This window comes from Nuphar pumila, chromosome 1 (assembly GCF_984573655.1).
Source record: "Nuphar pumila chromosome 1, dmNupPumi1.hap1.1, whole genome shotgun sequence".
Lineage (NCBI taxonomy): Eukaryota > Viridiplantae > Streptophyta > Magnoliopsida > Nymphaeales > Nymphaeaceae > Nuphar > Nuphar pumila.
In genome coordinates, this window is record NC_143249.1 from 14,875,038 (window position 1) to 14,947,126 (window position 72,089).

Consider the following 72,089-nt stretch of genomic DNA (forward strand, 5'->3'; position numbering starts at 1 on the left):
CCAATTATTTGTTCAAATATTTTAAACCTTTTAGCTCATAAATTGGTTGTGCAGATTTCAAATACTAAGAGAGCTGGTGCCTCACAGTGACCAAAAACGGGATAAGGCTTCATTCCTTGTAGAGGTATGTTATAATCGATTGTTGATGCATGTGTGCAAGTGTGCACTGGTGCTTGTGTTTAAGGAACATTTATTCCCCCTGAGAAGGATGTAATACAGCCATCTTCTTCCTTGTCTGGACAGTTTTCACGTCATCATGTCTGAAAACCAGACAACACACAAGCACACACAGACAGAGGCATTTAACTGCTTGAAATTACATTCTGTTGGCTTTTAATTCTGTCTTATATATGTCTCACAGGTTATTGAATATATTCAGATATTACAAGAAAAAGTTCAGAAGTATGAGTCACAATATCAAGAATCAGAATGGGATGTGGAGAAGATGAAAATGATGTCATGGGTAAAGAACTGGTCTCTTTTCTCAATCCTTTTCTGCATCTATTTTGTGTCCTAGAACTCTAATTGATGTTGGCAAATAGTAAGCTTTCTTCTTTTTTATTCATCTGCACATAAACAAACTCAAAATTGCATCTATAAATCTATGTAAGTGATTCTGCTTCTTTGAAAAAGTTAGCTTTCCGCTTTTGAAGTCATGAGTATTTCATTCCTTTAAAAGTAGAATATTTAGGATCCATTTTCATGTCAAGGAAAAGCCCCTTTTCTGTAGTAAAGGGGGCTTTTTTCTGTGGTGCCAACACAGTCAACTGTGGCACATGCAAACGTGAGATGGATTCTGTGCTGAAACCTTTTTTCTTCGCAGCACCCCCATTTACTGTGGAAACAAAGTCTGACAAGGGGTGGTTGGGCTTTGTTTCAGGCTGCGGTAACATTATCCGCACCCTTTTCTGCACAGAGCTATGTCACATGGGTGCGGGTGTGGGTGCGGGGATGCGGCACTTCCAAAAAACCCAGGTGCGGGGGTGCAGCAAAAATATAAAAAATTATATATATAAAGTCCAAAAGTTGGACATAAATGACCCTGGGTGCGTTGACTGCACCCAGGGTCAGGTTGACCGCATCGGGTGCGGGTGCGGCACCTAGTTGGAGAATCCCTGTGACATATAGGACAAAAAAAATGTTCTTGGCAAATTTTTTTTTTAAGTCTGAAAAATTGAACCAAAATGACCCTGGGTGTGTTGACCGCACCCAGGGTCGGGTTGACCGCACCCGGTGCTGCACCCGCGTCGCGTCGACGCCGGTGCGGCACCCTGCTAGCTGAATCCCTGTGACATAGGCACAGAGAGAGTGTTACTTTGCAACACAAACGGCCACTTGGTTCATTTGTAAATGGTTGGTCCTTTTGATTATCTGTTCCTCTTACCTACATTCAAGGATATTTTCCACATTTCTGAAGTAGAAGGGCCTGACATTGTCATCTCAATCTATTTGTTCTTCCGATTTAATATTTCAGGCGGAGTTATGCATGCTCCTGTTTTGTCTGCACATCTAGAAGTAGATTCGATGGAATTGAAATCTTGTTTTGAACCATGGCATTTATATTCTACCAAAACAAAAAACTGGCATAGCTTCAGAATACTTCATCTGTTCTATCCCCTCCCCATTTTATGCAGAATGCAGATTATGTACTTCATGTAGTTAACAAATTCAACAAACCAAGTTGACTGTGTATCAGTGGCATGCAATGAGTTTCAAATTCAACAAACCAAGTGCACTTTGACTTTTCTTGGGGAAGGGGAAACAAGAAATACATGGTTTGTTGCTGAGTGCTTATTTGATATACGCACATCCTCCTAAAGATATCTTCTGAAAATCTCAACCTATAAGGATCTTTTTGGCTTTGAGATATGCATGTGTTATCAATGATCATCTTAATGTTCTTATGCTTCTTTGAACAGAAAAACAGCCAAGGGCCAGCAGGGAGTAACACAGATCATTTGCGATCCCAGAAGAGTGGCCCAGCTTTGGTGTTTGGATCAAAGTTTGATGAAGGTGGTACTTCTGTTACCCCATCAGTTGCTGTCAACTCACAGAATTTGACACTACCTGGGGCCTTGAATACGGCTACTCCATTCAAAGAGAAGGAGCATAGTTCATGCTTTCCCAACAAGACTGTTGGTACTGTTCCCCTTCCAATTCCATCCAAGTACTCCCCCTTTGCCAGGAATGTGCTTACACATCCACATCAAAGACTGCTTGCAGACACTGAAAATGTGTCGACTCTTTCTCAATCTCAACCTCATTATTGGCCAAGGTCATATTCCACTGATCGGCCATTCAGAAGTGATGCATCTCAGTTGGCTGGCAATGAACAAGAGGACTTGGTGGTTGAAGGTGGTGTCATCAATGTCTCAAGCATTTATTCCCAGGAGTAAGCTTCCGTGAACATTTTCTGCATATTTAAATGGTTTATTCTTTTAGGGTTCATATTTCCTTCTAGATTTTTTGTTTTCGAGAAATGGATTTAGAAAAGCTGGAAAATCAGTGGTTATACTTATACCTATACTTTAGCTAGTTTGGTGGCCTTTGTTTTATTCATATATTGGAAAGTGGAAACTTTTGTAGCCTCCAATATGAAGGGGCTAGAATTGGAGATCATCATTCACTTTTATGAAAACATAAACATTGTTGCTGAAGCAGGCAAATGTATCCAATTGGGAAACTTCAGCATGTTAGAAGTGCACACACACATCATGCATGGCATACATGATCAGGTTGCATGGGATGAGCGTAACTCTCACCATTGCCTGCAGTCCTTCAAGCCTTATTGCCACAGTTGGAACCATATTTATGGGTATACATGATCAGGTTGCATGGGATGAGCCTAACGTCCACCATCACCTGCAGTTTCCTATGTTCAAGCCTTGTGGCCACTATTGGAACCATATTTATCCTTCTGAACAATGTTCTTACTTTAAAGAAACGGTCAGGACATGGATTTGATTAGGCTTCAGCCTAAACTGACTGGATGACTTTGACTCAATTCATATGACATGAATTCCTGATCTAGACTTCCAAACCTGAATATTGTAGCAACTCATTCTTTTGCTGTTTGTTTTCTTAGTTTCTAAAGCATTACTGAAAGTAATCTACTGAGAAAAATTTTCTCTGCCACATGAAGTCTATGCCCTGAATTATTTATGTTTCTGTACGCCACAGTGGCAGGAGTATGACATATTGTTATGATTACCTTGTCTTGATAATTTCCTTAGATATTGTTGTGGGCAACAATGAGCCAAGCAGCTCACAGATGGTTCAGACTCTGCTCATGTGCTATCTCACTCGATCTCATTTATGAGCTTGATAAGCTGAGATGGCTCCAACCTGAAGCACATTTAAATGAGCTGAACTCAAGGTCATCCTCATGTTCATATAATTGACATGAGCTTACAGCATCTATATGGGCACAGATTGCATTAAGTGGACTTATTAAGAAACAAGATAATGTGGGTAGCAGCTCAACCTTTTTTTATAATCAAACCAATGCAAACAATCTGAATTCAAGTGTGCTTCAGCTCATGTACAAACCTAGATATAGCACCAATGCCGTTCATTTTTTTTTCTGAAAGCTTGAAATATTGGTAGGAATTTTTCCCATTGCCCAAATTTGAGACTCAAAAGACCCATTGGAACCACAGGTTGACAAGCTACACAACCTGCATCTTTCTGAAGCTGCTGAATGATATCTCAATGCAAACACTAATGAACACTTTACGTTCTTTGAATCTTGATGTCATATTCTGCTTGTCTTTTCTAAAATTGTCAGTTTCCTTTTGTATTCTGTGCTCCATGTTTTATGTGAACCTCACAATTTGATTGCATAAAATCATTATGTTACAGTAAGTGATCTACATCATCTTTTGTCCATAATTTTTGCAAATATATTGCTTAATTGATTGTCCTTTGGTGTTATAAATCATCCTCAAAATAAAAACCTTTAATTTTTTTTTAAGTGCTTGACATCAATCAAATGGTGTTGCTATCTTTTGTTGTACAGGCTATTGGGTTCTCTAACACAATCACTGCAGAGCTCTGGTCTTGATCTGTCGCAAGCCAACATCTCAGTGCAGATCAATCTAGGCAAGTGTAGTACTGGCAGGCCATCAACCACTACTTCAAGTGGCAAGGTTTGTTCTTTCAGCTATCCCCTAAATACTTCAAATAATGATGTATGATTGTTATTTTTACTGTCATTTACTGTTGATCAATTCACTGTCAGATTTCTTTTTATGCTTCAAAAAAAAAAGTGCTGCATATAGGTTTGCTTGTCTTAAGTCTGATGCATTGCTAAACACTGCATAATTGTTCCTGTAAAAGGTAGGACACGTAAGACTGTAATGCTGCGGACACATCTAGCCCTTATCTATGTGACATAGGTGCGGGTGCGGATGCAGGCGCGGATGCGGCGATGTGGCACTTTAAAAAAACTTGGGTGCGGTGGTGCGGGGAGGGTTTATATATATATATATAATTTTTAACAGTTTTAATTTAACACTGTGTATGTGTGTGCATTTATGTATTTATATATATAATATAGATAAAAATAGACTTGATTAGGATTAACTGAATCTACTTGTAGATAGAAATGGACCTCAGTGTAGTTGACTTCACCTAACACAAAGGAAGATGTGTCCAAGTGTCTCACCCGCCTGGGTGCGGTGCCCTGTTAGAAGAGTCCGTGTGACATAGGCCCCTATAACCCACCAGGATGCTCACTTGGAATGTGGCTTTGTTTGAAGTTCTGGTGCTCATTCAAATTGGATAAGGAACTGATATTTTTCTTGCAAGTACTCTATCATAGAACTCATGAATAATGGCACTTTTATTTCTTCGGACAAGTTGCTGTACTGTTCCAGCTGCTTAAACTACTGTTTAGCAGGGATATGGAACCCAACATTAGATGAAATTTTTTCCTGCATTGGAAAGAGCCTTGGTTGATCTCATGATTTCCAGTAGATTTAGACTGTTTGTGTGCATTATATTTATTATGTTTTCAGTGTTTTCACTGATATCGTAAAACATAATTGGATTCTCGTTTTGAACCTATGATTTGCATGCAAGGACAAACCTTCATCTGCATGGTTCCGAATTTGGCCTATTTTACCAGAACGCTTTAGCTTTCTGCTCTTGACATGCTTGATTTCTCTATTAGTTCCTAATTTCTTGTTCATTCTTTGGTTATGGCAGGGCCGTGAAGAGCCTTCTACTAGTAATCATGTTATTATGCATTCAAGGCCAGAAACCAGCAGCGGTGGTGACTCTGAACAAGCTCGGAAGAGGCTGAAGACCGAAAGAAACCTGTAATTGAAGTTGCTTGTTTGCTATTTAATGGTGGGTTCATTCATACCCTTGTTTTGGCTGGCTTCATGTATGGTTAGGATTGTCTGAGATCACAGAGACACGTGATCAGCATCTTGCCAGAAAGCATTGACTGGTGATGAGGTGAACAGGTATGTACATACTGGTGGCCCTCCGGCATATCTTTGTATGACCAGCAAATTGTGCATTATTCTTTTAGCTGTATTTATTTGTTAAAGAGCTTAACATGCATATGAGAAGCTGCTCTCTTCAAGGCTTCCATTCATGTTTGAAAAGCATTGACCAAATCAAATAATCTACTCCTTTTGTTGCTGTGTGTTTGTGTGTGGATGTGTTATGTGCATGTTTTTTATTACTACTGCTAATTGCTAATGGTGAAGCAGCTAGTTTTTGTCTAAGTGGCAGGAGTCTTGTTCCACTCAAAGTCTAAAAATGTCATTGCAGTTTTGGTAACACATTGGAATTGAGATCGTTTTGCCATATGCATTTGCATCATTCAAGGCCAGTGACGCACTTCTCGTTCCACCTCTTAATTTGTAAGTCTATCATCATAATTTACAAGTCTAATATTAAGGTGGCGTTGGAAGGTAGTGTTTTTTGTCCATTTACCAATCTCTCTCTCTCTCTCTCTCCCTCGTTACAAAAACAAAACACTAGTTTTTTTTTATTAGGGTGTGATTGAATATAATAGAGTGAATTTTTAGGATCAAGAATTACATAACTGAAACCCACATGTTTTTTGTGGATTTTACAAGAATTTTGCTTATATTGCCTAATAAAGCTCTGCTCGTCTGGTAGGGGAGATTGGAACAACGTGCGTGTCTTTTTCCATGAGGTTGAAGATGTGTGTATGTGAGGGTCTCATGGGCTTTTATGGTAATGAACACGAAGCAGTTTCTCTATGATCATTCGAAAAAAAATAATCTTTCTTCCACTGTTTATTCTTGAATTCTTCTACAAGGATGAAGAAAAGTTCTTGTTGCTGCAATTTAAAATATCCATAGAGGTAGTAGAGATAGTAATTTGATTTTTGTGAGACTTGTGGAACTCGTATCTTTTCGCTTTTCTCATATGATGACCCCACAATGAATACCTCCTTAGTTGACTTTAAATCCTAATGCGCCCAATTTTGCATCATCTCAATCATATTCTATTTCACGTGTCTTCTTATAAAACCAGTTAAGATGTATTCCATATCGTTTTTGCTGTGTCCTACACAATGTTGTTCGGCCCTGTATCGTTTGGCCAATGATTCAGCTGAATGGGCCGATACTCGAGTGAATCGTTCTGAATCAGCCAAAAAAATAATTAAATTGTTAAAGCTATTAAAATATTTTAAGTATTTTTAAAAATTTATTAAAAAATATCCTATTCTGGGGTGATGTGTATCGATTTTCTGCCGATAGGCACCCATACTGACAACATTGATCCTACATCAATCAGATTTCATAGTTGATGTACTGTTCTTGGGGCCTGAACTAGGTCTAGGTCAACCCATGGGAGGACTCTACCTGCCTAACATGTTAAGCACAACAGGCTTGCTAGGCTGTGCCCAAGTAGGGATGTCTTAACTTTTTCAATTTGGTTCAGATCTTCAACCAAATCCAAATTTTCTCAAGTGTTTGATAAAGAAAACATCTAATTAATTGTCAGATTCAAATTTTGTTTAGAACTTGAGGAATTTGTCTAAATCTCACTAACAACCAAATCTGATTGCACGTAAAATGTATATCCAGTTAGCCATATTCACTAACCCGTTGAAATTCAGTAGCTTTTTCTTAATCCAAATCCAAATCTGAAACCAATTAAACCAAACTGGACTCTAAAAATCAGTAATGCCTACATTCTAAACAAATCTACTAATTTACATCCCTAGTAGATAAAAAACCATCTTGATTGAGTAAAAATTCAGTCCTATACCAAATCACAAGGACACACCATTTTGGTTTTCCCTAGTGACGTGAGTGGGAGTTTGATAGCGAGCTCTGTCGTTGCGCACTTCGCCGCCGCTCAAGCGCAAAACAGCATCACCATCAAACCTTGAATGCGGTAGAACGTGCATCCGGTCACCATTTCACACACGCTAGGAATAGGGACACATGGTACACCAATTAAAAAAGAAAAAAAAAAAACTCAGAGGGAGGGAGGGTCCACCCCCGACCCTCTCTTTGTCTCTCTCCTCCCTTTTCTTCTCTCTCTCTCTCTCTCTCTCTCTCTCTCTCTCTCTCTCTCAGTAAGGCATGAATTGGAAATTTCTTTGATTAAGCATTTAAATCAAATTTCTTTAATTAGAGTTTTTTATATTTAATTTGATTAGGTTTTTCTGTTTGATTTTATTTTATTATGGCTTTTTTTTTCTATTTTCATTGACTAGGACTTTGAATCAAATATCTTTAATTAGAGCTTTTGATATTTAATTTGATTAAAGATTTTTTTATTAGGGTTTTCAATAATATATCTTTAATTGATACTTTTTATATTGAAATTGATTTGGGCTTTTTTCTTTGATTTTCTTTTATTAGGGCTTTGAATCAAATTTCTTTAAGTAGTTAATTTGATTAGGGTTTTTCTTGTAATTGATTAGTATTGTTTTTTTCCTTGATTAGGGTTTGAATTTAAATTAGCAATGTTTATACTTTATTTTATGATTTATTTATAGGTTTTTATTTTACAATTTATTTTTCTTGTAGTTTAGGGTTTTTATTTATTTATGATTGTAACGTCCCTTAAAAATCCAACCTTTTAGAACTTTTCTCAAAACCTAAAATTTTAAAAAAATAAAAAAAATTACTTTTTATAAAGTTTTACATGACTTTCAAAAGTAATGTCTCAACGAGTACATCTAGGGTTACGTTCCAAACACGGGATGGCCCGCCTGAGCGCAAGCATGAGCATATATTATTATAAGATTTGCAAATTTTCTATAGTATTTTGAGTTAAATATACGAGGTATTTTATATATACTAGTCATTTTTTACCTAAGGATACAAAACGAAGAAATTTATACAAGCCAACTATGCTTAGGATATGTACACGTATCTCCATAATGATTTTTGTTGAAAACTTTGGAGAGTCATACTGAGTTCGTTAAGCAAAATAAGAGGTAGTTAATGGTAAAATCTGCTTCGTTTCATTAAGATGAAGCCAATGAACCTAAGTTCTTTTTTTCCAAAAACATATCTGCGGTCCCCACATAAATATTTCACAAAATATCTTATGGGCCTTACATAAATATCTCATTGAAATATCTAGTGGGCTCTATAGGACATACATGTCATTTTGTTACTTCCTCCTTAAGTATGGATATGGATCAAATTCAACCCCTACCCAGATCCAAGATCCACATCTTGGCCCATAAATAGAGGAGACCCCCCCCCCCTTTAGAACAAAAATGCCACCCTCTCTCTCGGTTCTAGCCTAAGTCAAGCATACTTAAGGTGAGCTTGAACCTGCTTGACCTAGATTGAGTCCACTTGGGTCAAGCTCACTTGGCTTACCAAGTTAGTTTTTCTCTCTCTTCTTTTAGTTCTTAGTCTTAGCCTGGGTCAAGCTCACTTAACCTAGATTGAGCCCACTTAGAGTGAGCTTGAACCTACTTAACTTAGATCGAGCCCACTTGGGTCAATACCACTTGACCTTGACATGTTGACTTTCTCTATCTTCTTGGCTACTTCTTTCTTGCTTAGAACCAACTCATTTGACCTGGACCGAGCCCACTTGCGGTAGGCTTGAACCTAGTTGGACCTAAGCTAGGTCTGATCCAATTTTTGCCTATATCTCTCTATTTTTTGCTCTGTTCATGAGCCAAGTGCGTAAAAGTGCACATCGCAAGTTGGCGTCACCTCTACCATTATTTTTTTCGTGCTTCTATACAAATCGGCATTGTCGTGATCATACCAGATGAAAATACGTGTCGACCACGACCTAGGAGCAACTCTACGCATCGCCTCATCAACGAACAAGCAAGGTAGGATTGTACGCCGATAACATCGGTATTAATATGTTGAAATACATATTATAGGGGCTTAACCTTGGTTTGCGCCATGTAGGCCACCATGTGCTCTTGGGCTGGTTGCGACTACATTCTTGTGTTTAAGTTATAGGGTCTTAATCTTTGGTTTACGCCACCTAGGTCATTGTGTGCACTTGTGACAGTGTTCACTCATGTATCCTTGCGACTATGCTCTCATATACAATACATATACTATATATATTCTTTTATGCAATTTACATAGTCTGGTGTGCTTTCGTGCCTAAGTCATGCTTATGTAGTTTACTTAGCCTGGCATATTGTTTCATGCCTAGGCCATGTGTTTACGCATTTATTTGTTCATGTACGCATTTCTCATACACAAACATGCTTATTCTAAAATTATGTGCATATTTATTTAGGCATGTACGCATTTTTTGTACATTTCCATGCTTATTATACGATTATGCATTTATTTGGATGTGTACGCATTTTCATGCATCACCATACTTTTACATAATACTTATGTGTTATATGCGTAGAAATAATACATGTATACTATGTGTATTTATTTGGCACATGCGCGTTTAACGTACCTACTTTGCTTATAAATATAATTGCACAGTAGTAGCGTATATATATAGGATACACGTATGGCAACTGAATCCTATTGCTAAAGCATTTCAAATACCCTATCCTACACAAAATGATGTTTGACAAAGAAACCCCTAAGTGAAGGGTTTCAAATTTATGCAAAACACTGCAGTGCTTCAGGTTTTTCATGTAATCACTAAATCACCAACTCAAGGCCTAATTAAGATCACAGTTTTCAATAAACCATATAAGATGCAATATAAGCATAATGGTACGCATCTCTCCAACAAAAGGATTCTCGTTCATTAAGTTGTTACGATGCTGAAATTTTCTACCATAATCAGTGAAGTGCTTGCACAAACTAAGGATGCTCAAGCAAAGATGGCATAACGTTGTCGTCGTACGAATGTATGTTGTTTGGGACCCTGCCCTGGAAGGCTCGGTTTAATCTGCCTCAAATAGGCATAATGCACGTAAGTGCCACAATGTCAAAATGGTTGATCAACCTCGAGCAGGCAAAGTACTCGTAAGTGTTGTTGTGCCAGGGTAGGCTTTGCCTAAATTAGGTGAAGTACTCATAAGTGTCGTTGTGTCAGAGTGGTTATTGCGCCTCCTCAGGTTGGTGCTCATAAAGACTAAATAATGTATGAGCAGTCAATAAAAGATGAGTGTGTTGCATGCATGCTTATGTGACCCACTGTTTTAAGAAATGGTACTCGTAAGTGTCGTTGTGCCAAAGTTGGTCATCCACCCGAATAGGTGAAGCACTCACGAAGGCCAAACGTATTGAAAGCGATGTGTATATGCATATATACAAACATAACGATAGTCATTGCCCATACGAGATAAGGCTTGTGCTTTAGAACTGACTGAGTGGGGTTGGGTTCATATTGCCCTTCGTGCGTTACACACTAGTTGCTTATAAGGCATGCGATGTTTCTACAATCAAGATTATGCCATCGAACATCTTCAAGACTTATGCTCATCGTGGAGTCGATGGTGATATTACTCAAGTGACATATATTATTATAGACCAAAGTATTCAACGGTCTTTCGTCACTCGAAGATTAGGAGGTCGGGCTATTCATTTGTCATAGGCAATAGACCCTAACTACTGCAGTAGCAGGATGCATCCGAAATGGCCTAGCATGGGTTCTCCTGACATAAGCTATTGTTCCGCTACAAACATTATCATTCAGGTATCTGGGCATGAAAATACATTGCATAAAAGACACCCAGATGCTTCGTCTTTTGCCGAAGTTAATTTCTCCCTGCGTTTCAGGGGTGATCTAGTTTAATATCGAAACAATGCATTAGTCTAGGTTCACTAACGAATGAATGGATAAATGAATGTATGTTAGCACTGTTCATACATCACCTTATGTATAACACTTGTCTCGGTACACTGTTGGACCAAATGGGTGAAAGACCCAAGTTGTGTTCGCATGGTTAAAATGAGTTCAAGGAGCTCATACTTTGGTACAAGGGGTACCTACGAACGATACTACGCTAAGTTATGAAGACTTGAGCTACGATCCGAAATCGATATTTTCAATTGCGGCCCTTGAGTGGCCAATTGTGTTTTAACATATCATACTTGTTGGAATTGAAATGCTTTCCTACTAGTATTTACCCCATTTTTAGGGAATGCAGGTAGTTGACCTGCTATGTGAGGTGCAGAGCAGAGTGACATCGAGATCCAGGGTTTTACCAAACTATGATATTTTGTAGACTCTATTTTATAGTACTACTTCACCAAGCAATACAATTTTGTAATAAAGACTTGTAAATAAAATGTTTTGGTTTACTTAAAGTTCAAGTATATTGTTGGATACATAACTGTGACCCACCCAACGTTTTCTAAATTGATGACCAACCGTTATCTTTTCGTTGCATTAAAAAAAAATAAGTCTGATATTTTAACTAGTTTTGGTTCTAAAAATTTGTGGTGTTACAATTACCCTCCCAATATCATATATAATATGAAAGCATCTGTAGACACAACCTGATTAAGGTTATTACTCTATAGAAACTTATGTTTACAAGTCTGTAAAAGGATTAAAGTTTGGATTCTCTAGGTGTCCTAATAGGTAAAAGTGCTCCTTTGAGTGCGCAACAACCCGTCATTCACTTTAATCTTTTAAGATAATATCGGCAATATTGTAGGGTATTAACAACGTGTCTATAGAAAACCCAAAACTAAACTTTAAGAATACAAATCAAGTTTATAATGGTACAATCATAGTGCAATTTTCATCATTTATAAAATGAGGATTAAGAGAATTCATATGCATAGCATTCATTCATTTGCATGACATTCATTCATTCATAATTATGGCATTTATAAATTCATTCATTTTCATGGCAATCATTTGCATAAATGAATAAGCAATTAAGCAATTCTACATATAATTACATAAAATAAATAGGTCAAATCTCATTGATCATATCCAGCATGAAACACACGCACATCATTTTCAAACAAGTGAAGACATAAGAGTCTCTCACAATTATAACATATGCATTTATAAAATTACATATGACCAATAGGTCAAAGTCCCATTTGACTACTCTAGCATAATTTATGTGTGCATGCTTTTCAAGTAAATGAGATATACAAGTCTATGACAAATGAAAATATTCGCATTTTTTTTTCTCAAATAAGCATAAACATGTTCATTTCATGACTATGATATGCATTCTTACATTTAAATAAGGATTAGGTCCATTCTTATGACCATATTATGCAATTTGGCAAATTTTTTATCATATAAGAATAAGTCATTTTTCTCGTAACCTTTCCAATGTGTCACATACACACATGCAACTCACGTACATTTTCAATCAAGTTTGTGACTTGAATCATTTGGTCAATCACTTAACCTAATACATGTCTTTTTCATTAATATGTATGCTCATATGCAATGACATAGGTAAACATTAGAAATTATACATGTCTACATATATATGTTTATGCACATGTAAAAGTAATTCTACATATCTAATGCAGCTTTTCTCTTGATTTCTTTAAACTCATTGGTAAAAAAAGGGGTATAGCCACCCAGAAACAACCAACAAAGTGTTTATTATTTTGTATATTTTAATTATCCCGAGGACTTAACTAGGTTTTTCCGTGCGATTCAACTCTACAATGCAGCGATTAAGAGAAGGACCCATGGTCTAGGTATTGGCCTACGTCAAACCAAAATCATTGGGCTTTCAAACGAGCATGCATCCCTAACTCTGCAGAGTTGTGGTACTATCACCTAAGACTCATTGGTATACCTATCTCCTAACCTCTCTAGGACGAAAACAAGAGGCGCCTTAGGCACCTTTAAAAAACTCTATATTTCATGAGGCTTATACCATATTTTTCTCTTCAAGGAAGACAAGAGATCAAGATAGACTCGGCTATGTTATAAGATCAGAACGGATCCAGCCATCTCTGAGAGTTCGGTTTCATTGGCGCCTCAATAAAGACCTGTGTTATCTTTATTTAAAAGTCATAAGTCATGTTCTACTACCATTATCTCATAGGATAACCTTCGCATACCGTTATGCATGATTCAAAAGTTTATGTTGATATGCATGACTCACTCATACCTTCTTTCATGCATGTTATATGTCATCTTTATACATATGCCTGCATGCATGATACATGACATAAACCTTATATGCTTTTATGCATAATTCACTTATAACATGATTCATTCGCATGTGCTTTATGCATGATACATGACACATTTTAATTTATGCTTTCATGCATGATTCATGTCATAATTCATTCATACTCATATGCATAATTCATTCATTGTATATATCATGCTTAACATACAATCAAATTGCATAAGCATTCAATTCAGTCATGCATTCATATTATTTATGCATACATTCATTTCAAACATGCATGAGCAAACATGTACCTACAAAAAGCATTTCATATTTTGCTATCTAAAAATCATGTTAAGCATGATCTCCTGAACTACAATAAGAAGAGTACTTCTATTACCATACATTCAAATCATGTTCAACATGATCTCCAACTTCAATCAATATATTGCATGATGTTTTGCATCATTTTCACTTACCACAAATAATTTCCCGATTTTCATAAACCATTGCATTTTTAGTATGCTTTGGCTTTTAGCCACTTGAGATACTTAGCATTAAGTATCATATTAATTTCAATACATGCATGACAATTCATATATTTGCATGGTACACTCATTTAAGTATTTATACAATTCTTAAGTGAATTAATTCGTGTTGTTATGCACTTTCAATTTGCGAACAAAAATAATGCATGAGCATGTGCACAAAACTGCATTTGCGATGTGTGTGTTAACATAGTTAACTAGGCACATTCGCGCTTGCTCACATGCATTTTTTTATGAAGCATTGAATACATAATCATAACCATGACATAAATGTATATAAAACCACTTCAAAACTGAGTTTTAAATATACGCAATTCATATTTAAAAGCTAGTTTGAAAACCTGTTTAAAACCACTTCTAGTTTTAAAAATTTCTCTTTTAAGCATTTTACCAAACACTTAGCGTGTGACACTATTCCTAAGGCTTAAACTGAATTTTCAAAATTTTAAACATATAGAATAGAATTACATAAGCTAATTTAACAATTCTAATTACATGCTTATTACACTAATTAACTAGATTATATCACAATCATCTAATTAGGCATATCAAAAACCTAATTCGCTAAGATGATACTACGCTACAAGCGTATACTAACTTAATGCTAAAACACATAAGATTATGTCAAAACAACCTAGATAAGCATTCTAAAAGATTGGTTCTAGGTTCCTACCTGCGTAGATATGACGAAACCCAAAATTTCAAGAGATTTCGCAATCTTCGCAACAAATTACCTCTTTGGCAATTCATCGAATACTTGGCATGAGCGTGCAATACCAAGGAGAAAACAGCAAACAGGGCTCTACTGGAGCACTCTCCCACTGACAGAGAGTGTTACAAGGTTTCACGCAAATTGAGGTATCAAAAAGTAGATCTGCACCTAAAACAACATAAAACAAGAATCGAGTAGATTTTCTCAAATTTGACCCGAACAACTTCAACGATGGCAACCAACAGGTTGATCGACTGTAGCTAGACGTTCTCCATAGTCTGCAGGCAAATCCAGGTGTGGCAAGTGTTGTTGTGCATTTCTCGAGGCATGATTCTCATTATAGGATCGATTTTCTTGGGAAAATTGATTCAAAAGAGGTGAAAATCGAAGAGGAAAGTGGAGAAAATGAAATCCACGCCTATGTTGTTGAAGGAGATGACGCCAATTTGTTGGGACATTATTCTTAAGGCTGGAAATAAGGCACAAATCCCAAGAAAACCATAATTAGGAAGATCGCCTAGGAGAGAAGCCTCAAAAGAATATATAGGAACAAATGAAAGAGATGATGAAGGAGATGAAAACTTAACTATTTGCGTCAATAGAGGGTTGTGAGTAGCAAAAAACCCATCACATCTTACGTGAATCCCAAAGTGGTGTTGTGCACCGTTCCCAAAAACGAAATGAGAAAAGAGAGAGAGATCGATTTCTCTTAAAATCGAGGAGACTGAAGAGGATGAAAGGAGAAAAAGATGGAGTAGGAGAAGAACTCACCAAAGGGGAGGGTGTGAATCCCTAAGAATGATGGGTGTTGTTGTAAGTGGCATGAATCCCAAGGAGTCGGCTGAGTGCAAATCTCCAAAATGAAGAAAAGAAGAGGTAGAAGAAGAAGGCCACTCGGTTTGGGGCAAATGATAGGGTGAGGGGGTTTGGGCTGAGTGAAGAAAGAGATGGGAGAGAATAGGGGGTTGGGTGCCCTAGTGGGTCCCACCCTATTCAACTTTCTCTTGGGTCTTGTGTCCAAGGAAAATGGGTCTGATTCGGGTTTGGTTACTACCCAAATCAAATTAAATAAAAACTAAAAATAAAACTAAAAAAAGACCACATTAAATAAAAAAACTAAATCTAGTTTAGAAACGCTGCAAAGACTTAAATTAAATATTTTAAAACTAAGTAAAACATTTATAACTATTAAATTTGGTCAACCCATTGGGTCCGAACCCACTTGGAAAACAAGTTCACCTTAAAAATTTAATTTATATTTTAAATCTTTGAAATGTGTTTAGAACTTATAAAACCCCTCTTAAATATGTATTTTGATAATATTTTATTAAGTATTATATTAAAATAAAATAGCCATTTAAATAATATATGACCAGAATGCCCCTATGATAAAAAAAGATATTATATCTAAATACATCTAGTTAACTTTAAAACTCTGTGAAATCATTTTGATAAGTCATGCACACCATTATATATATATATATATATATATATATATATATATATATATATATATATATATATAAGTATGAATCAAATATTTTTATAGTTAATTGCTTGAAATAATTATAAAAATACCAATTATGCCCTTATTGGCTAGAAATAAGTAAATGAACATGTAATATATCAATAAATAAAATTTGAAAGCCAGAAACACATTTCTCACTCGAGGATAAAGTTGTTCACTTTATTTATTTATAATTCTAAAAAAATATAGGTTTTATAATGATTTATTTATAGTTTTTTATTTGTATATAAAAATATGAATTCTTATTTTTTATTTTTTTTTAAAATTTAAACATTTTTTGGTACTTGGATCCAGTTTGAGATCCATAGTTTTTATGAACTTTTATAATTAGATCCTGACATAGGTTAAAACATGTATATATCATTAAAATATCAATTCTTATTTTTCTCAAACTACTCAAATTTTTAAAATTTTTTTGGTATTTAGATTAAATCTAAGATCCAAATCTGAAGCTAAAGTCCATAATAAACGTGTAAAAATATTTTTATGTGAGGCAGATCATGTTGTACGATAAAAAACGAAGTTATCCTACTCATTAATGTGCATCTAAGTTGTCCGCACAACATAAGAATCAAACGCCAGACACAAGGAACATAACTTCTTGTCGAATCAAAACAAATGTTGAACATAGTACCTTTGTCACAAAATAGATAGAACATGTGTTCTGTTTTTTGTCCATAACGAAGTTTTCTGACGAAGCAGGTAATCTCCGAGTGGAATCAGCGACACCCAAGCCCTTACTAAGCCCACCTGAAAGATCGTTCTTCCATCGAATCTTGAACAAGCAATCAAGCAATCACAAAGCAGACATGTTTTGCAAGTCAAATTCGAGTCACGTGTCCTCCTGTCCATGAATCTTTGTAACATGCATATGGTTACCCAATCTCTAGGCCTGGGTTTAAACCGGTGTCTTCCAAACTTTTCGTTAAACGGATCAAATCTGTATTGAAGCAAGACCCGGTCCAAACAAGATCCAGTTCGTGTAACCCTTAACATAACCCCTTCCCCCACATCATATTCAAAGCGGAAGACTGAAGGCGGAGAAGGGAAGCAGCAGCAGAGATCGGCGGGAGGAGTATACCCCAGCCTCCCCAGTGGTCGCCGAGATGGTGAAATTTAGGGTTAGGATTTCTTCTCTCTCTCTTGTTGGATTCTTCTTCATGATTTGTTTCTTCCTTTCTTAGAGATGGCAAAACTGAAAAAGGGATCTGATCATATGGCTTTTGTTGTTATTGATGGGGGTATTTCAGTTCCATCAATACCAGGTGGTAGGGCGTGGGCTACCCACTCCGACGGATGAGCACCCCAAGATCTACAGGATGAAGCTGTGGGCCACCAACGAAGTCCGAGCCAAATCCAAGTTTTGGTACAGAAACCCTAATCTCTCTCTCTCTCATCATCATCCTATTTCTTTGTTGGCTACGATCTTTCATAGAGAGCCTTGCTTTTGCTAGCCCTCTAATATCTGGGGGGTTCTTTTACTGATATGGGTAGTCCCTAAATCACTAGATGTTTATTGGTAAATGGTGGTCAGGAGTTGGATTTGTTATGCATGATTTCACAATCCCTGAAATGGTCGGAGTTGAGCAAATCTCCTAATCGTGGTGGTGTTATGTAGTGAATGTGGTGTCTGGGCACCAGCTTATGCACATAATAGCAGTGATGGTGCTTCGATTAGCTTCGTTTTTTTATTCCATGGATGGAATTTTAACCGTGCTTACTGAAAAGGCTGTTTGGATTAGCTGGACCTTGGATTCCATAGGTTTTAGTAATCTTGAATTTGCTTTTAGTAAAAGTAAGAATTCCCAAGTTTGGGTTTCAGTATCTGACCATAATAGATGTGAATTGGGTATGGAAAGGAGAACCCCAATACCTCTAATACAAATCCAAGTTCAGGTTCTTTTTTTCTACGAATCTCAATCTGAACTGTTCAAATCCACCTGATGCACCCTTTATTTGTGAATGAGCGTTTTACCCATCTCTTCTTTGGACGTTCCCTTTTCCCTTAGCTGGATGATAATGAATTTTCTTTCGTTCAATGAATCTGAGGAAAGTTAAGAAGAATATTCCCTTAGTCTCGTTAGTCATATTTTTTTCTGTTTTTTTATTTTTATTTGTTTCTTTAATTTGTTTGGGAACAATGCATTTTGATTAGGTACTTCTTGAGGAAGCTGAAGAAAGTGAAGAAGAGTAATGGACAAATACTTGCAATTAATGAGGTATGCGTTTTTTCTTTTTTCTAATTCTCAGTTATCAAACTTTTTGCTATTCAAAATGCATTTTTGTGCATGTATAGTTATTGTATATGATGAACACACAATTGAAAGATATAGTTCTGTTTAACTAGTGAGTTTTTTTTTTCTTTTCAAGTGTAACAAGTCATTTTAATCGATTGGAGTTTTTTTATCTCTATGGATTTGGAATATATTTGTTGTTTATTGGTGCCTTAGGTTTCCAAACCTCTCTTGCCGATTAGTTGTGTTTTCAGCTAGTGTTGGATTGCAATTTTTAATGATTGTGATAGTTATATTTCTGCACACTGACTTTGGATTTGGATCATCTTAGTTGTTATGGGTTTTAAATTGTTTATGGAGCTGATTCTTACAATTATCATGGATAATGTAATATTTTGAAGGCATTGCATCTAGTTTGGTTTTTAGTGTTTTTGTTTTGGTTTTCAGTGTTGTTAGTATAGTATTGTATCACACGATATGGTACGATGCATATTGTTACTTTTGGGTTTTGTGACTCGTATCGGGTGTATCATATGATATACCCTTGTATCGTGTCATATCATATGATACACCTTCGGCATACTTTAAAAAAGCCGAAAGTTACTTTTTTATTTTGGATTTTAAATACCTTTTGAGAGACCACCGTTTCATTTGTCTAGAGGTCATTAGAAGTGCATTTTTACCGTTTTTCACTCAAAGAAGTGGGTTAAGATAAAAAAAAGTGCATTTCCACCATTTTTTTCACTCAAGAAAATAGGTTAAGGTAAAAAATCATTATTATGAGTAAAATCACAAAGCCTACTGTCCAAAAAAAATGTCTCAGGGAGCGCTGCCCACCACAAACTTACCGCGAAGTTGGATCCGCAAAAATTAAATATTTATATCAAGGTAAAAATGAGGCTCCACACTCCAACAAAAATTGGCATAAGATGATCTGTCATGGCAATGAGGCACTCAAGTAGTGAGTGGAAAGCTATTGAAAATCGAGTGCAACTATTGTCATAATACTTTTGTTTATGTAATATGAAAGTATGAGTCTTATGTCATGTTCTTAATTGCAAGATATTTAATATTTTGCATTGTTATTGTGAGATAGTTGATGTTTGATGATGTCTTATGCAGCTCATAGAGACATAAGTGCTTCATATGTGATTTTATGATTGTATTTTGTGCAATTCATCATTGTTTCATGTGATGATTTTTTTAAAAAAATTTGTGCTATTTTTTATTTTTCTTGATGTTTTAGAAATTTTTTTATTAAAAGTTTGCGATATTTTACGATACAATACAGTCTTAATTTGGGCCCGACCTATAGGGGTAACAATACGATACTTACAACCTTGAGTGAATCATTCATGTGTATATTTTACTTTTGCTATTCTTTAGCATTTCATTGATTGCAAACCATGAGAAGAATTGGAGTTTCTTGCTTTGTGCTGGATGTTCGGACTATGCTCACAAAGCCCAAAGCCCTTTTTTTTTCTTTTTCAATTGTTCTTTTGTAATATTAGGAATTGGACTTTTGTTGCTTGTGTGTAGACAAACCTTTTCCTGATGTTTTTGGTGTTTGTTTTGACTTACAACAAAAAGAACTTGTTTTGGACTGCAGATCTTTGAGAAAAGGCCTACCACAATTAAGAACTATGGGATTTGGCTGCGATACCAGAGCAGGACTGGTTATCACAACATGTACAAGGAATATCGAGATACCACTCTTAATGGTGCTGTGGAGCAAATGTATGATGAGATGGCTTCACGACACCGAGTAAGGTTTCCATGCATTCAGATAATCAAAACTGCTACTGTACCTGCTAAGCTTTGCAAGAGGGAGAGCACCAAGCAATTTCATGACTCCAAAATCAAGTTTCCTTTGGTCTATAAGAAGGTTAGACCTCCTACTAGGAAGTTGAAAACCACTTTCAAGGCCTCAAGGCCTAACTTGTTCATGTAGTTTCTGAATGATGGGGGAGCTTCTTTTTATTGAAAATGAGGATTTTGGAAGGACAATCATTTTTTGGCTTCTTTTGGCAAAGTGGGTGGCTTTGTGTTTTATTTAATATGTTGACATGTTTCAATTGCTGCAACTTTTGTTTGATGTCGGCCATGAATTTTGTTTTATGATAATTTTGATTTTTGAATTATTTGTAGTCTATTAATTTCATCTCAAAGATATGGTTGGACCGTTTTCATTTAGTCTCTGTTTGGGAGCTGGTGTTGGGATGTATATGGGGAGGGTGCTTAGAACTGTGACGACAGAGGGTGATGAGATGGATTTGAACATTCCATCCTTGAAAGGATATAGGTGAAATACTAAAATGAGAAGCCATTTACCTTCCGAATCCCCTCCATCTCCCCCGTGATCTCCTCTCTTCCAAATACAAGACACCAAATGCATGAGGCCTACGGGAATTCGAAAGGTCCTTGACTGGCTCCCAAATGACATCAATCAATTGGATATGGTTTGTTCATCTGTTTAACCGCAATTGTTATAACTCTTTCAATTTGTGCTTTGTTTTGGGGGGCTTGAATTGGAAGTACCTTGCAGTTTCCTTCAGTGCTCACATGCTGTCTGCTGTTTGGGAGCAGTGGTGTTGCCAAAACACTGCATTCGCAATGGAGTTGGGAGCCTTAACACCACATTTCATGTTTGTGGCAACTCAATACTCAACACATTTTGGCAAAACCATATTTGGGCAATACATGAAAATGGTGTTTTCATGTCAATGCGAGTTCCATACAGAGCCTTAGTGACTTCCATATGGTGTACGTCTTTTCATTAGATATCATACTTTTGTGGCAATATTATGTGTGCATGCTAATAAGGACGAATGTTACAGACTGCCCGATTGGTTTAATTAGTGCTCCTAGTTATAAGCATGAATGGTGCAGACTGCCTGAGTGGTTTAGTTAGTGCTCCTAGTTGTAAAAGGCGGGGGCCTTAATTCCCCAGCTATGTTATGGAAAAAAAGGATGAATGTTAATCCTTAGCTATATTATAGTCAGGTTTTTGTTCTCAATATCTTTGTTTAAAGAAATATCTTGTAGTAATTGACAAAGCGTTCTGAGATGTTGGAATCCACCTTGTTGTGGTCATATCAATATAACTGTGCCTTGAACTGGTTTTAAGTTTTGAACTGTTATGTTGGTGCAATCGAGTTCTGTTTGTGTGATAGATGTAAGCCAGCGTCTGCTTTTGAACTAGTCAGGATATTTGCTGGATTGTATTTTCCTAATGTACATGGTGCGTGGTCAAGTATTTCTCTTTCAAGCTTCTAAGATGTTTCCACCAAGGTGTTTGGCACCTAAAGATGCATTTGAATACGCCGTGCAGAAAATCTCTGCAGAGATTATTTTGGTAGAAAAAATCAGACCGAATTTGAATATGCCAAAGTGATTTGAAGGACATTTGTATAGTTTTTGACAGAACTCATTTGTATAGAGCAGAGACATTCACATTTTTTGGCGAAAATGGGATTGAGTAAATCTTGGTAAGGCCAATCCCGAGACTGGCAACCTATTATGGAGATTTAAATTGATATATGAATGGTTTTTTGTATATGTAAGTTTCCTTCAATAAACCGGTAGGGGTCTGCCAAACCCCAGCCTGCCTGTCAAACAAAAAATCAGACTGAGGTTGCCCACTTTTTCTCCTCAGAAAACAGGTGGGGAAATTCTTCTCCCACGTTTGATTGAACCCACATAAAAAGCAAAGAAGTTATGCTGCTTGTCTCTGTGGGCTTTCTTTGCAAGCTATCAAACTCGAACCAATATTTAGTCATGTAAGCCTGACCGTCCAAATGAGCTAGAAATTATAGACACAGGTGTGACCCAATCAAACTTTATAGATGGATACAGCCTGATCCAAATGCTAGGAACCGGCTTTTGGGTTGTGCTTTTTTGTATGAAAAACATGATTTTCTGGATCAAGGCCATTGATTTTCCAAGGCTCAAAATCACATCTAAATGCAGTAGTCAGACAATCTAAAAGCCAATTTCCACTAACCAAATGATGCAGATCACATCTACAAGGTTTGTTTCAAGATAAACAAACAAATAAATGAATAGGATGAAATTTATCTCATTTGCATGTAATAGCGACTTGACCAAATGCTAATCCACCAAATGCACCCTAAAACCCTGAATTAGTCCTCATTGCTGCCCCGAATGAAGTCTGGGAGGGTTTTAAATCTGTGCCTGATTATTAGATATGTGGGCAGTTTCTTTATTTTATCCTTTTTGACGTTGTCACGTACTCACGTAAAATTGTTTATTGATGTGCTAGATCATAGATATGTCCTAAACAAGGAAATGTTATCAGATTTTTTAAGAAACTTTAAAGGAATTTGAAAGTCCTGTTCTTTCTGAAAGTACAAACCAATCTGAACAACCTAAAACTTGATTCAGATAGGTTTATTTACGCGCCCACTTTTTGGTTATAAGGCCTACACTTTCATATCCAAACAATGTCTAAAGATTCGGGCACTTTAGGACACAATGCCACAGCAGATCCGAGTGATATGTTTGGCCAGGTTTTGCTCATTTTTTGTAATGCCTAAACCTAACAAACTCTTGCTTTGATACCCGCTCTCCCAATTCGACCCAAAAGACCTGGCCTAGCTTCTATGCCGCTTGGACTAGGCTTGGATCTTGTTGAACCCAGATTCCAACATTTGTCCATTTCAGTATATTTTCGGTTAAATTTCAGATTTAGTTAATAGTGTTCCAGCATGCTATTTTCGTTTGGAAATTCAACTATCACATTGAAATTTTCCTACGAATGCTTTATCCTCCATGATCCTACCAGATTCATCACCAATTGCCTACTTCTCATACTGAGTCAACTGCGTTCTCACATCATGATTAAAAAAACCATTCACGGCAAACCATTTAACTCTTTCTACCCACAACCGTTAAAACAAAAGAAGATCAATGTAGAGAGAGATTCACAAGGGCATGTAATGTTAGGTGCAAGAAGGGAGGGGAGAGAAAATTCCAAGAAGAAACGTGGGGTGTTTTTCCTTGGATTATATAAAGAAAAAGAGTCGTGCCTTTTGGAACTGGTGACCCTTGGCAGAGTTACACCCGTTCAGAACTGGTGACCCTTGACAGAGTCACACTTGTTCAAATCTGGTAACTCTTTGCAAGGGTCATGTCTATTCAAAATGGGCAACTCTTCAAGAGTCATGTCCTTTCGAACAGATCTTTTCCACGTCTATATAAACGTGGTTAAAGAGGTTCCAAAGGGACGGATGTACTCTCTATCATCTCTCTCTCTCTCTTGCTTTGCTAAAACTGTGAGGTCTGCAGTTGTAGTTCCTGATGTTGTTTTCGAAGGGTGATCTACCATCGGCGTGCACCGATCCAGATCGCCAAGGCTATTGTATCCTGGGGGAAGGACGCCGGACTCTGTTTGCACTGTATGTGGGGGCGAATCTTCTCTAAGGGGAGTACTTTAGTACGCCTTAGCCGTTTATACAGTATTAACATGCTTTTGTTGTTTATATTATGTTCTATGATATGTTTGTTCATTTGCATATGTCTGGATTTTGGTATATGGTGGAACCCGACATGTTTGCTCCCTATTATTGTTTCGATCATCTGTTGATCATGATGTCTATACTGTTATATTTCCTTATTTGTATCATATTTTATATCATGATGATGATTGTGAAACTGTGTGATCTGAAAGTCGATCCAACAGTCTTAGAGAAGATTCTAAGCATGTCGACCTCTTCTGCTTTTGTACCAAAAGTGGACATGTCCGGGATGCCAGAAAAGTTTGTCTGTCAAAATTTCAAGTGTTGGCAGCAACGCATGAAAATCTGGTTCACTACGATAGGCCTGTTATTTGTTCTTGAAATCGACTGCCCTTCGATTTCTGATTCTGACCCTGACCCTGCTGCGGTTGTTGCGGCAGTAGAATGAAAAGAAAAGGACATTATATGTCATGGCTGCATATTGTTGGCTCTGTCCAACACGTTGTTCAATGTGTACTATTCCTCGTCTACCACTGCTAAGGGCCTATGGAATCAACTTGACAAGAAGTACAATACCGAAGACCAAGGTCTTGAAAAGTACTCTGTTGCCAAGTTTCTGAAATATCAGATGGTAGAGGGCAAGTCGGTCACTGAGCAGGCACACGAGTTTCTGTTGTTGCTTTATAGTTTGGTTGAGGCTGAGATGAAACTTCTTGAGAAGTTTCAAGTTATGACCATCGTTGAGAAATTTCCTAAGTCTTGGGTAGACTTTGGTATGTCTCTCAAGTACCGTGGAGGGATGATTTCTCTGGATGATTTTATGGTAGCCATAGCCATTGAAGAAGAGCATAGGAGCCAGAAACAGGTCGTGATGCCAACTGAACAGCCTATGGTGAACATGATGACCGGATCTTTTAAGGGCAAGAGACAAAAATCGAAATCTGCAATGAAAAAATCAGTTTAAACCTAAGGCCAAAATCCATAAAAAGGCAAAGAACAAATCGTGTTGGAACTGTGGGCAGGTTGGGCATTGGGCTAAGGAATGTCCTTCCAAGAAGGCCAAAGTTCATAGGACCACAGATGGAATGCCTCAAGTCAACATGGTGACTAAGGTCGTTGGGACCAGTACTGGGTATGTTTCTGTTAACCCGCAAATCTATCACGTTTATGAGCCAACTGAGTGACTGGTTGACACTGGGGCTAATGTGCACATTTGTGCTGATAAGTCTGTCTTTGTGTCATACCAGGCTGCTGCAGGCAGATCCGTGACTATGGGCAATTCTACGGCTGCAAAGGTGTTAGGGATTGGACGCGTGGATCTGAAGTTTCCTTCAGGACGAGTTTTATCTTTACACAAAGTGCACTATGTGCCTGTAGTTAGAAGGAACATTCTAAGTGGTTCATGTCTTGTTAGAGAGGGTTATGAATTTAACTTTAAATATAATAAAGTTGTTATTTTACATTCTGAAACATTTATTGGCAAGGGGTATTTAGATGATGGTTTGTTTAAACTTCGTGTTGAATATGTTTGTAGAAATAAATTAGAAAATGATGTTTCGTTTGATTCATTGTTTAATGTTGCATATAACATAGAATCATCTGATTTGTGGCATAATAGATTAGGTCATGTGAATTTCAATTCTGTGAAACGCATGATGAACTTGAAAATGATTCCTGGGCATTTCATTGATAAAACTAAAATATGTAAAATTTGTGTGCAAGCAAAACAATGTAGGAAACCATTCCATACGATTGTTAGAGATTCTGAAATATTGGATCTGGTACACACAGATATCTGTGAGTTTAATGGAGTGTTAAGCAGAAATCATAAAAAGTACTTTATCACTTTTATAGATGATGACACTAAATATTGTTATGTGTATCTGCTTAAATCAAAAGATGAAGTTTTTTATAAGTTTTTTATTTTTAAGAATGAAGCAGAAACATAAACTGGAAGAAAACTTAAAAGATTGAGGTCTGATAGAGGGGGAGAATATACCTCTAATAAACTCGATGAATATTGCAAATCTGTTGGCATAGTTCATGAGTTTATTGCTCCATATTCTCCTCAATCTAATGGGATTGCAGAAAGAAAGAATAGAACCCTAACTGACATGATAAATACTCTACTTGGGAGTTTTGAATTACCTACCTATATGTATGGGGATGCTCTGAATACGGCTTGCTATATTCTGAATAGAATTCCTCAGAAGCATAAGGACAGTAGCCCTTTTGAACTCTGGAGAAATAGGAAATCTAGCTTGAAATACCTTAAAGTGTGGGGGTGCCTTGCAAAGGTACTTGTCCCAGAGCACAACAGGAAGAAGTTGGGTCCTAAAACCGTAGATGTTGTCTTTTTGGGTTATGTAGAGAACAATTATGCCTACAAGTTCTTAGTAATTAAGTCTGAGATATCTGGCATAGATGTAAACTCTATTGTTGAGCTTCGAGAAGCTACATTCTTTGAGGATGTATTTTCCATGAAAGTTGGTGTACCTCAGAATCTTCCTTCTTTAGATATACCTTCAACTTCTGGTTCAATTCCCGAACATGTAGAAAGAATGACAGATGTGGGGGTAAAACCATCGTGTTTTCATCCTAGACTCATTAAGCCTGAGAAAGTGGTTGAACCTAGAAGGAGCAAGAGACCAAGGATTACCAAGGATTTGGGCAGTGATTTTATCACTTACCTTATCGAGGATGATCCTCCCACTTTCCGAGATGCAATGGCTTCACCTAAAGCAAGGCATTGAAAAGACGTCATCAAGAGTGAAATGGACTTCATTGTCTCTAATGACACTTGAGAACTGGTTGACCTCCCTCGTGGTAGTTCCACAATTGGGTGCAAATGGATCTTTAAGAAGAAGTTGAAACCAGATGAATCCATTGACAAGTACAATGCGAGACTGGTTGCCAAGGGGTTCAAACAAAAGGAGGAAATAAATTACTTTGACACCTATTCTCCGGTTACCCGGATGACCACAATTAGAGTGCTTATTGCACTAGCTTCCATTTATGATCTCTCGGTCCATCAAATGGACGTGAAGACCGCTTTCTTGCATGGCGATCTTGAAGAAGAGATTTATATGGATCAACCTGAGGGTTATGTGGCTCCTGGTAATGAAAATAAAGTTTGTAGACTTGTTAAGTCATTATATGGACTAAAACAAGCCCCTAAACAATGGCATGAGAAGTTTGATAATGTTATTTTATCATTTGGCTTTGTTGTCAATGAATCTGATAAGTGTGTCTATTGCAAAATTAAAAGTGATGGTTGTATTATTTTATGCCTGTATGTAGATGATATTCTATTGTTTGGTTCCAATATGGGAATTGTGAATGAGACAAAGTCGTTTCTTAGTAGTAAGTTTGATATGAAGGATATGAGTGTTGCAAATGTGATATTAGGCTTAAAGCTGACTCGTTCAGCTGAGAGGATAGTCATTTCTCAATCTCACTTTGTTGAGAAAGTACTTGAAAAATATGGCTATAATCAAGAGAGATCTGTAGCAACTCCATATGACCCTTCTATCCCTCTTCATAAGAATACGACTTGTGTTCCTGTGTCTCAATTGAGGTATTCCCAGATTATTGGAAGTTTGATGTATCTTGCAAATTGCACGAGACCGGATATTTTGTTCTCCGTGACAAAATTAAGTAGATATATAAGTTGTCCAAATCCCACTCATTGGAAGGCATTGGACAGGGTACTTAGGTACCTGAAAAGAACTATTTCCTTGAGTTTGCATTACAAGAGATTCCCTGCAGTCCTTGAGGGATATAGTGATGCAAGCTGGATAGCCATGAACTCTGGGAGTTATGGTGTGACAAGGTATGTATTTACCTTGGGTGGCGGCACAGTCGCCTGGAGATCAGTGAAGCAGACCATCTTGTCTTGGTCTACTTTTGAGGTTGAACTCTGTGCTTTAAATATCATAAGATTGGAAGCTGAATGGTTAAAGGGACTTCTTAAGAAACTTCCTTTAATGTGCAAACTAATTCATGCGATATCTGTGCATTATGACAATATGGCCACAATAGCAAAGATTAAAAGCACAAAATATAATCAAAAGCAGAGAATACACATCTAAGTCAGAATAAAATCTGTAAGGAAACTTGTGTCTCAGTTAGTGATTGTTGTGGACTATGTTGGATCCAAAGAGAACACATCTGATTCATTAACGAAAGGACTAGATAAGTCATTGGTCCTGAAATCCAGAGAGGGGATGAGACTGAAACTCATCAGTAGTTCATCTACAGTAGCAACCCAACCTATCTGAGTGGAGATCCCACAAAGTAGGTTCAATGTGGTAATAACAAGTTGTAGGGTGAACTGGATAGCACCTTATTCATGTGATACTATGTATCTGTGTTTGTTCCTCTGTTTACTCTAAAAAGGTGTTGTAGCTGCTAGTTAAGGAAGAGTTAAAATTCTGAATGGGTCCAAAGCCTTCTAGGCGAGATGTTAGCAGTGCATCTCTGAAGAAGCCCACCTATGTGAGTGTGACTGTGTGGCCGCAGTTTAAGGAATTGGGTTATTCCTAAAGTCACTCATGAAACAGGATTCGGGCGCATGGCCTTAACGCGCCGCCCCTAAAGATTACAACCAGAACCTTTATCATGTTGTTGCTAATGGACACTCCTACACCAAAGGTTCAAGTTCAAGAATTCAGTTCACTTCGTTCCTGTGGGGGTAAAGTTAGTCAACTAAGGTAGTGGTTCAAACTGGAAGGTATCATTACTAAAAGCATGATATGTCCTGCTGCAGATTATCTCATCTTGCATCTTGGTTTCCTATTGTTTCATTCTTTGAATTTGTGGGGGAATGTTAGGTACAAGAAAGGAGGGGAGAGGAAATTCCAAGAAGAAACGTGGGGTATTTTTCCTTGGATTATATAAAGAAAAAGAGTCATGCCTTTTGGAACTGGTGACCCTTGGCAGAGTCACACCCTTTCAGAACTGGTGACCCTAGGCAGAGTCATACTTGTTCAAATCTGGTAACTCTTTGCAAGGGTCATGTCTATTCGAAACGGGCAACTCTTCAAGAGTCATGTCCTTTCGAACAGATCTCTTCCACATTTATATAAACGTGGTTAGAGAGGTTCCAAAGGGACGGATATACTCTCTATCATCTCTCTCTCTCTCTCTCTTGCTTTGCTAAAACTGTGAGGTCTGCAGTTGTAGTTCCTAAGGTTGTTTTCGAAGGGTGATCTACCATCGGCGTGTACCGATCCAGATCGTCAAGGCTATTGTATCCTGGGGGAAGGACGCCGAACCCTGTTTGCACTGTATGTGGGGGCGAATTTTCTCTAAGGGGAGTATTTTAGTACGCCTTAGCCATTTATACAGTATTAACATGCTTTTGTTGTTTATATTATGTTCTATTATATGCATATGTTTGTTCATTTGCATATGTCTGAATTTTGGTATATGGTGGAACTCGACATGTTTGCTCCCTGTTATTGTTTCGATCGTCTGTTGATCATGATGTCTATACTGTTATATTTCCTTATTTGTATCATGTTTTATATTATGATGATGATTGTGAAACTGTGTGATTTGAAAATCGATTCAACATATAATTCATTGAGAGACTATACAACATCTGGGAACCTTTCAGGACGCCGAGTAACGATCTTGAGCACAAGTGCAAGATGGAAAAACAGCAAGACCGAAAAAGAGCCAAAAAAAAATCTCACATCAGCCGCGACAATAGCGATGCAACAAAGCCAAATAAAACTAATCTTCGTAGAGGGACGTCTTGCATGTCGCTATCTTCTTGGGGAGGAGGACGTTGTGGATGTTGGGAAGGACACCGCCGTTGGCGATGGCCACGGTGCCCAATAGCCGGCTCAACTCCTCGTCGTTGCGAACCGCCATCTGGAAATGTCTTGGGAAGATCCGAGTCTTTTTGTTGTCCCTCGCTGGGTCCCCCCCCCCCCCATCTCCAGAACCTGAAAAACAAAAATCAGATCAAAGAAAAGAAAACCACAATCTCTCAAATCGGGAAGAATATATGACTTCTGGGGTTCAACAGATGGAAGTATCCTATCAAAATCCATCTAAAACAATAAAAATCTATCTAAAGGAGAGAATCTGACCTAAATTCATTTAAAAAAACAAACAAATCTTTCAAAAACGAAAACCAAAACCCTAAAATCTCTATAGAAACGCAAGAACACGAGAAAAGGTGAAGAAAGAGGACACAAACCTCCACAGTAAGGTACTCGAGGACGGCGGAGAGGTAGACGGGGGCACCCGCTCTGACTCTCTCCGAGTACTTGCTCGTCTTGAGAAACCGAGCGACTGGGCCGACGGGGACTGCAGCCCGGCCTTCGAGCTCCGAGACACCGTCTTCTTCCCCTCCGAGACCTTACCCCGACCCGCCATTGATCACGATCACGATGATAAAGAGAGCGCGAAAACGGAGAACGAAAGAAGAGCGCGCGCGAAGGATTTTGAAATTCTCAGAGCGGGCGTGAGGCGTATATATATTGCTCAAGTCAGATTCTACATTGCTTGTATTCCGAATCCAATCCATGCATTGGGGGTGCAAACGGGTCGGATTCATGATGGATCCCGTCACCCAAATTTAAATCTGAAATGCAAATAGTAGATCTGAATCTAGATCCAGATCCGAAGTGGTTAGATTGAATTTGAATCCAAAACACATGTGGTAATACTGGATTGGGAAAAATAGAACAAAACAATTTATTTTCATGTAAAAAAATGCATTATGGTCAGATTTTGTTTTGGATCAACTCTAGATCCAACTTAAAATGCTTATCCAAATCAGATCCAAATATAAAAGTGATCTGATTGAACATGTCCAAATCTGATCTAAATCCATATTCAGATTTTACTTAAACGATCCATATCCGAAAAAATATGTCAGACTTAGATCGGATATTCTATCCATTTGCAGGCCTAATTTGCATCTCTATGGGGTACCAGTAAAATACTTTTTTTTATAGGGTACCATTAAAATACGGAAATGACTTTTAAGACTGTGATACTTGTTCGTTCCAATGAAATTTTGTCATGCAAAACACCCTATCGTTCGGACACTTAAACGGGTCAAATGAATCGAATGGGGGCATGTTGGGGCTTGGCTCATTGACCAGTGGATTGAGCTCATGGCCCAGCTCGTATTCATATTCATCTAAGCCAAGCTTGAGATTAGCTAGCCCTTAAATGAGACGAGCCGAACATGAGCTTTCTCGTATAAAAAACATTCCATGTTATTTATAGATAGAATATATTTATTTATATATATATATATATATATATATATTACTCTTAAAATATATAGATTTTTTATATATTATCTTTTAATAGTGGATATATATATGTGGTTCAACCTTTTTTTATATTATTTTGTGTTTTATTTGGTATGGAGGGAGCATGTTTGATATTTAGTTTGCTTTTAGGGGTAGTATGAAAAGTTATCTATTTTTGCTGCTATCATGCGGCCCCACCCTCTCTCTCTCTCTTTGAGCCATGTGGATGAGCCCTTAGGATGGGGTTTATTTTGTTTTAAATCACTCCCTTAATCCCCTCTCTCTCTTGTTTGCATTTTTGGACCCCCTCTCTTTTGTATGCTCTCCTCTTCCCCCAACCATATACCCTCTCCTTCATCTTCCTTTTGGCTAGTTAAAGAAGACCGTTTGGTTTTGAGAAGCATTTTTTGGCATCCTGGAGATTTTTGGAGGGGGCGAGTTCGGTGGATTTGGAGCTTGAGGTGCCTTTTGGACGGTGCTAGCAGGGGGATTGATTACGTTGTGTTGGGCAATTACGAGGTGTGGTCCATAACTCTGTGATTTGCTTGCTAGCATGCAGTATGTGAGTAGATATCATGCTTAGAAGATGTTGATTTTGAAAAATAGCATTCATAGGATTATCATGTCTTGAAAATTCATTTTAATATGCCTTGTGTTTTTGTGAACATGTTTATGATTTAGATCAAATGAATATTGTGAAAAAACTGGGAAAATTGTATTGAATCATTTCGAGACACACCTAAGAGTGTTGGGGTGGATTTTCAATTGAGTTGAATACTTGAACTTCTGAGATTTTTAAGTTTCGAGAGAGAAAACCAGAGTTGGTGGTTGTTAGGGGTAGACTCCTGCAGTGCAGGTTAACCCAAAAATTTAGCCATTTTTTTTAAAGACAACATGAACATAATTTTGGTCATTATTAAAGACTTCAAGCGGGTTACAGATAATTAAAAATTGGCATTCATTTCATAAAGCAAAATGAATAAATCAACTAAATAAGTTGAATATCAAACAGGTCTTAAACAATAAATACTACTAGTTTAAGACAAAGCTCCACATGACACAAAAAAAGTATATATGAACTCATGGCATTGCCCGCAGCAAGTCTGCAATCGCTCCAAGTTCCTCATCCTTTATCTAAAAAATGTTTTGAAAATGTGTCAGACTACAACCAGTCTATGTAAGAACATTGTAGTAATATGTGCATACACGACGACAAGTTTACATATATATACATATTTTTCAATGCGTAAAAATAAATTATTCAGTTCTATCATTTATGTGTCTCTATTTAACCTACCCAATATGCAAGGATTCGATACATAGAATCTAGGGAAACGATAAACATAATCATAAAGTTAGGGAAACGATACATAGAATCTCGAACTTATGGTTATGTGTGCATTCATTACTTTATTTATTACTCAATCAAAAACCCGAAAAATGATACATAGAATCTCAAGTTAAAGTTATGTGTGCATGCATTAATTTATCTAATAATTGATGTAAATTGCAACACCACAAATGTTCAACATAACCAAGTCCCATTGTGGACGTTGTGTGTGCATGCATACTTTCATACCTTCATGCACATGCACATCATGTGCCCCATACACAATGGGTGCACTTATAACACCCCACTGGTCCACTTGAACCGAAAGCTCATTTATGAAACTTTCACCAGCACTTGCATAATACATTTAACATCATGTATGTATAACAACCGCATGCTTCACATCATCTCATCATAATACATTAAATCATCATGTGCATTGACATACATATGTCACTATGCAGTCCATAACATTAGCATGCACATGTCATTTTATGCACTAACATTAGAATGCACATAATTTTTTATGCGACTATCATTAGCATAAACATAATATTTTTGGCATATGTCATCATGTTAAGTACAAATCATTAAACATGGCATTATGTGCATTTAAACAAAATAGTTTTTATGCAAGGAACTAAGGTTGCAGAATTTTTGCAGTCATTGTAACTTCAACCACATTTCATCCATAGCTCATAAAATTCCCAAATTTGTATTGGAGATTCACACATCTTTCACGAATACATGCGAGAAAACCCTCCTACAAAATCATTTTGAATAAAGAGATAGAAATTCTAGAATTATTGAATGACAGCTTTGCAAACATGGATCAATCAGGAAATTTTGCAGGAATGGTAAAAATTCTCATAAAATCATTTAATTTTTGTACTGTACATTGTTACGTACAAAAGATAGGTTTTATAAACCTTTGCACTAACAAAATGAATGGCAATGGTTTATGCCAAATGTTGTGTATGGTTTGGGTTTTGACTCAGTGCTAGAATGGTATGTTAGGTTTGGCTTAAGGTTGGTGCCGAAATGGTACGCGTGAACATAGTAATGTTGGCCTCTAACCGATATCATAATTATACGTAAAAGAAACGGATGATTTCACAAAGATGTACAGGATATTTAAATAATTGAGGTCCTGGTTTGAAACTCGTGTTTTAAAAAAAAGTTTTGTAAAAGGAAAAGTCTTCCCTTGAGCTTACTTTCGAAAAAAGAAAATTTAAAATAAGTTTTCGAAAAAGAAAAAAAAATGGGCCTCACATAATCTTGATAATATGTCATACCTTAAGACAATTTTTATGTCGTTTAATGCCTAATGAACTAGTCATGACATTAGTGATGGTGACATCATAGTGAGCGCATTCGAGATGGCTTTTGCAGGTGATTGTGGATTGAGTCTGGACCTGGAGTTGTAAGAAGGCCAAGTGGCGGAGGATATCACATTCTGCTCAACTCTTTTTTGTTGATGAGCTCAACCTCATCCTAGAAGTTGAAAAATTAAAAATCAAAAGTCAATTTGTCAAAAAGTTTGAGCTAAGTAGGACTCCTACAAGAGAAATGACTCACCTCCATTATGACTCTTATATGTGTAAGAACTCTAAGAAGATTTGAAATAATACGGTCCTCTTATCTAAATATAACTAATACATGAAAAAGTTTATAAATAAAAGGAGTTACACTCCTCTTTACATGAATTAAAAGAAAGTAAGAGTGTTTATTCATGGTTGTGGGTCACACTGACTAAACCACGTTAAATATGTGTTTATATTTGTGGCGTTCCTATCCAAACAATCGTGACCTTATGATATCCAGTTCTACTTTTTCCTCCTCGGGTCTCTCCTCCCTCATGCCAAATTCGATCGTCCAATGATATGCATCTTTCTCATTAGTGTCAATTAGGCTTGATCAACACAGCTTTGCTGTGGAGACTAGAAATTGAGTCGATTATGTTTTCTCAAGGTCTGATAAACTATATTGATGGATTATATCCAGCGCCCAACCAGTTTGTTCCGAAAGAAGTGAAATCGAATCCAGAGTTTATGGTGTGAAAACGAGCAGATCAACTGACTCTTAACTGGATTCGTGCTGCCGTCATAGAGCCTATCTTGGGGCAGATTATATGTATTTTGTTTGCACATGAGGTATGGATCACGTTGAAACAATCATATGCGTCTTAGTCTAGCATATACATCCGTCAACTAAAAAAGGATTTCTAGAATGCTAGAAAAGAAGAAAAGAGTATGATAGAATATGTGAACCATATCAAATTTCTTCTTGACTCATTATGTGTTGTCTGAGACCCTGAATTTGATAAAAAAAATTGGTTCACTATATGCTTAATGGTCTCTCGAGAAGCTATGAAATTTTTGTTATCTCAAGATACACTCGTAATTGATTGTCATCTTTTATGAAAATTGATAAACTCTTGTCAAATCAAGATAAGATGTTACGTATGTTAAGCAAGCAGCCTTCACAAGGAGAGTCATTCACCATAACTTTCTTTTCTTAAATAGGTTGTGGAAGTAGTGGCTCTTTTGGTACGTAGGGGCAGAGAGGTCTTCCTGGTTTGTACTCATAGAAAACCATGAAAAATCTTTGCGGAGGGACAATTAGATCATAACACAAGTCGGTCTGAATCCTAAAACAAATGCACCAATGGCAGGTTATTAAAGAATCTGATCCCCACGTCCAAGGAGTGTTCATTAAGAGAGAATTTTTGAACCGAAAAGAAATAAACTTTTCAACTAAACCATAAACCTCCCTTGACAATTCTGCAATAAGAATTTTGTTGGATGACCAAGGTTATGACCAAAACTAAGCCTTTGATCCATCCCCAAGGCACCATAGAAACATGCCGCTTAAAATTTGGCAACACCAAAATCTGTATAAGACACATGCTTCCCAGTTTGGTGGGTATTATACTTTTTTGTAAAATGCAATTGTACTGATTCACTTTCTTTTCACAATTTTGAAGAAAAAAGTGTTTGAAAAAAAAAGTCGTTGAAATTTGTTTATTTATTTTTAAGGATTTTTAGTTAGTATGATCTCATGGCACCATATGAAATTAAGGGCAAAAGTGTGGCCCATATTTGAAATTAAGGCCAAAAGGAAAAGGTTGGCTCCTAAATGAAAATTTCTCAACTTCAATGCCCAACCCTAACTAATTTTTTGTCCTTATTTCATATAAAGAAACTGCCTTGGGAATTGAAGAGTGAAAACACAACGCCATGATTAGAAGAGGAGGGATCATATGACTCTCAATGGCCGATTAAGGGTTCTGGCTGCTGTATGACATTGCTAATGTCACCCAGCGTTTTATATGATTCAACTCCACCCCAGGGCAGACTTTGGCTTTGGATTAAGCACGGGCATTGTGATGGGCTTAGAAGCCAAGGCCCCCCGCTGGCCATAGGGTTTGTGGGAATTAAATTTTGACTGTCTGACAGCCGAGGCCCCCTCCAACTAGGCTGACCCTTTTGGTTTGGTGGGTAATTGAAAACCTTAAAAAGTTGTGTTAGAAAAAAAAAACTTTAAAACTTCGGTGTACAGCTGAATTAAATCGATAAATTTGATGTGTATTTTTTTTTTCAAAAATAAAAAAAGTATATATTTTGAATTTATCTCGAGATTTTCATTTGCTGCGAAAATCCCCCTATCGAGATCTGTGACTAACTGTAACTGACTTGCTTTCCGAGCCGTTTTTTCCTCACGTAGAAAAGGAGGGAAGCAGAAGAATATCTCTCTCTCTCTCTCTCTCTCTGAGATCGCGGGCAATGGAGGTGTGGTTGCAGAGGGCGAAGGGCCTGGCGGAGGAGACAGCGAAGGAAGCGGCCAGGCTCTCTCAGGGCTTCGCGGTAGAGGCCTCATCTAAATAGAGGGATGGGGGTTCTTTGTGTGCATTCAACTAGTTAATGCTGAAGTTTTAGGGAGTAGACAATGAGTGTGGATTAAAGAATGATTTTAAAATTAAGAAAATATATAGGATTTTACTGCGAGCTGAAAACATGGGTAGTTCTGTGATATTTTAGGACTTTGACCACGTATGAAAAAAATGGCACTTTATACTTTTAGGATTTTGAAAGTAAAATGTATTTCAATTAGACATGCAAGTATGGAAGTATTTGCCTAGCAGATGATTGAGAGAAGCATAGTCACAAATATCAGATCCTTGTGAGGCTATTTCTTGTGATATTATAGGTTTGGTGATAAATCTCGGAAAAAACTTGGGGCTTAAAAAAATAAAAAATATATAAAAATAAAAGAAAATATGATGCTTAGATAATAAAATACATATATAATAAAAAAATAAGTAAAAAATGTAAAATAAAGAAGAAAAACACATTTAAGATGTAGAAAAAATAAAAAAGTAACAATAATTGATAATATTGCGATATTCTCATGATAATATTGTGATATTATCAAATTGGTGATATTTTCAAAATATCATGATATTGTACCTATAATATCGCTTGCTGAAAATACAGTGATGATAGTGTGATATTTGAAAAATATAGCCTATATCTGTGACTATGGAAATAAATGACTTTACTGGAGACTTGCTGGTGCATCAAGTCTTTAAAGAGGCTCTCCGCAAAGACTTGGCGTGAGTCTTGTTACTTGAAAGAAGCAACTTCAATGTGTTGGCATGAGTCTTGTTACTTGAAAATATGATCAATTCCCTCTGCAAAGAGGATGTTTGTGCTATGAGTCTGAGGACTTGTCTTTAGTAAATTTTTGGGTCCCCAGTTGAGTCCATCTAGCTAAATAGTGGCTGTCTCAAATTAGAGCTAGTGATCAGTTATAGTGACTGCACACTCAGGCCATTCAATCGTTGCATTGGCCTGCCAATGTTGCTGCTTAGCCTTCAAATGTGTAAGGAAATTAAAGAAAAATTAACTTGCAGGACATAGAGAACATGGACAGTGGCAAGCAAAGTTGGCATCTTGGAAAGCATGAAGTATGGTCAAGTTATTCCATTGAAGAATTTGGCAAAATCTGTCAAGCTGCACAAGTATATCTTGCAAGCATCCTGCTGCATGCTTGTTGATGACATTAAGGTTTTGAAAGGTGTTCCTTGTAGCTTATCTGATATTCGTGACTCTTGTTCCAAGTCCGTGTAATGTATTCCTCCATTCTTGTTCTTGTGAAATATGAATTAAGTTATTATTTGTGCCAAATTTAGTCTGGTTATACTGGTAGAAGTCCCACCATTGTACTAGACTCTTGTACTCTTTTGTTGAATGAGATATTATTCTTGCTGGTTCATTTCATTTTAAGCTTTAGCTGTCCTTTGAGCAATGAATCAGTAGAGAGCTAGTGATTGAACAGATTAATTTGGCATTGGTGTTCTATGTAACGACCAAATCCTATCTAACAGGAAGTTGCATTGCTTGGAGTGGTACTTGTAAATGAGTTGTGAGATCTGATTCCTTAGTTGTAGACTGTAGTTAACAGTTTCTAAGTTTGTGCTATGATAGATATTGGCCCTATTTGGGGTCTGTTTTCCATTGTGTGAATGACAAGTAAACCAACAGAAATAAATGTTTAGAGGCAAAATGCAAGTACGTCTAGATGAAGAGTAATTTTAACAAGTCGCCTAACTGGTCAAATATTTATAAAGATCTGCATAACAATCAGTAATTACATTTAGCTGCCTGCTTTTATAGTTGTGTTTCTAAAACATGCTTGGTGGTCCTAAAATCATTTAATTAACCTTTGACTAGTAAAACTGAGTAAATTTCCCTCACTGTTGATTTGTTTTACAGAAAAAACATAAGATGGTATGAAATGAGTTGTTGTGCCCCAAAAAATAGAACAAAAACAAGCTATTTGCATGTGAAAAATGCAATTGGATTGGATTTTGATTGATTCTGATTGACCTCAGATCCGATTTAAAATGTTGATTCAAATCTGATCCGAATCCAAAAGTTATCTGATTGAACACATCCGAATGCACATTCGGAATTTACTTATAGGATCCATATCCTGAAATAATATGTCAGACTTGGATCCAACATCCAACCATATCTGGTCCATTTGCAGCTCTAGTTAAGTGGCCAAGTCCTTGACTTGTACAAGTGTATCATAGACTTGCACCAAATTTAAGTTTGGTTTGAAAATATAAAGTCAATCAAGTACGAGGATAGGCAAGACTGCAATGGCTGTGCTTATCTGGTACGCGACTCGTTGAAAGTCGATGGGAGGTCATGAACCTGAAAACCAATGTTGTCAGTACCGATGTCGACCCTTGTATCGTTTGACCAATGATTCAGGTGGATCGGCCCGTACCGATACTCAAGTGAATCATTCTGAATTGGCAAAAAAATATTATGTGTCAATCAGAACGTGACATGTGTTAAAACCAATAAAATAATATTAAAAATATATAAAAAATAATAATGTTAAGTATTTTTTACATTTATTAAAAAATAGTGGATTCAAGGGTGCAGCGTAGCAACTTTCTGCCGATACGATACTCACCGATACTGACAACATTGCCTGAGACTGGGTGGGTGGTTTTCTCCATGGTGGGCAAGGGGGACCTGAGGTTTTATGTCAATGAACTCGGTGAACGAAAAAAAGTATGAAAATTAGGCGAGATTTAAAATTGGACTGGTCTTGTCCGAATCTGACAGAGCCATGGATCCGCTCCTGGTTCACTGACGCTAAGCTGTGTCTTGACTGAAATCAGAGCTCCAAATCTTAGCCCAAAAACTTGCTTAATTTATCCGCAAAACCTATGTCCCCTGCTGTGCTAGGTCTGGCGATGGACTGGATCAGCAGGCTCTTAGGTTGGTCGTATTGGTTTTAATTAAGCAAGTTTTGGAAGCTTAGAGCTATATGCCTGAGCCAGGCTCAGCTGGGTTTCAGCCGGCCTAATACTAGAACTTGGATCCCATTTGGCTTGGGTCAACACGTGCGGTGTTGGGTGAAGTCGTTATTATTCAAAACATATAAAAATTCAGAACCGCTTGGTGATATAAAAATACCATAAAATTTTAGATTTAACTAATAAGATATTTTTAACATGGCTCATTTATTGTTCTAGTAAGCTCATTCATATTCCATACATGATAAGATTCTAATTTTAAGATGGTGATAATTGAGGGCTCACAAGTAGGAAAATAAGGATGGTTTGAAAATGGTCCCAAACATCGTGTTAGCATCAATTTTAACGCATGGAATAATGACTTATGGAAAAATAGTAGCTGCCTATACCACTTTTTTTGGCCAACCAACAACCTACAGCGAGTGAATGAGTGTTTTTAGGTTGTTTTTCTTAATCCTGACCCTGCACACGTATTCAGCATGATCGATTTGCTATAAAAAAGACACCCGAATTATGTTTTTTCGATATATACATGAATTTTAAGCCTTCAATATTTGTGAAAAGTTTTTTTTTTTTTTTAAGGCAAACTGGGGTTAGGGAGACACCTACCAGTTATACAACTATACCATTGGGTTTGTCTATTTGAAAAACTTATAAAAACATACCTGCCTGTCAGAATTGGACCATCCAAGAATTGATTCTTATAAAGATCACATAAGTATGTTGTTCAGATTGAAGAAAAACATGAAAAAAACCCTTCAAAAGCCCGATGATTCTTGACTTATTGAGTAAAACATCCAACGTACACCACACGTATAAATGGGACTGTCATTGGGTTGGGCATTCTACCCATTAGAGTGTACCCAAACCCGCTAAAATAACTTAGTTGCCAGATCTTGGCTGGAGTTTAGATTTTGTAATGAAATTCCAAACTCAGATCCGTATAATTTAAGGAGCTTATTTTCACTAAACAAACGTAAAATACTAGAGCCCAGTTGAGTTGGGTCCAGTCTGATATCTGACAAAAATCATAACCCAAATCAGACCCACATATTACTATTGGATCAACCTGAACAACATTCGGGTGGCATTTTTTGTAGTAATACCCGGGTATTCGGACTCGGGTCAGTCAGGTGCCCGATACAAAATTGCCAGGCGATAGAGAGAGAGAGAGAGAGAGAGAGACGAAAGAAGATCAGCATTCCTACGTTTGATCTTCAAAGGTCGAGGAAGCCCTAACCTCCTGAGCCCCGCGATGCCGGGCTCCGCAGATCTCAGATCTTAGCGATCTCCACATGGTTTGGGAGGTGAAGGCCCTAAAGAAGGCCGGGGAAGACGAGGCGCTGCGGATTCTCCAGACGATCGCCAATCAGATGCAGCCCATCATGAGCAAGCACAAGTGGAGGGTCGAGTTCCTCTCCGAGTTCTGGGTATTGGATTTCTCTCTCTCTCTCTCTCTCTCTCTCTCTCTCTCTCTCTCTCTCTCTCTCTCTCTCTTGCTCCCAGACTAAGGAGTATTGCTCTCATCGTGAAGCAATGCTGGATGACGCATCGTCCAGGCAATCCGTGTGCTCCTCTGCTCCATGCTAAGTACGGTTTCCTTGAGTCGATCCATTATATTCGTCGTCCCCATGGGCTTCATATCTCGCACTTGCGTCGCATGTGGCTTAAGGTCATGTCTTTCGTCCTCATGCAAGATGATCATCCCGACCCTAATGTGCAGTTTTTGCAATGGGCAATTACGCCTAGCAACGTTTTGTGCATCATAACTCTGTATCGGTCTCTTCTTCCTCCTGGGGCTGACTGGCTTCCTGAGCGTCTTTTATGGGCAAATGGCCGAACTCCCCACTCTCGGTTCTTAGCCTGATTAATTTTACATGATAGGGTACAGATGGACAGCTTCTTTAAGAAGGTGAGTTTTCAGTATCCGAGTAGGTGCGTTCTTTGTCAAGCGGCGAAAGAATCTACCTATCATCTGTTTTGGGCCTTCCCAATCTTTGTGGATCTCTTTAAAAGTACATGGTATCAACCTGAAGTAATCGTGAGACAAGAATCCTTCGTGCTCGACCTTCTGTGGGGTCCACCGCAAGTTCGCAGTTGCAAGCGGTGGCGGCTGATCTGGAGAACTTGGCTTCTTACTTCTTGGTGAGCTATGTGGATAACTCGCAACAATGCGATCTTTCGTCAAATTTCGGTTGCTTTCAATAAGCTTGTTCAATGCATCTTGGCAGATCTGTACGCAATTTTGCGCATCTCTTCACATGTTATCCACCCCCTTCAGTTCTCTTCCTCACGACCCTGGCTGATCTATGTGATCTTCTATTTTTTTGTTTTGCCTTCGTGCTTTCGGCCTCTTTTTTTTTGGTCTATTGCTTTTTGTTTTCGCGGGCTCAACTTTTTGTTGATCCCATGTCGTAGTAATGTTGATGTTTCTCTCTCTCTCTCTCTCTCTCTCTCTCTCTCTCTCTCTCTCTCTCTCTCTCTCTCTCTCTTAAGCCTGTGGTCAGCCATGCCGGTGGTATCCTTATTTTGGAGAAGCAATCTTTAAATATTTCTCAACTGGACATGAGTCTGTTTTCATTGTCTGTTGCCTTCACTTTGCAAGACAGTGGCAGAAGGGTTGTGGTCATTGTTGTGTATGACCCTAATCACACTGTCGTGATGTCTGCTTTCTGGAATGGCTTAAATAGGATCATCGTCTCAAATGGAGAGTACTATTTTCTTATGAGAGACTTTAATTACATTTTGTTTATTCAGTATTCTAATAACCTCATTCTTCCCAATCCATCTATGCGAGGTTTTCAAGATTTTGTTCATCAGCATCACCTTTACCCAATTCCTTTTATTGAAGAGCGTTACTCTTGGTCGAATAGGCGGATTTGCCCATACTGCAGAGTTCTTGACAGGGTTTTTGTCACTCCAAATTTGTTGGATCTCGTTCCCGATGTCAAGTGTGTCTTATTGGCTCCTTCTATCTCGGACCATGGTCAGTTAATCACTATTTGGGGGGATGGTTTTAAATACGCCAGGAGTTTTGTGTTTGAATAATGGTGGCTCCAGGAGCCAAACTTTCACACTATTATTTCAGACTCTTGGAACAAGCCATTCAATGAGCAGTGGGCAGCTATCCGGTGTCATGAGAAGTTGTCTCGTCTCGCTAAGGATATCAAAGCTTGGCTCTATAATCGAGATGTGGTTAAATTTCAGCAAATGGCTACTTGGGAGCAAGAGATTTCAGCATTGTATCAAACTATGTCTTTCCCGGAGTCTCTATCTAATTCACATCTGCAGAGTTTGCAGGCCAGATCTATTGAGTTATCAACGCTTTTGAAGAACTGGAGGATCAAAGATGAAATTAGATGGAAGCAACGGGCAAGGGTGAAATGGCTTGCGGCCGAAGACGGTAATACTAAATTTTTTCACTCATATCCTTCTCATCGTCATAAGAGGAATGTCGTCCCATCAATCACCATTGGGAGTATTTTGTACCTTAATCAACATGTTATTTCAGCTGTCACTCAGTATTTTAAAGATTTATATTTTGTTTCACTTAATGTGAAGGATGTCATTGGTCATGTTTCTATTGGTTAGATTCGGCAAGATCAAGCCAAAATTATGTAAATGAAGTTCTCTGTAGATGAGATTTTTAGGGCCATCAAAGGTTTGTCAGGGTGGAAAGCTTCAGGTTTTGATGGGTTTCATGTGGATTTCTTCAAAAAATTTTGGTCTTTTGTGAAGCCTGATGTTATTAACATGTTTGATGAGTTCTATCGTAATTCCAGATTGCCTATTCAAACTCACTTGACAATTATTTCTTTAATTCCAAAAGATGTTGTTGCCACTGATGTCTCTAGATTTTGCCCAATTTCTGTTATGAGTGTCCTTTATCAGATGATTGCCAAGGTGTTGGCTAATAGGTTGAAGGTCGTGGCTCACCAAATTTTTTTGAACTCTCAGTTCGCCTTTATCCATAATAAGAGGATTCACCATTCATTCATCTTGGCCTCTGAAGTCATTCACTCCTTACATCTTAGTGGCCAGCCCTATTTTTCTCTTAAATTAGATTTTCATAAAGCCTTTGATTTTGTGCATTGGCCCTTCTCATTTCAAATGTTATCCAATTTTGGCATTGATCGTCATTTTTCTGGGTGGGTGAGGGAATTGGTCTCTAATGCTCATGCCATAATTAAGATTAATGGCACTAGACGTGGTCAGATCAAGTTGGGGCATGGATTAAGGCAAGGTTGTCCTCTATTGCCTTTGTCGTTCAATGCCATTTCTGAGGGTCTCGTGGTGTTGCTCAAGCGTACTGCGGAGAAGCGCCTGATAGATCCTCTAGATGTTCCAGATTTTTCGGACCATATTCTTATTTATGCTGATGATATGATTATTTTTGGGTGAACAAACGTGCAGCAGATGCTTAGATTCAAGCTTATTCTTCAGTTCTTTCTTTCTTTTTCTGAGCTTTCCCTAAATGATAGCAAATGTTCTCTTACTATGTTCAATGTTCAGTCTTCTATGCTTGCAGCAGGTCAACGGATTTTTAATTGTGCAATCTCTGAGTTGCCGATGACGTATTTGGATCTGTCGTTACAAGTGAAGTGTCTCTCTTCCGCTGCTTGGGCTCCAACTATTCAAAAAGTGAAAAACAAGCTTTTTTCGTGGCAGGTGTCTTATCTCTCCATTGTTGGCCGTGTGACTTTAATCAGACATGTTCTTTCTTCTATCCCTGAATTCTTCATGTCAATGTTTGTGATGCCTATGGACGTGGAGAAGTAGATTTGTCGTTTAATGACGGATTTTCTTTGGTCTAGGTGTCAACTTAAGAGTAAGTGTCATTTGGTTGGTTGTCGAACGGTGGTGTTACCTAGGTGTATGGCTGGCTTAGGTGTTTTTACTCCAAGACAGAGGAGTATTGCTCTTGTGGCCAAGCAATGTTGGATGGCCCATCAACCAGGTTCTCCATGTGCTCGTTTGCTTCATGCTAAATATGGTGCTCCTGATTTATCTTATTTTCGTCATGGATTCCGGGGGGTTGGCGATCTCGCACTTGCGAAGCATGTGGCTGAGAGCCTTATCGTCCATCAGAGATCAAAATAGGGATGCAGGAAATTATGATCAGTAGTTGCAATGGGCGATTGCACCAAATGGTGTGTTTTGCACCCACAAAGTGTATAGATCGTTGCTCCCCCCAGAGGCAGATTGGTTTCCTAAGTGTGTGTTATGGGGTAAGGGCCCTTCTCCAAGATCTCGGGTCTTGGCTTGGTTAATTTTGCATGATAGGATTCAGACTCACAGTTATTTAAAGAAGTTGGGCTTTCAGTTTCCAAGTTGGTGTGTGATGTGTCAAGCTGCTGAAGAAACTATTTTTCATTTATTCTGGTCCTGCCCAATCTTTGTGGCCTTATTTAATAGGACGTGGAGATCTCTGAATAGAATTGTCAAAGATGAGTCTTTTGTGCTTGATCTTCTCCAGGGCCCTATTAAAATTAGACGATGCAAGCGGTGGAGAGTGATATGGAAGACATGGTTGCTTACTACTTGGTGGTTTGTTTGGATGGCATGCAATGATGCTACTTTCCGTCAAATTTCGGTCATCCTTAATAATCTTGTCCATAAAATCTTGGTTGATGTATATGCCTGGTTGAGCTTGGCTTTGTTGCTAGCTGTTTGTAGTTTCTTTTTCTTTAGTTTTTGTTTTTCTATATTTTAGTTTTGTTTTATATTTTGTTCAGTTCATGGGTTCAACATTTTGTTGATCTTCATGAGTGATAATGTTGATTTTCTTTAGTCTCTCTCTCTCTCTCTCTCTCTCTCTCTCTCTCTCTCTCTCTCTCTTCTTTTGGCGATTTTTGGTTCTGTTTTTTTTTATATTTCATGTCTGGAGAATTGGGTTTCTCAGCCCTTCGAATCCGCGTCGCTTGGGGTTGAATCAAGGAGGAGGGGCGCATGTGAAGCTTAGGCTCAGGAAGCACAATAGGGATTCAGAGCTCTTACGGTATGATCAGGTCCTCGATACGGTGCTCCACGAGCTCTGCCACAACAAACACGGTCCTCACAATGCAAGTTTCTACAGGCTTTGGGATGAAATAAGAAAGGTTTCTAGTAGTTTCTCCGACCCGCTCGATTCGATTTCAGGCCGAATTTTGGTTTTTTCTTTTGAAAATTTTCAATTTTGATGAGATTTTAACGTTGGGTACGCTCCATGAATCCTAGTTGCGATGTTTCACATTTGTAAAGTTGAATATTCTTTTAGGTGCTAGAACATCGCTTATTGTTTCTTCCTGAAATTTCAAGTTCTAATTATATCCAAACGATGGTACTTTAGTTTGTGATTGATTTGAGGTTGGTTCTGCCTTTTGTTGTGCTTTCCTGTTCTTTATCTTGAATTAGAAGCCTTTAGAAACTACTAGATGTAAAAAGGAGTCGCAGAAAATTGCTAGGATGAAGTAGCTTCAATTAGGATTTGGAAATGGACAGTCTCTATGTACTAACATTACAATGCAGATACGACAGTTACCAATGTCCATGTCCTTTAGCAGATGTTAACAAGTTTACTAAATCATTTTGCTCTTCAAAGTTCTTGTGCCAAGCTGGTGCCTAGGATGCATTAATGATTTCAATGGGCTACAATTTGGAAATCCATACAATTATGATTATGATGTCTTGTTTTTATAGAACTGTCATATTTGAAGGGTGCATTTGAGTAGTTTTCAGCACTTGTCTGCAGACTATGAAATGGGTCTATTCATGGTGAGGTCTTCCACCAAAAAATTGATAGTTTCTGTATCCCATTCTAGACAGCCTTGGCTTGGGATGAAAGGGTGAATGTTTGACTAATAATATTTATCGAAACATCTAAATTTGAATCTTGGGAGAGGCCTGTGGACCCTCCATGGTGATTCCATACTTGAATGTGCTTACCATGATGAGTGCATCCTTTTCTGTAATAATATCATATAAGAATAGCTGATGCTAATTGAGAGCATAGTCACCTGTATTGTTAAAGGTAATTTCTCTGCGATCGGAGTTGATAAATCTCAGGAATATCTCGGCAATATATAAAAAATTAAATAAAAATTCTAAAAGATAAGTAAAAATACAGAAAATAGAAAATAAAAGAAAACTAAGTTAAAGACCTTAAAATAGACAAGATAAATTGATAAATAAGCAACTAAGTTAGCAGCTAACAACTAACAAATAATCCCCAAAATGCCCTTTTAAAACCCCTTAAAGCATGTCTCTACTTTTATTTCCTATTTTACCCTTTAAAACTTTTTAAAACTCCACGTTTTAAAGTTTTGAATAATCCCCAAAATGCCCTTTTTCAGAAACAGTCCTTAACGACACTCGATTTGGGAATTTTCTCATATCTCATCCAATAGTCAAGATTTTTTGGAAATCATTCCGTTTTTATTAATAGAAACTAATAGTAGCTTTTTTTAAATCCTCCATTTTTCATATTTTTTAAAAACAAGATCTTTTGAAAAAAAATCACAAAATGTGCAAAACTCATCCATTGATTTGGTTTTTGAACCAAATCAAACCAAATTTTGAGGCCAAGGTCGTTTTTTTTTTAAATTATAGTGATTTTTCCAAAATTTTATCTTTAATAAATTTGAGGCTTTTTAAAAAGCAAAATCTGAAAACAGACTACAGTTTTCTGTAGCAATATTTATCGCGAGAAATATAATTTGCCGATATATTGAAAATATCGAGATATATTCCCGATATTATCGGCTACCTTGAAATAACTGATAATATCGCGATATTTTCAATATATCGGCGATATTGGTGACTTTGATTGAGAGAATGATCCATTATCCATTCATCCTGAATGCTCCATGGTGGTCCCAAATCAATCATCAGGACGTAGATGCAGATCAATGGGCAATTGAGAGAGAGAGAGAGAGAGAGCATTGGAACTATCATGATCAGATGGTCCGGAATGCATTTTTCATGTGTTATTTCGTATTGCAATTGGTCAGTACTATCTATTAATTTATATTGATTACTAGTAAGATGACAAGAGAATGAAATAGATCACATAGTGAATTTAGCTGTATGCATAGTCAATTTGCTGTTTAAAAATTGGTTGCACCGATATTGCATTGTTGAAAAAATAGATTAATAACTTGATCCTAAATGAACCATGGTAAACCCATCTACAAGAAAATTTAGAAATGAAATGGCCTGTTTTTTGCAGGAATGTGAGGATCTTATGGCAAAAGGAGTAACTGGAACCGGTGAGGGATTCAATGCACCTGGCAGAAGATTAGGAGGATTGTCCCACACGCCTCCTCTTTCATCACTTCGACAAGTGACATTAGCTGCAGCAGAAAAAAGGGCACGTATAGGAGCTCTGCTTCCCTCTGGACCGAGGCGCCTTGGTGGTGACAGCAATATTATGAGTGCATTAAGTCCAATACATGCTGCTGCTATGGTGGCTGAGAGAAGACTGCATGATGATTTATGGTGTGGTGCTGAGAGTTGTGGTGATCCCTGTGGAATAGAAAGTAGTAATGCCAGTAATCTTGGACCATGAGGCCTCAAGAAACCTTTTGAATCTCTAAACAGTTCTATGATTTCTAGTATGGACACAGAGGTAGCTGAAATGATTGTCTTGAACTTCTTTATATCTTGCTATCCTAAGAAACTGATAGCACTTCTACTGGCCGTGTACATTGGAGGTACAGGAATGCAGCTTAAAGGATAGATCACTAGGAGCCTCCATATCAGTGCCTAATCTTATCCTTAATCAGGTATGAACACATTTCAGTATCTTCGTTTTTTAATTATTCTAGTTAAAACAAAAAAGTACTGCAGAAAAATATCTTATTTTTCTTTAAATCAAATAATGGTGTCTAATGACAGTTGAAAAATCTGTCTTTACTTGTCGTTTGCCACAATTCTACCATTTCTTTTCATTTGCTACTGAAGCTGCTGTGATCAAGTGAACTTTCATGTTACACCTGAGTTATGCCTATGCTCTTTGGAGATATGGAATAGCATTTAACAGAAAGAAATTACTATGCTTTTAATGTATCTTGTGCACTCTAAATCTTATTCTGTTATGAAACGTGGGCATACATTATTTTGATGACTTCATAATTTTTGGTCCAATCTTTCTACAATATGATCAGAAAGCATATTTTCATCCATTAGCCATCAGTGTTTCACGTCTACTTGTTGAAAGCATGAATACAAATATATACACGCACTAGCTATGATAACAAGTCTCTGCTTCATTCTTTTTCGTTCATTTATTTTGACAATTGGACTTCCACATTTTTCTCCTTTATGTCAACGAGTAGCTATTAGTCTGCTGATGTACAAGCAGCAATTGAAGGATGTGTTTTCATCATAGTATTTAGCTTGGTCTTTGTGTGTATTGCAGCCTTTGAGCTTAGCATGTGGAGTACCATAAAACCAACTGAACAGAAAAAAGTTCAAAATCTGGTCTTGTAAGTTTTGTACCCTGGAGAATGATGTCGAGTTGGAGAAATGCTGTGCTTGTATGCAGTGGAGATATTCATATGGAGCACCTGTTTCTGTCCGTGGGCCAAATGTTGGCACCTGACTGGTGAAGCAAACCAAAAGTTTGCAAACTTTAACGTGGAGAACTTGAAACATAATGTGATTACTTTTTTATGTACTCAATATTATGTTGGTTGCCATTTGTATATAAACTATTCCTAAGGAATATGAGAGACGCAAAAGGTAGCACATATTGTCTTTTTGTATATAGACTTGTCTCTATTGCTTGTATTAAAGGATGGTCATTTTGTCTATGTTTTAAATTAAATTCTTTGATCTAAAGTTAATATTTAGCATACAATTCTTTCTTTTCTTTTTTCTTTTTTTTTTTTTTGGGGGGGGGGGGGGGTGAAGGGGGTGTGCGCAAGGGCTCATCTGGTAGGGGTGCTTTATGAACGTTGCCTAGTTGACAGGATATCATGAGTTCAAAACAGCTGGTGTGTCTTTCGCCTTGAGGTTGAAGCTGGGTGTACTCCCCTGGTGAGCAAGGCAGACCTGAGACTTCACGCTCATGTACTTGATGAGTTAAGCGGTTTTCCCTTATTATAAAAAAACAAAAAAACATTTTGCTTAGTTCTTAGGTATCTAGGGATAAAAATGGTTCTTCTGGCCTTGATCTGATCCATTTGTCAAATAGAAACTGCCTGCATCCGGATCTGGGTAGGATCAGAAAACATATTTGGCTGGGGTATTGTTAAAAGTTAGATGTGGGTAAGTATATGAAGTTGAATCTTGTTCAGAATTGGGCCTAAACCAGTTATTTTTTCCTTTCCCATTGGAAAATGATGAATATTACTGTTTCAGCAGATCTGGTCTAAGAAAGCTCAGGTGGGATATGGATCTGGGCATGTACTTTGAGATCCAAAGACAGACCAGATCCATACAGTATGGAGATACACGCAGATAGTGTCTCCAAGTATTTGATAAATGGAGAGTATTTGGGGCATCTCCTCGTTTGCGTTTGCATACAAAAGTGTAACATTGGTATACTTTTTTTCAGGAAGTATTTGTCAATAACCCGAACATCCAATTGTAGAAGCTCCATGTAAGTATGTAACGTCTAGCTCCCAAACAAAGCCTGAGTTGACAACTTTTTTTAGCTAAGCCATGGGAAAACCTGGTTTTCATTAGCTGCAACTGGCCAATGGGTCGGGTATGACTTGGTCCTAACCTGTACTGGGTCGGTTAAGGTCAGAGTCTGGTAAACAAAGAAGGGGTATGATTAGCTATCCAGGCCAGACCCATGAGATCCGGAAAGTACCAAACCTGAGTTTGATTTGAGATCTGATTGCGATCCACAAACTTTCAATGTAAAAAGTTAAAAAATTATTAATTTAGTGTGTATGGGCTTCGTCTGGTTTACATGATCCTTGTTTGGATCCGGTTATGGTTTTCTTATAAAGCATCTGGTCGGACCTGGGTCTGGAACCAGTACCAGCACTCTTAACCGGATCTGAGTCCAGACCCACCCATTTCTGGCAGAAGTATGACCTGTTGACACCCCTACTTTCATTGATAAAACCCTAGAGGTCCACCGCATCTCCTTGGTGGATAATTTTTAACTTCAGCCTTGAGGCAAAGGGCACACAACCTGGATATGGAACTTCCCTATATCCTTCAACTTGGAGGCTTGATACCAATTACTAGCTAGGTGTTCAGAGCCCTTGAAGCTAAAGCCTAAGTTGACTTACCAATGCTTGTTTATGCAACTCCCTGATCAAGTCGTTTTCTGGAAGTTAGCAGCAATGCCACAAATCCCATTATTGGAAAAATCTTGTTGAGGAAAAATCTCGTGACTATTTAAAAAAAATCCATCTTTCTCAAGAAACCTCAGGAAAATATCAGCATATATAAAATATAGAAAAATATGTAAAGCATATATAAGAAATATAAATAATATAAAAAGTTGCAGAACTCCTTTCTATTGCATGAGCATCATGGTAAAATATGATGTTTTCCAAAATAGATGAAAATATATCATTCTTTTGTATTTTATATGCCATCCGTAATATCATAATAAAATCATGTTTCAGAATATCGGTGACGTTTGTGTGGTAGGTTGGTAAGATGATATTGCCAAGTTTGGTATTAAGGTTTCAACCAACTAATGACAGTTCAAAAAACTTGATGTGACCAACAAGATGTCAAGCTCAAGGCCCAGGATTGAATCCTACTAGAGGGCTGCCGTTGCTTTATCACAGTTGGGGCACATAAGACTGGGTGATCATGTCCTTGACCCGGAGTTTTACCTCACAGGAAAGCGAGCCCATTAAGCAACCCGGTTCTCAGTGAGGGTTTTCCTTCATCAAAAAAGAAATAAAGACTAAAAAAATGTCTCAATAGTGTGGGTCTGCATCAAGTAATAATAATAAACTTTATTCCCTGCTATCAGACTTAAAGAAGCTCCTACCAGATCAGATCAAACAAATGGTTAGATATTTATTACCATTAACAACCTTATATGAATGATCTGAGCCTAGCCGAGAAGTGATTCTTCCTGTCACATGTTCCGATTTCATCAAAGGTGATCATTGAAAGCTGTAGAAAAGACTGTTTTGGTGATTAATCGCAGATTGGAAGGTAGGAGGAAGTCTCAGGTTCAGTTAGACCATCTCATAAGCTGTCTAAGCCCAGACTGGGTTCCCTCTTTGTAAAGTTTTTGAATTTTTCTTTTTCATTCTATAAACTGGTAGGGGTCTGCCTAACCCCAGCTTTCTATGTCGAAAAAAAAAAAAGAGATTATTTTACAATCTTACAAGCCAAACACAAGTTGAGCCACGAGCGGCTCGGCTTGCTTCTCAGCTCTGAGAAATTTTTGTTTGTCAAATAGAAGGTTCATAGCTCCAGATATGCCAGAACAGAATGGGATCACAATTTTGTCGTCCAACGACCTGGCCTTCCTCAAACAGATTCTGATGGATCCAGTGATCCCACTGTCAGGAAAATGGACAACATTGATGCTGACCTACTTGAAAATTACAGTATACGCATTTCAACATGCTAACAAAGAAAGACCCATGAGGACTCTATGTTGACAGAGAGAAGGTGCCATTACAGGAGCACAGCATCCTTCATGTGTGGGCCTACAGCAAGGTGGAATATGAGAACATAAAGCTGACAGAAATTCCATGGTGTTAAGGAAGAAGAGAAAATAAAATGATGCATGAACACCCAACCAACACAGGCTGCAGTAATGGGCTGAATACCCACAGATCCCAGCTACCAATACCAAGCATGTTTTGCAGGATATATATATATATATATATTTGAAAGGCAAGCTGGGGTTAGGCAGATCCCTACCAGTTATACAACTATACCATTGGGTTTTGAAGCTGCAACGTCCCAACCTTGTGACATGCACTAGCTGCTCCTACCACACAAGCGGAGCCCCCTTTGGTTTTGCAGGATATATATTTGCCATAATCGTTTGTATGCACAATCTAGTTGGGATCTGATGATGCAAGTTATTTTGACTCAATTTGATGTTGTAAATGTGTTCAGCATACTCAATTTAGTGAAGATCGACCCTTGAGTTATGTTTTTTTTTGAAGAAAAAACATGCCTCTTGAGTTAGAAAAATTTGATGCATTTACAGCCATTGATTTTTCAATCACCAGAAAACCTGCTCCAATGTCGGAATCTAGCGATCCAAGGGATGATCCCCCCTAAATAGAGCATATAGAATATATCCGTGGGGTTAGATTTACTTGAAATGATTGTACCAAATATATATCCATTTTTTATACACAATAGCCCTCCTACAGTAACGGGTGTAGGTAGCATCCACATGAACTACCAAGCATGATATTACAAGTATTAGATCCTCTGTGGTAGCACCATCAACAGCAGTGGGTGATGTACTGCAAGCATCACAATATTTTCAAAATAGAGAGAAACCATCATATAACACGAGGACGAGTGTTCATGTGTGACTGATATGAGCAAATCACCAACCAAGATTTGTATTTCCATGCAACTTCTATGTTACCATCCTTCAGATTGGGTCGGTAACGTAAAAGAGTGCAGATTATTACATCTTTTAAATGGCAGTATTGTAGAAAACAAAGAAAAAGAAAAAGAGAACAGTGTACATGTAACATGTGTGGCATTTAAATGGGTTAGGCCCCCCAATGTGGACCATGTTAATGTAGGTCCCAAACTTTTACAAGGCCTGCTCAAAATTTAGACCCATCCATTATACATGAGGAAACTGCCTGCTGGAACATGTTTCCAATTCTCCTTGGTGAATCTTCATACAACTTTCTTAGAGAAATCAACTCACATGTTAATTCAATAAATACTGTTGGCTATATGCAAAACTTTTCTGTTTGTCTATTTTATTGTTTAGCGTTCAGCTGACAAATTCCAAAGATGTTCCTAGAATTGTTCTTGGTTTGAAACAGAAACAATTTCTTCATTTAGAGAAAAAAGCAAATAAAGGATGTACCGCAATTGTGAATTTGTGATTAATCAACATGGAAAAAGTGTTACTCAGAGATCAAATAATGGACTAGAATTTACAGATGTTTTGGTTCCACTGTTATGGCAGCATAAGCAAATTTAAGAATCTTAGTTTCAGAAGAGACCTCAGAATGATCAGAAAGTGTACAGAAAAATCTGTAGGTGGAGGGAAAGGAGAAAAGGGGTCAAAGTTAGTCCCCTATGGCCAGTGAGTTGTTCAACCTAATTTTTTCCAGTTTACTTTGACTTGTGATTCAATTTCCCTAGCTCGTTGTCTGAACCATTTTTCTGAGGTCTATGTTCTAATACTTGCCAGACTCATGGAGGACTCACAGAATGAGCCAATGGGTCATTTTAACTCAATTTTATGTAAAATGCACAGATATGCAGTGCTTAGAAGGTGAATCTCCCACTGATGCCTTCAATGCACAAGTAAAACATTAAATGAGTTGGAAACCCCGGTCTTGCTCACCTTGGAGGACAGACTCAACAGACAAGATCAAGAAAGCTGCTAGAAGCAAACAGTTGAAAGAGTGATTAGAAATTTATCAGTGTTAGAGAAAAAAAAAGTCTGTCCAAGGTTTTTACTTTTATCTTTTTGGTGTCACTAAACCAAATCAAACCTTCATTGGCCGATGTTTCTAAAATACCAGACAAGTTGTACATCTTTTAATCATTTTTGGTATAGTCTTGGTTTTTCACAACTGAATCTGTAAATGGTTAGATAATTTTTTTAGTTAGGTCCACTGGATACAACTCGATCATACTACACTAACCAAACACAACCTCTAGTCTCTAGACTTGTAGTGAGGCTACTGTACAGTTAAGGTCACTCAGGACATCTGGCTCTCTCATAAAATTGCTATCAACATAGGTAGAATGTAGAACAGAAAATGCAAGACAATAGAAGAGAGAAACAAATGGACCAAACATGACCAAAAAGACAGAAAATATAAGTTCAGTTTTCGACCGATGCCATCTGTGCCTTGGACCTTTTAGGTGAAATCAAAGAAGATGTCTTCATTCCAAGAAAACAGATATTTTATTATCAAAATCAGACACTGGCTAGCTGGGTGTGAAATTTGTAAAAGGATACACAACTGGTATTTAAAAGCTGACAACTATAGATGTGATTATACTAGCATATGTGCATCCACGAACACCCAAAAGATGAATGAAACCCGAATCTCCTACTGGAGCTGACTACCTACTAATATGGCTTACATCCACAAATATATCAACCAAGTACTGGTTTGCAACCCGTATGTGAGGGGAAAAATAAGATAAAAAAGAAAAAGCCTCAACATATGTTCCAACATCACAAATCTGATTCCATTTCAATGTGGAAGCTATTGGACATATGGACTTCCTTCCAGCTAAAACTATAGGTTTCAAACACTAAGGGGTCATTTGTTTCACCCATAGTTACCATAAGCTTCTTGCTAGATGGGGAAGCTCCTCGGAAGCTCGCTTTGGAAGTGGAAAACTCCTCGCTTCCCCAAAAGAAGCGGAAGCTTTGGGAACCCCATTTTCAAAATATGGGAAACTCGATTCCCTTTAGTGGGAAGCTCGCTTCCACTTCATTTCTCAAAACGATTCCATTTTGCATCCTTAACGTTTCCCTCGCTTCTTGTCACTTCTCACTCTTCTTCTTCCTTACTTCATATGTTTTTCATATTAAAAAATAATATTTTTTTATGACAAGTTTGTGTGTTGGTTTTATACTTGTGCTCATGTCATTTCTAATTTGCTTCAGCCCACAATTCATATTGCTTTATATGTGTTTTCTTTTCATTTTTCATGCATTAATATAATCGCTTCACAACAGCTTCTCGCTTCCCGCTTCATACTACTTTTTAACACCCACTTCCACATCCCGCATTGCTTTTCGTATCCATTTCGTTTTATGGTAACTATGGTTTCACTTTCTCCCAATTCACACATGAAAATGGGGGTTTATGTATGAAACCCTCCATTTTTGTATGCAGGTGAAACAAACATGTCAACTCCATTTTCTTGTGAGGCCCACAGTCATCATGGGTTACTTTTCACGTTGACCATGCATTTACTACGCAAATCCATACACACCACTCTCCCTGTGAATGGATTTACCTATGCAATTTTTCACACATGGGATGGCCTTCCCATCATGGGATGCCTTTCGTGGGAATGAAACAAACGACCCATAATTATTTTCCAAGCCACCGTGCCACATCTTTGGGAACAGAAGACTCCAAAATACTGTGCAGTGCAACCCAAAGCAACTGACTAAATGAAATTTGTCTCAATGATAAAAAAAATCTTCAACCATGAGAAAAGCACTGTTCATGTCAAGCCAATTTCAAATATGGAATATATCTTACACAATTTTCTTTGTTTATCTTCAAGGCTGTTTCATTTTTGCATAGTTCTCAACTGATGGCATGAGACAATTTTTTTTACCATGGTAAACTAGATTCTGATCATTTATTTAGTCCTTTAAATTTGAAATGCTTGTTACATGGCTACAAAATACTTTGACATTGCATTACACATCAGAGACTGGTCCTCATGCAATACATTTTGGTCACACTCAAGTAAAACAGACAACCCCAAGACAGAACCACCATAAATACACTACATTATCATCTACCAGACAAATTACAATTTAAAAAATGGCAACAGCGCTTAAATGAAACTATAATTTTCATGTGTAAGAAATCTTAAAGTTCTTAGTTACTTGACTTTCTATGTATTCCAGATTCATCACATGAATTACCCTTCTATGACAGATCATAGACCTTTGAATTTCTTATCAATCTGTAGTAGTTTGATGATCAGAGTCTTCACACACACAAAGTAGTAGTGGCATATGGCTCATCTTCCAGGCTCATTGGGCTATTGAAATAACAAAAGTGCACTCTGCCTCCATTCACCATCACCATTCTTAGTGTACGTCTGAGTCACTCACATTCTTTGTTCCATCTACGAACTTGTGCACGTCCTCTAAGAACATAAATGGTAAGGTATATATGGTTTTTGCTCATCAACTAGATTTGAACCTCTGATTAGCTACGAGAAATAAACTATATTAATAGATCAAGAATTTCCACTAGGCTGCTCCTCCACATCTATCTTGCTCTAACTAAAAGATATCCATCATTTTTGGTAAATCCTATGAATCTATGATCCATGTTGTAACACGGATAATACAAAAATGTGGTGGTTTTGAATAGGTGTACACAAGCAAATAAGGATAAGATCGTCCAAAAGAGAGTGCAAACATAGCAAAGAAAGCATCTAGATCTTACTGGAACAGAAATTTAAACAGTTCAGCTAAACATAGCAAATATAGAACAAAATAAAACAAACAAAATTTTCATGTGTTACTTTCAGGTTACAGTGTTCCACGCGAGTCCTTGCAATTGTGACAGATAAACAACTAAACCACTGCTTAAAAAAAAAGGGAAACTGGAAATTTTTTAAAAAGAAAAGGGAAAGCTCTGTGGTTCTAAATTTCACCATTGTATCATTTTTTCTTGTTCTTCCTTACATAGGCAGCTGACAAAATGCAAGCTAAGTGGTCTAATCCAGATTCCAGAATTCTTGTCTATGCTGAAAACCCTTCCTTCAGGAGCTGAATTGCTGTGTATATCTTACGTCGAGGCCCAACAGCATTAATTCCCATCTCTTTGAGGTCTTCAAAAGTTAGAAGTGGCAATACTTCCTTGTCGACCTCATGAATTTCAAATATGTGTGCATATTTACCAAACCCCAGTTCATCCAACCATCCCTTGACACTATCAAAAACAATGTCAGTAATCCTTGTAGTAAAAGGTATAACCTTTTCAACAGACCCAGCCCTCTGATCCCACAAACTCCCACTGACATCATTCTTCAACCTAGAAGTTCCACCACATGGCAAGTCCATACAGTTAGCATCATGAGACGATCCACCATTGTTGTCTTTGCAATTATCCATTACTTGGTAATCTTCTGAATCAGCTTGTGCCGGTCTATCAGAGAGAGGCTCAACCCATTCGTCGTCCATATGAGGGTTCAGTGATTGATCAAAGTTGACAACCACAGCATCAGGAGACAGATCCTTCGAAGCACCACTCAGATCCTTCGCATAGTGTGGACTCGCTGAAGTTTCAAGATCAGAGCCCTTAAACCGTTCGTGTGCATTATAAGAAGTATTAGTTGTTGCATGGTGGTCGAACCCATCTTCGTGCTGACATTTCCCAACCTCATTAGCAGTATCAACACCAACCTTCATACTCTTCCAAACTCGATCACCAAACCCACCTCCCTTATACCCCCCACCCCGAAATTTAGTATGCCTAACCTTCTTCACAATTGGCCCAAGTTCCAAACTCTGCTTCTGGTAATCTTGACCGAAGCTCTTAGCTGCTCCAATTCCCTTATCAAAACCATTCCTACGTTCCTCCCAAATTGCCGGATCGACCTGAACATCGTCACGCATCAAACTGCTCCGGTTCACGGAAGATGGTTTCCGCGATTTAGAAATTTCCCGTGAGAAACCAAAAGGTGGCTGCCTTACCAGCTCTTTCAAGCTCCCAGGCTTAGCATTCGATCTTGTTTCCTCCCAATCCTCACTAGGCCTTTGAGAAGTACCGCACAAAACAGAAGCAGAAGCATCTCCAATTTCACCTAGCCGAACATTCGGACGCCGCTGACGCTTCGGATTCATCCCATCCATCATGATACAACCTCACAAATTCTAGGGTTCTTCCTTCAAGGATTCATCCTCAAATCAAGTCTGTTTTTACCACGAAACCCACGTAAAAATATACACACATCCATCAAAAAGTCAAAAACAACCCACTTATATCCAAACCTGAACAACAAGAACACATGAAAATGAAAGACACCCAATTGACAGTATGACCCAAATTCGTAAGATATATCCTGAATTTCCCAAAAAGTAACGAGAAATCCCTGGTCTAATTGATGAAAACAATCCCCAAAATCAAAGGAGGAGGAAGAAAGAGAAAAGGAAAACTTTTGTGGGTGCAGTGGGAAAAGGTGTACCTTACAAAGAGGAGCGATTGGGTAGCACTCAATGAAAGAACATTCTTCTTCTTCTTCCGGAAGCCCTATTTTTTAGTGCACGAAGTAGACCATTTTGCTTCAACCCGCCTGAGAATTTTCTTCAAAATAGAGAAATAAATACAAAATTCCCAGTAAAATTGCTGCCATAAAATTTTTAAGGCAAATAAATGAGAAAATCATCACCATCAATTCACTACCATCATCATCTTACCGCGAGTAAAATAGGAGCCTTCATGGTTCACTCAGAGCGTCAAAAGGAGGAGAAAAAAGAGAGTAAATGATTTTTTTTTTAATTTGATGAGTGGGTAAATTTTTATTGGTTTCTATAATTTATACCAAAAGAGATAGACGGAAACACCTCTATTAATTTCCAGGATAGACAATTATGTACCTTGCCTTTTTTTGGCCTTGGATCTGGATCTGGATCTGGATCTGGGTCTGGGTCTGGATCTGGGTCTGGGTCAGGCTCTATCGGACACGTTTAGGCAGGATCAAATCTAGGTCAGGTATGGATGGTAAGGACACGACCCGCCTTAAACTTTTATTTTAATTTTGATATTTTTCATGAAAATTCCTGGATCTTAATTGGAACTTGGGTGGAACTCTAACCAAAACCCAATTCATATTGATTTCTGTCTTATGGGGTGTGACTCTAAGTCCTTAATCAGTTCGTAAGAAAAATCCAACCATTGAATCGGCCCCTAGGTAAACAGGTCAGTTTCATGGAATAGGCATTCACAAATCTGATATAAGGGATGCAGACTATTAAGATCCAGAATCACGAAGCAGGGATTAGTCCAAGCCTGTCCCATTTGGGGTGGAGACGGAGGACATGAAATGGGGAATGGAAAGGTGAAAATAAAACCCGAGCATAAAGGTGGGGATGAACTTAAGCTTTTTCGCCCAGCTTCACTTTATTTATGTTAGTAAAACGATTAAAATACGGTTAGTTATTTAATACAATTACATATAACTCATATATATATATATAAAATTTGAGAGAGCGAGTCGATCTCTAGAACTACTGAGAACCAGAAAAAAAAAAATAGGACTACTCTTCAATCGAATCATAACTCAAATTGATGTGATACTTTGTTCTTAAAATTCAGAGCCCATATTCAATTGTCGTGTCAAAAGAAAAAAGAAAGAATGGGGAAGAAGACCCGTTTCAACCAAAAAATGGGTTTGTTCATTCCTATTACATTTAATTTTTCTTTACATTGTTATTTTTACTTCGCCTTTGGGAGGAATATATATATATATATATATATATATATATATATATATATATATATATATATATATATATATATATATATATATATATATATATATATATATATATATATTCCTAAGTAGGGATGGCAGTGGACCGGGGGAAAGTGGGGCCCCGCCTCACCCTGTTTGGACCGGGGATGAAGGGTATGAAACGGGGATGGAGGCGGGGGTGGAGGATAAAATCCATCCCCGCCGCGGAGGCGGGGCGGGGGTGGACGTGCACTTTTCCCCGCCCCGCCACGATCCCCGCCTAATCCCTGCCCCGCCTCATCCCCGTTTGGACCGAGGATGAAGGGTATGAAACGGGGATGGAGGCGGGGGTGGAGGATAAAATCCATCCCCGCCGCGGAGGCGGGGCGGGGGTGGAGGATAAAATTTTGAGGCGGGTCGGGGGTGGAAACCTTGTCCCCCACCCCGCCCCGCCCCGCCCCGCTGCCATCCCTATTCCTAAGGAAGGAAAGAGGGGAATGGAATCACAAGGATCCCGGCCTCAAAAGAAAGGAGGATATGGCGAAATTGGTAGAGGCTACGGACTTGATGAGCCAAATCCTGTTTACAAAAAACAAGGGTTCCTTTCCTATATATATATATATATATATATATATATATATATATATATATATATATATATATATATAAACATGAACGGAGACATGGACACAGACAAAGACGAGGATGGGGTTGAGGGCAGGGATGGAGACAGATATGGTAAATTTGAGATGGAGAACAGGTAGAGGTCCAAAGTCTTTCTTGCCATGGGTATGCACCTGGATGAAGGTCACTATTTTGAGACAGGGTGAGGATGAAGACCTTGTCCGCCGCACCCAGTCCAGGCCACTGCCATCCTTAGGTATGGATGAAGAAAACTTTTAATCTATTAATTTAATTGGGTATGTTTCTAACTCACTAGAGAATGTGAAAACCCTCCAATTTTCTTGCCCACCAAAAAGTAACCTCAATTTTGGCCTCACAACAGGGAGACACACTCGCATGAGTCACTCGAGCGTGTAGTGGGCCTAGAGAGAAGGTGTTGACCCCTTTCATCTTAGGTTTGATTCTCACTTGGTGTGAGTAGGGGTGTCAAAAGGTTGTGATAATGTGATTGTAGGCCTTGTCTGATTCTAAATCTAAGTTAGATTCTTATAATCTACATCCATGCAAATAAGGCACTGTTTATGAGGCAGAGATGGAAGGGCAGATCAAATTTAAAGAAGGTTTAATTAATACGACCTTACTCCCAAAACGAGTGTTTGGGAACCTCGGTTCCAAAGATGAGAATAGGGTTGGAACTGGGGATGAGCTATTTTCGATTACGTCTTTACAAGGAAGAAGATATAGTCGATGATTCCAGCTAGGGATGGCAGTGGACCGGGGGAAAACGGGGCCTCGCCCTATTTGGACCAGGGATGAAGGGCATGAAACGGGGATGGAGGCTGGAATGAAGGTTAAAATCCATCCCCGTGTAGGAATGGACTTATGCCTTCCCCCGCCCTGCCCTGTCTCCATCCCGATCCTCCTTGCCCTGCCCCGCCCCCTCATCCCCAATCCTTCTAAGGGATGACAATAGACTAAGAGAAAAATGGGCCTGGTCTCACCTCGCCTCCATTTGGACCGGGGATGGAGGTGGGGGTGGAGGTTAAAATCCATCTCCATCCGAGGATGGAGACAGGAATAGAGGTTCAAATTTTGAGACGGGGCGGGGGTGAAGACCTTGTCCCCCACCCTGCCTTCCCTAATTCCAGCCTCATTTCCTATTTTCTTCTCCACTCTTATCACCCCTCTAATCTCCTTTGAAATACTGGCTTTAAAACATATCCTAAACTTTTTTCACATCCATATCTGCACCATTTATATCACTTGCCTTTTATGTTTATGATGTTTTTCCCTTGTGCTTCTGTTTTTTTTCTTTTATAAATGTAAAACATGCCAAGAAGCTTTTAAAAAAACGAACTTCTTTTATCCCAAGATTTCCGTGATCGAGAAAATCATAATAACAAGATTTTGTGACATTGTGAAGTTCCCACTATTTTAATCATAGCCAAAATTTTACAATATTATGTATATTTCAGTGGATCAAATTTGAATATGCCTATGTTTCATAGCAAACTTAAAGATGTTACTTGGGTCTCTAGTGCAATAATCCTCTTTTGAGTTTATGTCGTATTAGTAGATATTGGTGTTGGAAGAAATTTTCATTACAACTTATGCTTTCAATAAAATTTTAGTGTTAGGACTGTGCTAGGTGGGAAAGTATTTGCCACCTTCCTAGGTAGGGCTGCACACAAGCCGGTCAGAGCTTGGGCTGGTTCAGACTTGGCTTGTAAAAGAATATGTTCGAGCTTGGCTCAAGCTTGAGTCGAGCTTCAAAAGAAGTTGTACATGATCGGCTCAGCTGGGCTCAAGTCAAAAATTTTAAACAAAAGAATAAGCATTGGAATTGTATACCAACAACCTCCATTGAAAGCCAAGCACTTTACCCATCAGGGAGAAACAATTGTTTTGTTAGTTTTATAAAAAAAATAAACATAAATTGATGTTATGAAAAGTTTGATGTGTTTCTCTAAATGCCCCTCAATTTATCAAGTCCGCTAAATGGACGATTTCGCAAGTTCTTAATTTTTTCTAAACGCTTTTACCCTCGCAGCTGCGAATTTTTTATTTTTGCAGGTCACAACGCTAAAAGTTGATGGACTTGCAAAACTCGTCAACAAAATCACAACTGATATTGCGATATTCTAAAAAACTTGTGAAACTCATGAGGAGTATCGCAAGTCACGTTGTGAAAATCCTTTACCTTATGATTTTTTTTGAAAAGTAAGCTGGGTTTAGGCATAGCCTTACCATTTATACAAAAAGACAATTGAGGTTTGAACTTGAAACGTCCCAACACAAGGTGGCGTGCACTGGTTGTTACTACGAGACAAGTGAAACTCTTGTAGGTTTTATCTTGCAAAATTTTCAAGGAGTATCACACAAAGTATTAAGAAATTACTAAAAACTTGTAAAATTTTCAAAGAGGATCGCACTGGTATTGTGAAATTTTTTTTTCTTGCAAAATTTCTATATATATAAATGACATTTCATTTATCAAACTCATGCCCTATTTTCGCAATCCTAGAGTTCTTTTGGTCCCCAAACGGTGGTCCCTAATCCTTCCAGTAACATTCAAGCAACATTGTGGTTTTGTGAAAATTCCTTATCGGTGACAGTTCATCGACATCGATTCATCGGTAGTGAAAACCCTTAAAAGCATGGGCGGTACTTCATCGATGGTGAATTTTTCTTATAAAAGTATGAGCGGCACTTCATCAATAGTAAGTTTTTTCGATAAAATCATGAGTGACACTTCATCGACACGATGAGTTTTTTCAGTATAAGCATGAACAATACTTCATCGATGATGAGTTTTTCGATAAAAGCATGAGCGACACTTTATCGATAGTAAGTTTTTTCAGTAAAAACATTCATGGTGAGAAGATTAACAACACTTCATCAACAGTGAGTTTTTTCGGTAAAAGCATGAGCAGCACTTTGGCGACGATGAGTTTTTTTGGTAAAAACATCATTGGTGAGAAAAATGATGACACTTCATCGACGATAAAATCCATAATAAATATGTTGGGTCATACGATCCAAAATAAAGTAATCTGACCCATTATTCATGTCTGTCTAAATTGTCTGCACATTATCATCAAATAACGAAACATTTAGAACACAATAGAGTAAGATATAAACAAACATTGGACTTGAATGAATAGAATCAGTGTTCTGTTCAAAAAAAATCATTTTATCTAATACTGTGGATACGCTAACAAAAAAACTCTTAAGGTCCTTGCTGTAATTATGTCGGAAGTATGACATAGAAAGTTATATCATATTATCACGGTTAGTTGTTAATTTGTGTTCTCACATGAATTTAAAGGTATATAGCATTCACATGATCAAGAATGTTTGGGGCGTCACTCTACCAAATGCCATAAATTCAAGGCTTTATAACGGTAAAAAGCATCACAATACAAGCAACCAAGAGTAATAGACTGCATAAACATATTTATCCTAAGAACATGCAAACTTTTTGAAAGAATATAATAGTATAGTAATACTAAAACAATTGAGCATTTTCCTCACATTCTTAAATACAATAAAAAATATAAACTTTTTCTCTTTCCTTTAACAAGAATAAGTGAAAAATATATTTTCAATTAAACCAACATATCATGTTGCTTAAAAGATGTAACATATTTTACTCAAGGTTCAAATACTTTTGGACGTTGTGTAAGCTTTCATTTATTTAAGTAGCCTTCATGTCACACAATCGTGTTTTGTTAGTGTATGAGTCTAGTGGCTATTGAGAGGTTATATTTCTATAACTTATCTCCCCATGATATTAGAAGTTTATTTTCATCACCATAATCAAGCACACATTTAATAAAATTATTTTTCAAGTCATTTATTGTGCAATGTAATGACTTAAATGCTTTAAAGTTTTATGAGAAATGAGTTACAAATAATTGATGATTAGTATATGACCACATTGTGGCAAGTTCATCTATTATTATTTGATCTTGATTTATTAATATTACTTTAATGAATCTTTTTTGTAATAATTTTATAAAAATTTATGTTTTAGTAGTTTAGTTATATACTAATGTTGTACTATTTATCTTAAATGTAGCTTCAAAACAAATAACATCACAAAAATAACCCACATAGATTTTGCATATGCTTAAAAGATGTTTATTATAAAATCATTTTATCAAGTTATTTACTTGCTAAATATTTCATCATTATATTTGGATCTCTAACAATGGTGAACTTGTGCATTTCGTCTTTAATATGATCTATTAAAAGAAACATTTTTATTTTTGTGAGAGAGAAAAAAGCATTCTTGTCACTACCAACTTGATGTCACATAAAATGCATACGACATTGGCGATTGAAGGCAATGCCTCGAACCTATCTGAAAGTGTTGTAGGATCAAGCACTAGAGGGAGAGTGAATAGTACTTTTAAATAACGTCTTTGGAATTTTGAAGGATTTTGAAATTCACAAAGCAATCACACAAAGAACACAAGAATTTATCCTGGTTCGGTCTTTCAGACCAACATCTAGTCCCCAAGCAAAACCCGCTTGAGATTTTCACTATCAACCTTATGTAAACACAAGAACATACAAACCAAATTCGGTCCTACTTTCAGTAACAAACCTACTGAAAGCAAACAACTCCTTTAAACCAAAGAGTCCTTTTCTTTTACAGAAAAATAAAATAATTAACTTACAATCAACCTACGATCCTTTCTTATGAATGCAAATGGAATGCAATTGGCTTTTGAGGTTGTTGAAATACTCAACTCACGAATTCACTGTCTCTCAAAAGAATTTGAGTGAAAAACTGGAGTGAAAATATCAAGTGAGTGAAAAAACAAATACTTGAATGAGTAGGAGTGAAAAGCAAAGAATTTGATCTTTGTAATTCAATATAATTCGATTGGATTCGATATTTTTGAGTGTGAAATGTACTCATATTTATAGTTGAAAGATTTTATATATTGAGGGTATGAAAGGGTGTCAAAATAGTCACTTTTGAACGATCAAAAAGTTTGAAAAATAAAAAGACACGCCTTTTAAAAGTTTCAGGAAAATGGCAAAATTAGTCGACTGAAATCAAATTTTAGCAGACTGACAGTTATCGTCGGTTGACTAATGTGTTTATCATAGCTGTTTGAAAATCTGAAATTTTGAAACTTAGTCAACTAAAGAAAAAATTAGTCGACTGATAATATCATCAGTAGACTGAAAAATCTTTCAGTCGACTGCTGCTAAATTTTTCTGAAAACACACGTTCTGTTCGGTCGACTGATAAAACCTTCAGTCGACTGCTGCTAAATTTTTCAGAAAACAGACATTTTGTCTGGTCGACTAAGAGTCGATTAGTCAACTAATTCAGAGAGTTGACGTTTTAGCTTATAAAATTTTGGTGCAAAGTTGGTCGACTGGTGAGTCTGTTGGTCGACTAATAAATATGAAAAATTAAGTAAAGAGTTTTCTAAATTGATTTTCATGAAGGGTTCTTTTTGAAAAGTTTTTCTAAAGACTTTTTAGGTGAAATGCAATCAAAATATGCACTCTAAGTAAGTCTCTTACAATAATCTAAGACATTTAATGAATTTTACATTTGCACACTAGTCTTCAAAGATTCTCTATCGAATTCTTCAATTTTTGTCATCTTTCTTCATTGCCTTAGCTGAAATGCAGTTGATTCACTTGCTCATCATCAAAACCTTTTACTTGAAGTATCATGTACGACTTCATTGTCGTAACAATTTTTCTATTTTTTATGATGACAAACTAGTCAAAGATAGAGTATTTAGATGCATAGATGGAGATTTTACTCTCCCTATCAATATGCTGCAAAACATAAGAAGTTAGCGCAATCAAAGCAAATATATCAATATTGATTGTTTTGCATTTTCATTATTACTTCATGCATTGCAATTTTCAATGCTTTCACATGCAATTTCTATGTTTGCAATTTACTTCATGTTGGTCTTTTTCTCCCCCTTTGTCATAATCAAAAGGAGTAAGTGTAGTCATAGTATAAGCAAAATGCAAATTCAAGTCCAAAATATTACAACCTAAAAATTATCAAAGTTCATGTAAAGTAATGTTGTTTTATCAAAGCAATAACAGTAAATAAAGTTCAAGAAAAATGTTAGTCTTAAAAAATTTCAAGTAAAACAAAAAATTTTAAAAAAAAATATAAGTCTAATAATGAGCAAATGCCTAGTTCTTCGGACATGGCCAAAAGCCAAAATTCATCATCACAAGCCTCATTGATATTCTTTGGTTCTATTTTAGATATGAAAACAATATTTGCAATATATTTTTTCAATTGTCTTCTAGTTTGGACATCACTCTTTATTTCTCCAATAATCTGGTCATGTGGATGATTAAGAACTTCTTTCCAAATCGGTGAAAGATGAATATTTTCTTGAGAAGTGTTTTCTATCAAAGATTCTCCTTGAAGTATGACTTCTTCTCCTTCGCTTAGAGGTATAATCTGCTCACAATTCTCATTAAATGCAACATATAAATATTCTTCAATGAAAGATGTTCTTTTATTAAAGACATGATAAGCTTTGCTTCTAGAAGAATAACCAAGAAATATTGTTTCGTTTGATTTTGAATCAAACTTATCAAGATTATCTTTGGTATTTAACAAGAAGCATTTACTACCAAAAAATTTGAAATATGAGATCTTTGGTATACGATCATAATACAATTCAAAACATGTTTTATGTAAGATTGGTCGAATAAAAACACGGTTTAAAACATAGCATGTTGTATTTATTGCTTCAGCCCAAAAGTATTTTGGTAAATTTTTATCTTGAAGCATGGTTCTAGCACATTCTTACAAAATTCTATTCTTTCTTTTAACAACTCCATTTTGTGGAGACTCTCTAGAAAAAGCAAAGTTATGAGATATACCATGTAAATCATAAAAGTTTAGAAAAAATTCATTTCCAAATTCACCATCATAATCACTACTAATTGTAATAATAGATGTAGATTTTTCATTTGTAACTCTTCTACAAAGTTTAGAAAAATCAGAAAAAGCATCATTTTTGCTTTTTAGAAAAATCACCAAAGTAAATCGAGAATAATCATCTACTATAACAAAAGCATAATTTCTACCATTCAAACTTTGAATTCTAGATAGTCCAAATAGATCTAAATGTAAAAGTTCAAGAGGACGTTTTGTTAAAACTATATCTTTTGCTTTAAAAGAACTCTTGATTTGTTTACCCATTTGGCAAGCATCACATAAGTGATCCTTCTTATATGGTATTCTAGGTAGGCCTCTAACAAGATCATTCTTGGATAACTTAGAAATTAATTTAAAATTAACATGTCCAACTCTCATGTGCCATAATCATTGAATTTCATTTGAAACAATAAAACATTTTTCATTAAAAGTAGGTAACTCATCTAGATAAAGTTCATACACATTATTCCTTCTTTTACCTTTAAAAACGATCTTTTTAGATTGAAAATCAGAAATTAAGCATAAATCATGTTCAAAAGAAACGAGAAAACCTTTATCACATAATTGACTAATGAATAATAAATTATGCATTAAACCATCTACTAAAAGAACATTTTCTATCAAGAGAAATTTTGGATTATCAATGTTACCAATACCGATTACTTTTCCTTTATTATTGTCACCAAAGGTGACGGTTCCTCCGTCCTTACTTTGGAGGGTGAAAAATAACTTCGGCTTTCCAATCATATGTTTAGAACAACCGCTGTCCAAGATCCATTTGCTTCTTATCTTGTGTACCTACAACAAAATTGGAAGACAAAGCATTTGACCCCTTTCTATTTTTGGTTCCATGAGAGTTAGTCTTAGGAACCCATATCCATTTGGATTTTGGTTTCCTTTGAGAATAAATATTCTTTCTATAAAACGATTTAGCATTTCTAGAATAATCATGTCTAGGCTTATAAGTTTTATAAGTACCATGATTAGATGCATTTCTATTATAACTAGAAAATTGAGTTCTTTGAATCAATGATTGAGAATTTTGTCTTTGATTCTTCACCACATAGTTTGGTCTGTTTTGAGTATCAAAGAAGCTATATCCCAATCCGGTTTTATTAACCGAGCATCTTTGAGAACCAAGAACTCTTTCTAGATTATCTTGGTCACTATAGAAAGAAGATCATTTGATTTTTCTTTTAGACTTTGTTATTTCTTCTTGTAAGATATTGGTTCTAATTCCAGTTTCTTTTATCTCAAATGTTTGACAAGAGTTTTCCTTCTTGAGATCTTTTATCTCTTGAAGTAACACTTTATTTTGAGAGTCAAGAGTTGAATTTTCAGTTTTTAGAACTTGGACTCTTAAATTTAGCATATAAATCATTAAATGCTTTTAATAAATCATCATACTCAAATTGACTTACCGAGTCTTCTTATGTTGCAAAGCATATATTGACGTCTTCTTCATTAGATTCTTCATTGGAAGAGGAGTCACTATCATCCCAACTTGCTTGAAATGTCTTTTTCTTCTTGAATTCGTCCTTAGTCTTAATTTTAAGAAGATGACAATCTTTCTTGATGTATCCTGCCTTTTTGCAGTTAAAACACTTGACTTCATTAGGATTATAAGAATCAGTTTTCTTTACCTTCCTTTGAAATATTTTCTTTTTGATGAATCTTTTGAATTGCCTAGTGATGAGGGCAATATCTTCATCTTCTTCTGAATCTTCAGAGTCAGAAGTGACCTTGAAAGCAAGAGATTTCTTCTTCTTGTCTATCATGAAGTTGGACTTCATATGCCATTAAGTTACCAACCAAATCTTCAAGAGAAAGGGTGTTTAAATCATTTGCTTCCTCTATTGCTGTGGTTTTTCTTTCTCATTCAGGAGTTAAACACCTTAGTATTTTTCTGACTAAATTCACTTGTGAATATTCTTTTCCAAGGGATTTTAGAGTGTTAGTAATATCGGTCATTCTTATTACCATGTCCGATATAGACTCATTTTGCTTCATTTTAAATAACTCAAACTTATAAACTAAAGAGGCAATTTTAGATTCATTTACCTTTGACGTACCTTCATGAGTAACGAGAAGAGTATGTCAAATTTCATTTGTTGTGGAACATTGAGAGATGCGATTGAACTCTACCTTGTCAACGGCACAATACAACACATTCATAGCTTTGGCATTGAGTGAAACAGTCTTCTTTTCTTCGTCGGTCCATAGTTTGAAATCAATTGATGGTGTTTGGTACTTTTCTGAAACAACTTTCCAAATTTTAAGATCCATGGATTATAGAAATATTGTCATTCTTACTTTTCAATATCCATAGTTTGTTCCATCGAAGAGAGAAGGACGAACAGAGGAGCATCATTCTTTATACTAAGATGATGTTGTTGTCATGCTAGATGATGGTAAGATCAAAATATAGCAAACCTTGCTCTGATACCAAATGAAAGTGTTGTAGGATCGAGGCAACGAGCACTAGAGGGGGGTGAATAGTGCTTTTAAATAACATCTTTGGAATTTTGAAGGATTTTAAAATTTGCAAAGCAATCACACAATGAACACAATAATTTATCCTGGGTCGGTCTTCCAGATCTACATCCAGTCCCCAAGCAAAACCTGCTTGAGATTTTCACTATCAATCTTATGTAAACACAAGAACATACCAACCAAATCTGGTTTCACTTTCAGTAACAAACCTACTGAAAACAAACAACTCCTTTAAACCATGGAGTCCTTTCATTTTATAGAAAAAAAAAATAATCAACTTACAATCAACCTACGAGTCTTTCTTATGAATGCAATTGGCTTTTGAGGTTGTTGAAATACTCAACTCACGAATTCACTGTCTCTCAAAAGAATTTGAGTAAAAAACTGGAGTGAAAATATCAAGTGAGTGAGAAAACAAATACTTGAATGAGTATGAGTGAAAAGCAAAGAATTTGATCTTTGTAATTCAATGTAATTCGATTGGATTCGATATTTTTGAGTGTGGAATGTACTCATATTTATAGTTGAAAGATTTCATACATTGAGGGTATGAAAGGGTGTCAAAACAGTCACTTTTGAACGATCAAAATGTTTAAAAAATAAAAAGTCACGCCTTTTAAAAGTTTCAGGAAAAATGATAAAATTAGTCGACTGAAACAGTAGTTAGTCGACTGAAATCAAATATTAGCAGACTGACAGTTATCGCCGGTCGACTAATGTGTTTATCATAGCCGTTTGAAAATCTGAAATTTTGAAACTTAGTCGACTAAAGAAAAAGTTAGTCGATTGATAATATCATAAGTAGACTGAAAAATCTTTCAGTCGACTGCTGCTAAATTTTTTTGAAAACACATGTTCTGTCCGATCAACTGATAAAACCTTCAGTCGACTGCTGCTAAATTTTCCAGAAAACAGACATTCTGTCTGGTTGACTAAGAGTCGATTAGTCGACTAATTCAGACAGTTGACGTTTTAGCTTAGAAAAATTTGACGCAAAAAAGTTGGTCGACTGATGAATCTGTTGGTAGACTAATAAACATGAAAATTAAGTAAACAGTTTTCTAAATTGATTTTCATGAAGGGTTCTTTTAGAAAAGTTTTTCTAAAGACTTTTGAGGTGAAATGCAATCAAAATATGCACTCTAAGTAAGGCTCTTACAAGAATCTAAGACATTTAATGAATTTTACATTTGCACACTAGTCTTCAAAGATTCTTCATCGAATTCTTCAATTCTTGTTATCTTTCTTCATTGTCTTAGCTGAAATGCAGTTGATGCACTTATTCATTATCAAAACCTTTTACTTGAAGTATCATGTATGTCTTCATTGTCGTAACACTATCTACTCAGACCACAAATGACATGTGTGCTTGCACTTTTTTTTTTCCTTTAGTGACTTTGACATGAGGACTTTATTTAGACTAATAATTTGATGGTTGTATTAAGATCAAATCCTAAACATTATAAAAGCAGAAGCAAAAGCAAGGGTATAATCTGCAAAAAAATAGAGGCTTTATAACTTTTTCTTAATTGACGTTCTTGTCATGTGAATTGGAATGTAATTAAAAATTTGTATGGGCATGTAGACAGAGTTCTCTTGAAAAGAAGTATTGCTTACAAGACACATTTATTTTTTAAAAATTTTAGTGAACTACCTTTTATAATCTCTCTCTCTCTCTCTCTCTCTCTCTCTCTCTCTATATATATATATATATATATATATATATATATACCCAAAACGTCTCTCCCCCCCTTGGCATAAAACACGAGACTACCATTCTGTTTTCTCTCTAAAATGATTTTCTCCTCCTTAATAACTATAAAAGAAAATTATTTTGTAATATTTTAAAATTATCGATATTTAAAACGAGGAAACTACCATTATCTTTCTCTTTCTCTCCAAAATGTCTTTCTCTTCCTTCTTAGTAACCATGAAATAAAATTATTTTGTAATGCTTTGAAATTATCAATATATTTATGGTTCTCATTATTTTTATTTTTTATCTTGATAAATGTATATGATGATGTAAACCTTTTTTTCATTTAAAAAGAATTCGGATCTTAATCAGGACGCATCGGACCCAGGTCTGTTATGAAATTTCATAAATCATACCCGGTTTCATCGGTCCGACTCAAATAGTTAATTGGACCCCTTTTTTTGCTACCAAACCCTAATCTTACCGGATCCGATGAGGGTCAAGATCGAGTTACACCCGACCCGTTGGCACCCCTAAAATTCAAGCACCCTGCGTCCCTT

At 37.0% G+C, this 72,089-nt stretch overlaps 4 protein-coding genes and 1 pseudogene across 6 annotated transcripts in view; 3 read left to right on the forward strand and 2 right to left on the reverse strand.

Annotated features, from left to right (window-relative positions):
• LOC149848077 (transcription factor BIM1-like) overlaps positions 1-5,696 on the forward strand; it is a 23,430-nt gene extending 17,734 nt beyond the window's left edge. For all 3 annotated transcript variants that reach the window (XM_090018118.1, XM_090018056.1, XM_090018157.1), the window contains exons 8-12: positions 55-124; positions 362-463; positions 1,920-2,392; positions 4,019-4,148; positions 5,209-5,696. In XM_090018118.1, coding sequence (XP_089874244.1) covers positions 55-124; positions 362-463; positions 1,920-2,392; positions 4,019-4,148; positions 5,209-5,325 — 892 coding nt within the window. In that variant the 3' untranslated portion in view covers positions 5,326-5,696. The remainder of the gene's footprint in view (positions 1-54; positions 125-361; positions 464-1,919; positions 2,393-4,018; positions 4,149-5,208) is intronic.
• Positions 5,697-17,536: 11,840 nt separating this feature from the next.
• LOC149848078 (large ribosomal subunit protein eL20) lies at positions 17,537-20,640 on the forward strand. The gene is made up of 3 exons (XM_090018203.1): positions 17,537-17,667; positions 18,457-18,520; positions 20,145-20,640. Exons 1-3 carry the CDS (start codon positions 17,537-17,539, stop codon positions 20,484-20,486), a joined length of 537 nt encoding a protein of 178 aa, XP_089874329.1. The 3' UTR covers positions 20,487-20,640.
• Positions 20,641-29,751: 9,111 nt separating this feature from the next.
• On the reverse strand, positions 29,752-30,402 carry LOC149848079 (putative histone H2A.3 pseudogene; annotated as a pseudogene).
• Positions 30,403-36,407: 6,005 nt separating this feature from the next.
• On the forward strand, positions 36,408-48,008 carry LOC149848080 (DNA-dependent metalloprotease WSS1-like). The gene is made up of 4 exons (XM_090003197.1): positions 36,408-36,488; positions 40,735-40,891; positions 45,365-45,561; positions 47,670-48,008. Exons 1-4 carry the CDS (start codon positions 36,408-36,410, stop codon positions 48,006-48,008), a joined length of 774 nt encoding a protein of 257 aa, XP_089859323.1.
• An 8,786-nt stretch (positions 48,009-56,794) lies between these two features.
• Positions 56,795-58,605, reverse strand: LOC149848081 (uncharacterized). Its single transcript, XM_090010388.1, has 2 exons — positions 58,496-58,605; positions 56,795-58,223 (listed from the first exon to the last, which is right to left on the reverse strand). The coding sequence occupies exon 2, from the start codon at positions 58,164-58,166 to the stop codon at positions 57,051-57,053; it is 1,116 nt and encodes a 371-aa protein (XP_089866514.1). The 5' UTR covers positions 58,167-58,223; positions 58,496-58,605; the 3' UTR covers positions 56,795-57,050.
• Positions 58,606-72,089: the final 13,484 nt, after the last annotated feature.

Bases quoted from the DNA above. Each gene is read 5' to 3' on its own strand.
- LOC149848080 (XM_090003197.1), top strand. From the start codon at position 36,408: ATGGAGGTGTGGTTGCAGAGGGCGAAGGGCCTGGCGGAGGAGACAGCG. The intron at 40,892-45,364 runs GGGTATTGGATT...TTGGGTTTCTCA, and splicing joins CGAGTTCCTCTCCGAGTTCT to GCCCTTCGAATCCGCGTCGC. The intron at 45,562-47,669 runs GTTTCTAGTAGT...TGTTTTTTGCAG, and splicing joins TTTGGGATGAAATAAGAAAG to GAATGTGAGGATCTTATGGC.
- LOC149848078 (XM_090018203.1), top strand. From the start codon at position 17,537: ATGGGGGTATTTCAGTTCCATCAATACCAGGTGGTAGGGCGTGGGCTA. The intron at 17,668-18,456 runs GTACAGAAACCC...CATTTTGATTAG, and splicing joins CGAGCCAAATCCAAGTTTTG to GTACTTCTTGAGGAAGCTGA. The intron at 18,521-20,144 runs GTATGCGTTTTT...TTTGGACTGCAG, and splicing joins AAATACTTGCAATTAATGAG to ATCTTTGAGAAAAGGCCTAC.
- LOC149848081 (XM_090010388.1), bottom strand. From the start codon at position 58,166: ATGATGGATGGGATGAATCCGAAGCGTCAGCGGCGTCCGAATGTTCGG.